At 37.2% G+C, this 72089-nt stretch overlaps 1 protein-coding gene across 2 annotated transcripts; it reads right to left on the bottom strand.

Moving 5' to 3' along the window:
* Window positions 1-31756: 31756 nt before the first annotated feature.
* LOC149143294 (VAN3-binding protein-like) lies at window positions 31757-36691 on the bottom strand. 2 transcript variants are annotated; one of them, XM_089447255.1, is made up of 7 exons: window positions 35812-36687; window positions 35501-35638; window positions 33837-34212; window positions 32816-33013; window positions 32663-32709; window positions 32397-32454; window positions 31757-32269 (listed from the first exon to the last, which is right to left on the bottom strand). In XM_089447255.1, the coding sequence occupies exons 1-7, from the start codon at window positions 36163-36165 to the stop codon at window positions 32049-32051; spliced, it is 1392 nt and encodes a 463-aa protein (XP_089303381.1). In that variant the 5' UTR covers window positions 36166-36687; the 3' UTR covers window positions 31757-32048. The 2 variants fall into 2 exon arrangements, with proteins under 2 accessions (XP_089303381.1, XP_089303382.1); XM_089447256.1 differs by lacking the exon at window positions 35501-35638 and having other exon boundaries at window positions 35812-36691.
* Between the last annotated feature and the right edge of the window lie 35398 nt (window positions 36692-72089).

The following is a 72089-nucleotide window of genomic DNA, read 5'->3' as shown; positions in this document are numbered from 1 at the left end:
GTAGCACAACTAGATCTAGATCTCACCAGGGCACAACAAGAAAGATTTCTCCAGCTGAATGGGTTAGATGAATTTAGGATGCAGGCCCTCCTGCACACAGAGGTGACTCAAGTTCAAAGGAAAATTTGGCATGACAAGAATATAAAGGAAAAATAGTTTCAAGAAGGTGATTGGGCTTTGTTGTATGATTCCAGGTACAAGGATTTTAAAGGCAAGTTAAGGACTAGATGGTTAGGGCCTTATGTCATAGAAAAATGTCATGATAATGGTGTTATATAGATAATAACCATTGATGAAGAGGCTATCCCTTTATGTGTCAATGGGTATAGATTGAAGGTCTACAAGAAACGCTTGTCAAAGAAAGAATTCATCAATAGAATCAGCGAGACAATGATGGTGGTGGAGCAAGTCTCAGCTTCCACCCACCAAGTCCCTAAAAAAAAAGAGAAAAAAAAAAAGAGACTAGGTTGAAAAACTCCATGAGTGATCCAGGTGGATGTTGGTGGCCACCCACCTATCCCATTTGGACCCCCGCAACTGTCTCTTTCAACTTTTTTCAGTTTCCTAAATTGTAGCACAGTTTACTATTTTTAGTAGTTTTTCGGGTCCTGAACTTCCGGAGCCTTTTTGAGGCCCTAAACGACGTTTTTTTGGGAATCTGGGGCAACATGGTTCATTGACCCATGTTGCCTCCCAAAGTGGTAGTACTCGGATAGATCTTTCTAACGAGCTATCGTACGCGTCAAACGGAGATCGTATGCCAAAGTTACGACCCCGGGAAATTGATGTACCAATTTACCCAAACGGGGCCCACAATTTGGCGTTTCATCTTCTAGGGTTAGGTTTTCGGATGTGAAGGGTTTTCCATTGTTTCTCAACAATAAATAGGCCTTCGAGCCTCATTGTAATACAGTTCGGAACAGGTCAGAGGCATGTAGTCACACATCTCTTCTCAGAGATAAGATACCATCTCCCTAGCTGGTTTATTTCCATTTCTGGTTGTAAGCCTATTTCAGTATTTTCCATTAATGAAATGAAGCATTATTTCCGCTGCATCTCTGTGTTTACGGTTATTGCATCTCTGTATTTATGGTTATCTCTGTAATCTATTGCGTTCCTGTCTAAATCCGGATCAATGAGGCACCTGAGTCCCACTGTTGGGTTGAAAACCTCCTAAGGCATCCCAAGGGTGTTGAAAAAAGAGAAGAAATAAAAAAATATCTGGGTGAAAACATCTTTTCAGGCACCCAGGGCAGGCAACTAGGATGAAAACCTCCCTGGAGGCAGACTAGTTGTTTTCAAAAAAAAAGGAAAAAGGTAAAAGAAATTTTTTGAAATTTTATTTTGAAGGTCAGCATGAGGAGCATAAGCGCAGCTTGAGAGGAACAAAAGGACCTACAATATCCATATTTCAATCCCTCCATCTCATATTTTTCATTATTTCATTCATTCTTCCATTTATGAACACCTCTAACTCAATTTACACAGGCTCTCTATTTTCTACAGGATTCCCTGTAAACCTACAAGAGTTTCATGTATGAATTACAGTGGCCTTGAAAATCCCAAGAAAATTGGTCCTAGAGCAATGGGATGACAAGAATGTTTCTAAAAAAACCCATTCACTCCACCACATCATAGCCATGTCTTTCATCACCATGTCACCCCTGCATCCATCCAATAAATCAATTCAAAAAAATACAGTTTACAAAAGAAAAAAAAACAACAAATAGAAGAGGGAGAGAAGAAGGAAGGAGGGACAATACCTGAAGACCACAACTCTCACCTACCATTCCCAACAACCCTTATCTACTCATGTCAACAACCCTCATGCTCCAGAAGTGAGGAAAGGTATGAAAGTTTATGGGAGGCAGCTACAAGACATCTTGTAGGTTTCCTGTAGGAAATCCTGTAGCGGCCTATCCCACAAAGGAAACTTCACAGGTTTGCATCCATCTTCACCACAAGGATTCCAAGGTTGAGGAAGCTCCTCCAGAGCTCAGAAGCAGTAAGAAGATGACCAAAATCACTCTCTATCACCTGCACATCAAAAGAAACAAGCATCAAAAGAGGCCAATACACAGAAGAAAATGCAGCATAAACACAGCGCAGAGACATCACTCTCCAGCATGCATCATCATCAAATCATTTTACCAACAGGTATGTCATCTTACGCATGCTCTCTCATTAGTAAGATATGATAAAAACTGTAGGATTATGTGAGAGTTGGTTTTATAAGTAAATGTGGCCAATTAACTTGGCCACCTTCGGCCAGTCAACGAGGGGAAACAGTTAGACCACTCCACAGGTGGCAACAGTCAAATTAGAAGAAAAAGGGGATAAGGCAAAAAATGGTTAAGTTACGGAGGAACGAAGTGGGAGATGATTACGAGGTAAGGTGGAATGATGGACTGATAGTGGGACCACGGTCCAAAAGGAGGTGCGCGTACTTAAACAGCCAGCACACCATCCCACATGATCATCCATATATGGAAATAAAACACTAATTCCCATACAAAGAGAGCATTATAAATCTCAAGAATTCATTGAAAAGAGATTTCTCTTGGCCTTCTTGAAGTAGTACCTACAGGAAACAGTTAGCATATATAGTGTAGGAGATCTACAGGATCCCATAGGAAAACCTACAGGATCCTACAGGAAAACCTACAAGATACAGAGGAGTCAACCTACAGGATTATCAGTGGACACTAAGGGAGGAGAAATCAAAGGTTGTTCTCACCAAAATGTAACAAGTGATTTAGGAGCTATACCTTCCATGTTTTCTAGTTAAAAGAAGAAAAATCCCCAATTTGATTAACGAAAATTGTAGTATAAGATAATTGTATTGAAAAGATTAACATTCAAACCTCTCTCACCTACCATAATTCTTGAATTGTATCCATACAAGCCTCCAAAATTACCAGGGAATGACGGCAGGAGGTTTTAACAAGAGAGAACCCACAAACACAGTAAGGATCCACCAACATCCTCCTGTAATAGAAATTTTCACAAGGCACCAATGGATGGGATTCTTTGAGAGGATGAGAGGATACGATGATGAGGTGGCCAGAGACTTTGCTCTCTCACTCATACCCCTCACTAGGACCCATGCCATTGTTGTGGTGAAATGCCTATCAGTAGTAATTACCCCTGAAGTTATAAGCAGAATCACTACACTCCCTTAATGGTTACCGTGGAGAAAAGAAGATAAGGGTAACATCACCCTTGTAACGAAGAAATTATTTTTTGAAGGGGAGGAGGTAATGGAGGACAAAAATGGGGTTAGAAGGGAAAGCATTCCATACCCTTGGAATGAAGTTATTTACCAATACATATCATGTGAAGGGAGATACAGTGTGGTGTATGGATACCACTTCAGACTCCTCCAAGAACTTAAATTTGGAGTAGACACACCTTCTTAAAACAGAGTAAGTATACCCTACTTTCTTCTTCAATCAATGATAGACATGAGCATCAAAGTGTAGGAGGGAAAACATCAAAACTAGCTCATCATGGGTTGATCAAACTCATCCTAGAAGATTCTCTACAAAACCTAAGACTCCATATCACATGGATAACCTTCAGAGACATGCAAGAAGGAGGAGCAATGCAAGCTCTTGAATATGACAAAAGCCCCACTGCTAGTGAGAGGGAAGAAGAAACAAAGGAAGAAAATGAAGAAGAAACAAAGGAGGAAAAAGAGGAAGAAAAGGAGAATGAAGAAGAGACAAATGAGCAGAGTAAGGAAATAGAGGAAGAAGAGGAAGAGGAAGAGAAGAATGAGAAGGAGAATGGAAAAGAGGAAACAAAACAGAATGAAGAATAGAGGTCTACAGTTCAAGGCAAAGAAGGGGAAGAATCACCAAGTGTATCTCTAGAACCCACTGAGAAAGAGGCAGAAGTTGCTCTTACTTCCCTAAGTACACCTATCAAGTCAAAAGGGAAGAGGCAAAGACAAACCCCATAGTACTTCACGGCAAGAAATAGCACGAGAATTAGGCAAGGAAGACCTCAAACCCCCACCAAAACTCAAATTTCCATTGAAGATTCACCAAAGTAGCAATAAAAGGTGGCTCCTCTAGAGAAAAATCAAGGGGAAGGATCATCAGAACAAGCCTCTCCCAAATCTCCCATCACTTATGTTAGGAGGCTTGTCACAAGGTTAGCCTCATCAAATGGAAAAGGTTTCCTACAAGAGACACATACAGACCTACAAGAAGAAGAGGCCATCCTACAAGAAACTCTGTTAAACCTACAGGAAACACAGAAAATGGACCAAGAAGGTATCACTCAGCAAGAAACAAAGAAAGAAGACCCAGAACTAAGAGAACCTAGTCCACAACCCAACCTCAATTCCTAATATAGGTTCATTGAAGGAGGTAGGGTAATCCCACAAAAGTTTTCCATCCCCTTATTCTTTGAACTTGAAAAAGAGAGACCAAGGACACACAGGTGGATGCAAATTGCCAAATCAAAAGGAGTGGAGGATGTAGGCCACATGGAGGAGAAATTGAAGGAGATGGGTAGAGAAATGAGTAGCATAAGGTACATATAGGCCATGATGAAAGCTTAGTTAGAAGCAGAGAATGCATTGCTAAGGGGACAGCTATAAGAAAGGGAAAGCCAGTTGGCAACTATGGCCAGTTTATCCTTGGAGGCAATCCAGTGCAAGATGTTAGCAAATTCTTATGCCTTGTATCTGAAGGAACAATGGCTACAATTCCAAATCAAGACTTTAGCACAGAGAGGTACTATGCCCTTCCAATACTATAGAAAATTCATTGATCTCTGTGATCAAATCACCTTGAAAGATAGAGAAAAAAATGTCTGATTTTTACCTACACAACTTGGCCTTGATAGATTTGAATGTGTGGGATCCAAATTTAAAACTATGAGACTTGCAATTGATGGCCTTAGCATCATGGATGAATCATGAGGAGGAAAGAGCTATAGAGATGAAAAAGGTTATGGAAAGAGAAGAGACGGAACCCCTTATGATCGGAGCTGAACAATCTAACCCGATGGCTATCATCAGCACCCACAACCTAATTGCAAATGATCCTAAGCTTACACCTAGGTACCTTTTTGCACAAGAACAAGAAATCACACACTTTGAATACATGTTCAGATTGTTAGGAGATGATAGCATGCAAGCTTTCCAAATGAGGTGGAACACCTTGCCTTACATCCTAAAACTCAGAGAATACCATTCTCCGCACAGAATGAGAGAGGAACTAAATAGGACACCCATGTATAAGCAGGGTCTACTAAGATTGAAAGTTAATTGGATTGGCTTGAGACTCAGTCCACCACTACTTTTAGGAATGTTTGAAGGAAGGAAATAAGAAGAATAAAGAAAGTAGTGGGAAGAGATAGAGAGGAAGGCATGATTTTATTCACAGGAAGAAGAAATTACAGCAGAAGCATGGGATGTCAGGGAGGCCACCAGAGCAATGAAGGACATGGACATAGATTAAGTTGCTCAGAGGATGAGCAACACTTTCAGTGGGGGGTGATGATAAGCCTCATCATTGGGTAACTGTATGGACCTTAATACACCTCCAAGCTTACTAAAACCAACTCTTCTCATAATTCCTTACATGTTTTAATTATATTTTTCTTAATGAGATGAGTAAAAGTAAGATGTTATGTCTAGTGGTCTAATGTGCATTGACTGCAGGTTTTTAGAAGAAAATAGGAAATTTTGGCTAATTAGATGGAGGAACTCGAACGAGACAAGAAGGAGAGATTATAGGAGATGGATCTGCCTCATTAAATCCTCACTCATTTGAATATCCCTCAATCAAATCACACTAGATTGGAGTTTCAAGCAGCCGAGTCATGGAGATCATGGGTAGTCGAGCCAGTGATAATTAAGAACTAATTCATCTTGAGTTTGGGAGCCAAGCCTCCCTAGATTTAAGGAAGTTGTTGGAGACTTCAGTTGTATAAATAAGGAGGCCTAGAGCCTCATCAAGATTCAGATTTTTTATGTAAGAGCACTAAGAGTTTTTTAGTTAAGGATTGTGGCAAAACACTATTATGTAATTTTTTGATATGATAATGAGAATGAGCATTTCCTTGATCCAGCACTGAGTTGACTTAGAGGGCTGAAGCTCTTGGGTTAGGGCCAAACCCTAGCAGCATAGGTTCCTCTTATTGTACTTGTATGCTTAGGTTATTTCATAGATTAATTGTTGAATTGATTTTGGCATTGTTTCATTGCAAGTAGTGGTGAATTTAATTAGTTTGCTTCCATTTGTGCATAGATTTAGCAGTAGCTTTAGAGAAGTAAAGAAATACCAAAAAGGATGATAGTAGGTGGATCTTGCCTCACTCCTCCCTTCAGGGACCATGGTTTGAGGAAGAACTCCTATTCAGCCCCAAAAAGACATAATTTTGATTTCTTATGGAATTTAGGGTTTTCTGCTAAATAGGCCAGCATATTTTCAGTTTCCAAGAATATGTTTCAGTTGTTATTTCTAATATCTATAGCTTTGTGTTAGATCTCATGGTGTTTCACAATATTTAGCAAGTATTTCTATGCATGAACTACGCAACTAAATAATTGAATTATTTTTTCTTATGTTGATTGGAAATCTTTCTTGTTTGACATGATTCATGGGTAAATGCCAGTAATGTGTGTATTGCAGGAGTTTCAACAGTGCAGGAAGATATCATGTCAGTAGCCCTAGCCTAACCTCATCCATCCATGAGCATGAAAATCCACTAAGTCCATAAACCGATTTATCATTCAATAGGAACAACTTTCCCTGATTGTTAAGCAAATCCAACCATCTTACAAACTTTGATTTATGTTCTGAGGAAGCCCTAGCCACTCCCTTTCCTTATTTCTTCCATCATTCAGCTTCCCTAAGCCCTATACCACCTTCTAAAACACTCCTTATTCTTTTGGTCGTATCCTCTAAGAATACAAGGGATCTTGTAGGAGAATTAGGACATCCTGTAGGTTCATTAGGACATCCTGTAGGATGACCTGTAGTGGCTTGTTTCAAGGCCAATTTGTGGAAAATGCATCCAGAAAATTAGGAGAAGACCCATGTTTGCCTCTCAAGCCATCTGACCCTTCACAACCATCTCTAACCCACCTCCTGTACCACCAAGAAGATTTAGCATTCATATTTTCACAAAAAGGACAAAAAGGAAAAAGGTTATTGTGTTCATTCATATGCACAGCAATAAATTGTTTGATTATCTCAGATATCATGCCTAGGATAGTTAGGATCACACACATGTTAGCTTAGAATTCTTATGAAGCAAGATCTCTTAACAAATAGTTATATGAGTAGTGTGCTTAAATAATTTATTTCAGTCTTTCATTACTGGAGTAGGCAATATTTCAATTCTCTCAATTAGGGTAAAATTCCCCTTTCTCCATTGGTAATCAAACTTCTTCTAAATCAATATAAGATTGGTTTGAGAAACCCTAGTGGTCTATCGCCAGCTCAGAAATGAAAAAGAGTGGACCCATTACATCTACTTGTGTATAAAACACTGTCACCTCCAAGTTTGTATGAACCCCTGGTTGATAAAGTAAACTTGGTAGCTCCAGGAGTTGCAGCATTCTTGCTGCACTACTGGTGCTCATCAACTATTTCACTCAATAAATTCTAGAAGCATGAATAACATGCTTAGCTAATGAAATAATAATAATAAATTTTCTTCTTTTTCTCATAATGATACAAGTACAATGATAGTTATGAAGACCGAACCTAGTTACCATTTTCAATAGTGGGAAGGTTTACTAAAAAGATTGTTAGTGTGTAGGCTTTAAGCAATTGGATTGAGAACTTTTGGAAGCCTGAGGTTGGTTATTGACTTGAATTTAACACATTTTCTATAAGTTGGTTCACCACTATTTTTAGACATCAAGAAGACTCAGAGAGAGTCCTAAGCAAAGAATGTATGTGGGGTAAATCTGGATTGGGTATGCAACATTGGAAATTGGATTTTGACCCAGTCAAAGAGCTCATGGCATATTGGAAAGTATGGGCATTGTTAGAAAGTTTGCCTCTCCCTTTTGGATGAAATAATTCCTATAGATTGTTGAGAATATATTAGGGAGATTCGTGGCCATTGAAAAATAATATCTTTCCAAACTTGATCGTAGGTGTGCCTATGTATTGGTGGAGGTATACTTAAGGAATGGTTTAGTGGAAAAAGAGTTGAAGTATAAGGATAAGTCATGGTCCCGGCTAGTAGATTACTAGAATATCCATTTTATTTTATTTTCTTGTATGAAAGTGGACCATCTGTTGGAGTAGTGTGAGAATAATCCTAGAGGTCTAAAGATTCAGAAGAATGTATGGATGAGAAAATCATCAACCGACCCACGGAATATTTCATAAGATGATAAGCTACAATTGGCTCCTCATCTCCAATAGGAAGGGAAAGAAAGTAAACCCACATAAACTTTTGTTGATCAAACCTTGCCTAGTAAACTCCTTCGCCTATCTACTAATGATGAGATCCCTTTTTATGGTCATGCGGTGCTTAATTCTAATTTGAAGTCAAAAGAATTCTTATTTGATGCTCAAGAATTTTCCACTCCATGCAATAATGTGATGCCTCCTGCTGGTGATTTTCCCCTTTGTGATTTGTTTTGGTTGCCCAAGCCTTTAGCTAAAGGGCCTTTGATGTCTTATTCAAAATCCCACTCAAACAAATCAATTGCCTCTTCATCTCAATCTCCTAGGTCCTTGAATGACTTTTCGAAGTCCCCTTCTTCTAAAACTTTAAGAAGGAAACAATACAAGATGAGATCTAAAGCTCATTTGTCCTCGAGGATTCGCTCCAAGGTTTTTTCGGCCAAAGACGTATCCCCTATTGTTTGTGCAGGTAATAGGTCTAACTTTTCCATTACACAATTGAAATATAAGGAATATATCGACCTTGGGAAGCAGAATCCAATAGTTGGGGTCTTTGGAGCAAATAAACGCTCTTACGGGGTCCCCAATGAAAATTTTGTCTCTAAATGTTTGGAGTTTTGGGGGCACCCCGAAGAAAAAATCCCTCCAACGTCTATTGCACATAGCCCTGATAATATTATGTTGCAAGAGACTACAGGGGACAAATCCCAAGTGATTTTAGAAAAATGGTTGAAAGGATGGGCCTTTTGTGTTGTTGATGCTATAGGTATCTCTAGAGGCTTTATCATTGTTTGGAGTCCTGTTATTAAAGCAATTTCATAATTTTTATTCTTGGTGCCATATCAGTCAAGAATGAAGTCAAATCTTTGGACGTTGTATGGAATTTTCGAACATTTACAAACCATACACTAGTCAAAGATCCTTTTTGGAATCAAATAAAGATCTAAGAATCCTTTTTCAACATCCAATAATCCTTGGTGATGACCTTAATTTAACTACATCAATCCTTGAAGTTTAGGGCTCAAATCTGAGACATGATCCATTAGAAGGATACTTCCTCCACCCTTTTTTATTATGTCAACCTTGTGGATGTAAATCCGCCAAAACTCACTCATACCTGGGGGAATATATGATCAGATGTCAACATTGTGTCCAAGAGATTAGACATATTTCTATTATCAGAATCCATCTAATCAGATTGCTTCCTCATCAAATCCTAGGAAGATTGTTGTGGGTTATCTGACCATTGTCCCATTTTTTTGTGTATTCAAACTCAAGACCTACAACTTGTTGCCCCTTTCAAATTTAAAACTTCATGGTTAAAGGAGGAATATTTCTCGAAGTTGATTGAGGATTTATGGATTCATGTGAGAGAGGATGAGAATTTTCCTTGTATGGTTCAATTTTCCAATAGTATGAAGAATTTAAACTACAAAATAAAGCCTTGGTGAAAAACATTGAAAGAGAAGCAAGAATATTCCCTGAGGAACATCAAAACTAATATCGTTGACATTTATTCATCCAATGTTTCAAGTTTTTTCTTATCAGAAGAGTTGGAAGAACTAAAATTTCTAAAAATTGCCAATAGAAATTTTTTGGCTCATGAGGAGTTATGACAACAAAAGAGTGATTTGAATATTAAGGTTTTTCAACATTTTTCCAACTTAAGGATGAACACCAATTATACTTGGGAAATAGAAGATTGCAGGGGGAATATGGCCAAATATTTCACTAAAAAGGAAAAAACTAGTGTACACCATTTCAAGTCTCTTTTCTTAGAAACAAATGTTTTTCTAATACTCAATATGTTGTAAATTCGTAGACTTTTCCAATGAGTCATTACTTTGGAGATGAACAATTCCTTATTAAAGGAAGTATATGAAAAAGAAGTGTTGGGCGCTTTATCTCAGATGCAAAAGGGAAAGTATCTGGGACTCGATGGTTTTCCAATAAATTCTATAGGGGTTTCTATGATATATTGAAGTCAAACATTCTAAAAGAAGTTAGAGAAACACAACAGAAAGGTTGCATGCACGAGGCCCTAAGTTTGACTTTTATTTGTTTGATTCCAAAAAAGCAAGAAATTCATTAATTCAACAACTTTAGACCAATTTCCCGTTGCAATTCCATTGACAACTTGGTGATGAAGATTATATTGATGAGAATCAAGCCTATTCCGAGTGATATCATCTCAAAGCAGCAATTTGGTGTCCTTCATGACCGACAAATTCATGACATAGTAGCGATAATACATAAGTCCATGCACTCTATAAAGACTAAAAATATCCTTGCTGTTGCAATGAAGGTATAATCAAGCCTACAAATTGGTGATGAAAATTATCTCGATGAGAATAAAACCTATTCTAAGTGATATCATCTCAAAGGAGAAATTTGGTTTCCTTTAAAACCAACAAATTCATGACATAATAGCAACCACATAAGTCCATGCACTCTATAAAGACTAAAAGGATCCTTGCTATAACAATGAAGGAATACCTATCAAAGGCCTATGATAGAGTCAATTGGTCCTTCAATCATTTGTGCTTGATCCATATAGGCTCCAATATTCATTTCATCTATTGGATCATGGCATGTATCATAATTGTCAATTTTGTGATCTTAATTAATGGTCAACCATCATCTTTCTTCAAGGCATCGAGATGTTTGAGACTAGGATGCCGACTCTCTCCCCTTGTCTTTTTATTGGTTGTGGAAGTTCTCAGTAAGATAATTCACAAGGCTATATCCTCTAAGGAATTAAAAGGCGTCGATATAACATCGAAAGTTCAAATTTCTCGCCTTATTTTCATAGATGATATCCTTCTTTTTCTATGTGGTTTGGATTCGTACATTGGCATATTGAAGGATTCTAGAAAGATTCGAGCTCATCGCTAGCATGAAAATAAATGCTAAAAAATCATCAATTTTAAAATAGCTTTTGCAATCAAGAATTATCTATTAGAATGCTTTCCTTTTAATATATATGATATAGAATTCGGTTTCAAGTATTTAAGTTCTACCTAAATCCCAATGGTTATAAAAGAGAAGATTGGTTATGGCTTATTAGAAAGGTTGAATCAAGAATTGTTGTGTGGGTCAACCACTCCTTTTAAGTGTAGGTAGATTGATCTTGATAAATTATATTGTGGAGAGTATTTTGTCTTTTGGGCATATATCACATCCATTTTAAATTGGATATTAACACAATCAAGAATAGCAGTGTTAGGTCCCTATACTACTAGTGTAACCCCTTATTGTTATTAGTACAACCCCCTTATTATATTGTTGTGCCCATGTAGTCCCCATATTGTTATTATTGTGCCCCATAGAAGCCCACTATTGTTATTATTGTGCCCTTACATTATTATTGTTATGTCAGCTCTGATTATATTATGACCCCTTAGACTCTTGTATATAGAAAGGAGGTCTTGTCTTTGTATCATCAAAGAATTGTTCATTTGTGTAATGTAAAGGAGGTTTCCCCCTCGAAGAGGCTGAATTCTAAGGCGTTGATCTACCTTTTCTATCTTTCTGTGAGCTGGTTTCATAACATGTGGTATCAGAGCTTTGGATTCTAGGGATTCGCTACTCCAAACAAGTCATCGTGCCATTTTAGCTATAACTTTTTTTCTGCGACGTTTCAGAAGCTAAAAAAAAAAAAACCATTTGGGACGAAATAGTTCTGAACTTCAGGTCCAAATTTCAGAGCTTTTCGCACTATATTTGCGGAGATGTGATCTGAGGAAGTTGGCATTTTTGTAGACCCCCGAATTACATTCTAAACAGGTCACCTTGGGAAAATCATCATAACTTTCTCTCTGAGCAACAAATTGAAATTTCGTAAGAAGTTACAGAAAGAGGATGGACTGTAGTTTTCTGTGCATAGTTTTCAGATCCAAAGGTTGAAAAAGTGACACGTGGCATGTCATACAAGTTCGCTCTACTGAAACATTATATAATCAGGTCATATTAGGAGATTGGGAATAACTCTTTCTCGGAGAATCAAATTCTGATCAGACTTGTGGGGTTAGAAAGAGGACTCAGAGGGCTACTGTAGGAGACAACTTCATAACTTTCACATCTGAAGGTACAGAGTTACAGTCATTTCAATATCGAGCTCCTGAAATTAAGAAAAGGCGATATGAGGAAGTTTGATGGAAAGGATCCATTAAATTGGAGACTACAGATGGAGCAATATTTTAATCTACATGGTGTACCACTGTTACAAAAGTTATGTATTGCATCTTCATATTTAGAACCGGATTAATTATTATGGTATAAAGGCATTTGTTCTCGTAAACAACTTGTTACGTGGTCAATTTTCACGGAGGAAATGATAGCACATTATGAGGATACAAAGAGCAACACCTTCTTTAGAGCAACACCACAACAATTGGAAGAAAAAAGAGAAAAAGGGCTTTGTTACAAAGTGGAAAGCAAAATTATGGAAACAAGGAAGTCTACCCCTCACAACTATAAATATGGAAGTGTTGTTTCTCTTAGCCTTCCACAACCTACAAGGGTTACACCACAACAATTGGAAGAAAAAGGAGAAAAAAGGCTTTGTTACAATTGTGATAACAAATACATTAAAGGTCATAAGTGTGCTGAGAAGAAATTATTTTACATTGATTGTGGAGAGGAGGAAGAAAAGGATCAAGAAACGTCAAAAGAAGAGTATATACACCAGGAACCAACCCCAGAGAAAGAAGAAATGAATCCGACCATATCTTGTAAAGCATTGGAAAGAATTACCACTCCTAAAACTCTCAAGATAGAAGGACATATCAAGAAGAAAAAGGTTCAAGAAGTGAAAGATCACATCGAGAAAGAAGAAATGAATCCAACCATATCTTGTAATGCATTGGATGGAATTACCACTCCTCAAACTATCAATATAGAAGGACATATCAAGAAGAAAAATGTTCAAGAATTGAAAGATCACATCGAGTCTCAAGAAATCAATTTGATCATATCTTGTAATGCAATGGAAGAAATTACCACTCCTCAAGCTATCAAGATAGAAGGACATATCAAGAAGAAAAAGGTGAGAGTGTTGATTGATTCGGGTAGTACCCATAATTTTATTGATTATAAGATAGCCAAGGAATTGAATTGCTTCCTATATCCAGCACCAGAGTATCAAGTGATGGTTGCAAGTGGAGGAACCATAAATTTCTCTTGAAAGTGCCATAATATTAAGCTATCCATGGGAGAATATGTATTGAATAGCCCAATGCTTTCCATTCCAATGGGTGGTGCTGATGTTTTACTAGGAGTCCAATGGCTACAATCTTTGGGTACGATAGCTTTTAATTTTCAAGAACTTTTCTTGAAATTTTTTTGGAAAGGAAAGGAAGTTGAATTGAGGGGTATCGAAGGAAAACCTGGAAAGATAATCAACTCTAACAGCATGACAAAGCTTCTAAATAAAGAACAACGGGGTGTAATTGCGCAATTATGTTCACCAAAGGATCCCGCATCGAAATCATGTATTTCTCCAGATTTCCAAAACATTTTGGACAATCATTCTAAGGTATTTGAGACTCCCAAAGGCCTCCCACCTATTCGTGATCATGATCATGCTATTCATTTGATTCCACAAAGTGTTCCTCTAAACATCAGGCCTTACATATATCCATATGCCCAAAGGAGTGGGAACTCATTCAAAAGTTGCAGAAGATCCCAGTTCAAACAGTATTGCGAGAACTTGACAAGGAAAGAAAAATCATATTGGAACCTGAAGCAGTGATAGAACTGAGAAATTGAAAGGTACGAAATAGATCAATTTCAGAGTATCTCATCAAGTGGAAGAACTTACCCACTAAATATTCCACATGGGAGGAGAAGAATTTATACAGAAGCATCAAGAACTACTCAAGCGTTGAGGACAACACTTTTTGAAGGAGAGGGGAATGTTAGGTCCCTATACTACTAGTGTAACCCCTTATTTTTATTAGTACAATGCCCTTATTATATTATTGTGCCCATGTAGTCCCAATATTGTTATTATTTTGCCCCATAGAAGCCCACTATTGTTATTATTGTGCCCTTACATTATTATTGTTATGTTGGCTCTGTATTATGACCCCTTAGACTCATGTATATAGGAAGGAGGTCTTGTCATTTGTAGTATCAAAGAATTGTTCATTTGTGTAATGTAAATAAGGTTTCCCCCTCAAAGAGGTTGAATTCTAAGGCATTGATCTACCTTTTTTATCTTTCTGTGAGTTGGTTTCATAACAATCAATCGCAATTTTTACAAGAAGGAAGTAAGCAAACATATGATATAATTCCTCTATTTAATTAGAGGATGATAACCTAGCCTAAATCGATGGGAGGTTGAGGTTTAAAAGAACCACGCTTGTTTTGAAAATTGATCATAGCAAATAGTTAGTGGAGATTATTGAACAACATATCCTTGTGTGGCCTAAACATGAAGAGAAAGTATTTATACAAAGAATTTGAAATCAAGTAGATTGATGTCTAAGAAAATCATGGCCTCCTTCATCGGCGATTTGAAAATCCCTTTGCAATGCTTTCCCTTCATTAGAATTTTTGTTGCATGGTGTGTGGGGAATGGTACAAATGTTTGAATTGGTGTCAACCCTTAGATACAATTTGGGGATCAATATAAGCTATCAAAAAATCTAATCATATCCTTACACCCAAATGGCATTTATACTTTAACAGATGCTTGAAACAAGGAAGTTCAAAATGGGGTTACCATGGTTGGAAGTTGGCAGAAGAATTGACCCTGAGCAATCCAGAAGCCTTGGAATGGAAGACTTATGTAACTTTAATTGCCTGAACCATGATTAGAGTTATTGAAAAAGACAAAGATAAATTAACCTAGTCTAAGATCTCATCCTCAAGGGAATATACAACTAAATAGGGATATCAATCCCAATTGAAATTAAATTTCAATGACGAGCCAGACTAGTGGTATAATTACTTATGAAAACACAAAGGACCATTGAAATGCAAGTTGGCCCTTTGGTTGTCTCTTTCCATCAAATTTCTCACTCGGGATAATGGGATTATGTAGTGTCCCTTCTTGGTGAGATAGCTTTGATGGCACTTGGAGAGGGTCATTTTGATGCAGGGATAGAAATATTATGCATGCCAGACTTATGTATATGTGTGTATGCTCTAGACCTGATTTAGGTCACACGGTTTCTACATTCTTATGATAAAGACTGGTTTTAATAAGACTGGTTTTGGTTAAGTGCATATTATCGATGTTTTCTCTTTTGGTATCCTAGTTTTGACATGGGTGTATGACATGGATGGCGATCTACGATTGAGACACATAAATCCATGGATGAGCATGGTTATGTGGAACATATGGTTAATTACGATTTATGGATGATACATGATTTGTATTATTATATATGCTTAATCTTGTACTAAGAAGGATGTGGCAAGGGACTTGGTCATTGCCAACAAGGAAGCTCGAGTTATAAATTACTGTGGAAGTCATTTCTCCAAAACCAAAATGACTGTGGAAGTCATGCACAATCCTTGGTAAAATGTGAATAACTTAACTATGAAATTCATTTGATTCCTTTGATCTATGAGATTGTGATGTGTGTAGGTATTGGAATGAGACCTCACCAACGAACCATCAGATGGGTATGAGCTCACAATCAGTACCTTAAGTTGAAGTGTGGAGTTTCAAAGAAGAGTAGATGAGAAGCCATGGAAATTAGGGCACAAAGTCCTAAATCCATGAAATATAAAGACATGGATTCTTGGATCTATAAAAAAATTTTAGGGTGCAGAGTCTTGAATATATAAAAAGATTAAGGTGTGGAATCTTCAATCTTCAAAGTAGATCAAGGAACGAAGTCCTCAATCTACTAAAGCACGAAGATGCATGCAATAGGGGTACGGAATCCCTATTCTATGGAAGAAAAATACAACTCATGGGAAGCTCAGGGATGAATTTCCTTAATTAAATATTATTTCTGACAATTCTGGAGTGACTTTCTAAAAATATAAAGTCATGTCTAGCATCTCAAGTATGACTTTCCAAAAATAGTAAATCAACTCACATAAATTGGTAATCAAACATAGTTGAAGGAAAATCACTTAAATTATCATTAATCAATCCTAATAGCTCAATCTCGACTTAATCCTCAATATTATTAATATTATTATTAGTATTATTTTATTTTATGAGACTATGATATTATTATTAAAAAGCGAATTATAAGTCACCTTCATCTCATCAATCACTTCACACCTCTCTCCTTGATGATTCTCGTGGCTCTATGTAACTCTCTCTCTCTCTTAATAATACATTACACTCTATTTTATGAAATCATCAAGGAATGGCATATTCTTCTTACACTCATTAAAGACATGTCATAAAATATTCCTCTTACACTCTCTTTAATGCATATGTTACACTATCCTTAACTAAGGAATGCATACCTCTCCTTAATGGCATGAGTTACACTCCTCTAAATGGAATACAAGGCATGCATATTACTCCTCCTTTATGACAAAAATTGGTTGCTCCCCCTATATATATGTGTGACGTCTTCTCACTTGGTGGAGAAGGAGGTACATTGTAATACCAAGAGTTGGAGAGACTTGAAGAGGAATGTGAGAGGGAGAGTAGCCAAATGTTTTCAAAATGAATATGAAATTCCTAAAGTAAATTACTAAGTAGTTTTACTTGGTGGAGTTATCCATGAGCAGTATTGAGAGGAAGTGAAACTTATCTTCCTTAGCTTGCCTTTTATATCTCTATTTTGTTATATTTTGGTACTGCTTATGAGCTCTTATAGCTCAGGGAGTTCTAGGGAGGATAATTTCTCCTCGGATATGGTTGGGTGGAAAATGGGATGGTTCACAATGAGTTGGTAAGGATATTGGAGCTGGAGCATACTCTCATTGGAGCTAGAGCATATTCACATCCTTTTGGAATTGTATAAATACACTGTTAGGTATGTTCATAAGCATACTTGAAATTTTAGTTTATCATTAGTTTAAAAGAGTTCCAGAAATTTCAATTCATTGGAAATTTCCACTTGTGAATGTTTATGAGATATTTACAGAGTTAATTTTGAGCCAATGAATCATGAATGGCAGTTGTAGTTGAGAATGTACATGCAGAGGGGATTAAAACAAGAATGTATTGCCAAAGTTTTCAAGTTTTTCTCATAATGAATTTTTGTCCATAGCAGGTTGCCATGAGTTGATGAAAATACCATATTATCATAAATTTGGGTTTTCTTTCTCCATGAATAGTTGTAGATGAAGTTTGCACACTAAGTGTTTGAAAAAAGTGATAAATGAGATAGTAGGAATTTTTGTTGTTGTTGTTTTAAGAAATTGCATCCCTGTGAATTTCTATTGTGTTTCCGCTCAACATCAGGAAGTATATATGTCTAATGGACCTATAACCCCCCATTTGATTCCGAAAAAACACTTTTCAGAACCCAAATCGTAAATCTGGGCGAATTTGAAGATTACTGTTGCCAACTTTATGTGTGTCTGTTGTCGAGTTTTAGGTGAAAGACTAAGATGATTTAGTTTTTGTTTTACTATGCCAATGTTTGAAGCTTTAATTTATGAATTTTATAAGTTAAATAGGTTGAGTAAAAATCTTATATTCATGTTGCTAATGGTTGTCAAAATTGTCTTAAGAGATGATGGTCGCCAACTATTTGACAAAATGCCTTAATGGTTGTATATTGTATGCTTTCAAATTGTTTATCAAAAGGCCTCAATCGTTGTAGCTTTTATGAAGTGTGAAGAGATCGGTGGGATAGTGTTATTTTTATCATATAAATCCATCATAAGAAAAAGGCGTTGTTGGAAACAATTTTACAATGACAAATTCTGTAGGATTTAATTACTTGTGCAAATGAGAATAATATGTTCATTTGTGTTGCATGTATTCATGGGTGTAGCATTATGCTTTAATGACTATAGCAAACAATTATTTATGCCCGATTTTGGCATGTCCATTGTTTTACTTGGTACTTTTTGAAGAATAATATGCTTCTGAATTGGTCATAGTAGTTTTTGTTGCTGAAATATTCATTATACAATTCTCATGATTGAAGCATTGCCTTAATAATTGGGATTGAGAATTTTTAATTGATGAATTTGGAAATGTTTTTGGGTCAATATATTTTGTGATTCCATTTCAAAATAGGTCATATTTATTAGATTTACTGAAGAAGAGAGGTATATTATTCCCTCACTTACCTTGTTATAGAAAGGTTAATACTCATCCACATATATGTGAATTTTGTAATAGAAGCATGATACTTTTGTGGTTATGACAGCAAGAGTCAATAAATGGAGCTTATTTAGCATAATCTAGGAAATCAAATAGGTTGATCTAGCTTAATGTTCACACATGGAATTAGGGTGGAAATTATTTCCACTCTTACTTAGAGCTCATGTATAAGTATGCAAAGAGCACCTGATATCATATTTTAAACTTGAGAGGAAATGTGTTTTGGAATTGGTGTTAAGGGAAAGTTATCCCTGACTTCTTATGTTACTTTCTTACATTAAAATAGATGAAGGAACATGATTACATGACAACTAAGTTAGTAATGTTACAAAAAACAAATTGAGTATCAGTGATTAATGTGACATTTACTTCTCTATATTATTGATGGTTGGTAAGGTGGGACCTTACATATGGTATCAGAGCCAGCTACAACACTAGGGCCTAATGGGCCAACATGCTTGTTTATAGGTTGATGATGTATGAATGTTGATTTTGCATGCATGTTGAATTATTGTGTATGTTGACTTGGAAGCATATTGGTTGCATAAGGGATATTATTATTATTATGTCATTTAGAAACTCATGAAATAAAAAGAATGATTTCTTATATTCCTTTATATTTTTGTTAAGACAAATTATTAGAAATATGATAAAGGACTTAAAGATATGATGGGAAAAGATGAGCTTGAGAAGTTGGTGATTAAACCCAAGCATGTGACTTGATTGTCAATGGGTGAGTGAGATATGTGGAGTGCATGCATGGTTTCATATATGTTTAATGCATCATTATCAATGTGATATGGGCCTACTAGCCATCTTTACTAGCTAAAATTGTATCTACCAAGAAAAATATTGGCCTAATCTAAACTATAGTATGATGACCTTGGTGTGTATGCTTTGGGAATGTGTAACAAGTGTAAGGTTGAGATTCAATTAACATGATGATTGAGTTCATCATGTTAATTTTGACTCTTTTCTTATCTACACTAATGGAAACTTAACAAAGTTACCTTGAAGGATGTCACTTTTAACTGTGAATGTAGATTCACGAGTAATGTATGTGCATTAATTTGATGTGTTAAAATATGATTTGGGAATACATTCTTAACGATTAAGAATGAAATTCCTATGATTTCCTTGATATGATTTTGTGTAGTTTGGGTTGACATTATGCATCAAATAACTTGAAATTACTCAAATACTAGGTTGTGTTGTGACCTTCCACAAGAGGCTTAAATGACTAGTGCATGAAGGGTTGTGGAAGCCATTTTAAGGAACACTTGAAGATTATTTTTTCCTTAAGTTATATATGGTTGTGGAATCCATACTAGCATATATCCATGAGCTAATGTATAGGTTTAGAATCCATACTCGCATATATCTATGGGCTAATGTATGGGTGTGGAATCCATACCAGCGTATATCTATGAGCTAATATATAGGTTTGGAATCCATACTAGCATATATCTATGAGCTAATGTATGGGTGTGGAATCCATACTAACATATATATGCGACCTAAGTAATGATGTAAAGTATGGGTGTGGAATCCATACGAACATATATCTATGAGCTAAGTAATTCTTATGGTTAGAGTGAACAAATTATTTTGATAAAATCTCATAGACATGATTAAGGAGGATTGATTGCATGTAATTAAAGTTAAATGGATAGAGGTTCGTAACATGAATTTTCTTGAGATTTAAATCCATTATTTTCTTTTTTTTTACAAAGGAAGATACTAATATTAGTATAGTGAACACCATTATGTGGTTTAGAATGTTTGGAATAACAGATTTTGATATATGGAGTCAAGTGTGAACTAGATATCTATCCTCTATCATTGTAATTATTTTGTAATGTATTGGATTTAAGTAGAATTAAATTGATTTTAAAATTATAGAAATGTAGAAAAAAATTATTGTGATAAGTTGATGAAATATCCTTTCTATTGCCTTAAGATAAATTAGGTCTAGGAAAGCCATAATTTTATCAATTGTTTATTGGTTGAATCCTATTTAAACTAAATTAATTAGAGAAATTATGAGGATTGAACTCATGAATTCCTCTTAACTCTTATTAGTTAGGCGATCGAGTCAAAATTGATATTGTTTATGAACTTGATGAACTGCTTTCTTGAAATTTGATTAACTTGTAAATTGTTAAGAGAATAACATGTTTAGAATATAAACAAGTTTTGTGGTGAGAACTTTGTTTTATTTGAACTCAAAGGAAAAAGGTATGTGATTAATAAAGAGCTTATTTGAGTTCTTGTTTTACAAGAATATGTGCTTGTGACATTTTTTTTTTTAGGGAGAAATTGAAGGAGAGTGAGATCACATTTTGATGCAATGGAATTCTTGCATTATTTATAAGCCTAAGATGATTGTATTATATGTTGAAAGGAAGAGATTGATGGATTTAGGAATTTTGTGCTTTGATGTATAACTGTATGAGTAATTAGTAGTCCTGCAAAAGGTTGTAATATTTTGAGAGGTAGGAAAAAAATAAAAATAGAAACTTATATTTAGGCTAGAAATGCCTTTATGATATTGTAAATCTTATTTAAAATCAACAAAGATTCTTCATAGTTGGAGAAATATATGGTTTTCGTAGCTTTTTTTTGTGTGTGTATATATTAATAGTAAGGAATAAGACGTGAAACCAAATGAATTGATTAATTATTGAATATAAATCATGAGTTATTTTATAATAGGAAAACAGGTTGACTTGCAATTATCAATATAGATTCAATAATATAAATATTGTATATGCATAATTATGAGAGTTGTTCTTGATTACAAGTCGCTTTCGAAAAGATATCATTAATTTGCTTTCAGAATGAAGATCTTCTAACAGAGTCATTCATAATTGATAATGAAGATTATGGGAGCTAAAGGAATGGTCTATAATACATAAGTGGGTCAATGAGGAACGTATGGAACCTTAGCTTGTTAGTTTAAAAAATAAAAAGGGTGTCTTGAACCTCAAATTTGATTTTTCCTAAAGAGTAAACATTTAGTAAAAACTATAAATAGATCCTAAATATTTTGATTGCATGTATGTCTTATGGAATGAGAAGGGGAAACTTGGATTGAGAAGACATAAATCAAAAGGGATGTAAGAGTGGGTTTTATATATGACATCAAGTTTTGTTCCGTAGTTTCAATGGAAACTATATGTGGATGATTTTATGCTTCTTCTATGCAAATTTGATTGTGAGATGAGATGAACCATCATTGTTATTTATACAACCAATGTGTGAGTAGCCTATTTATAACTTGCAAGCTCAACATACTATAGAACCAAGAAGATGACACATCTAGGATTCATGCAGACTATGAAAAAGAAAAACATGTAGAACATCAAATTATCATATATAACTTAAGTAGATGTCATATCAATTACATAAAATAGTATTTTGATATGGTACTATAAATTGTATGGTTGGTTTTGATATAGAAATTTTTGGAATTTTATATCAAAACATGCCTAATATGGCATGTATATATTTTCTACTTGATTAAGAATGGTATGTTTTAGTTTTCATGGAGTTGCTTCCAATTTAGAAAACATTAAACTATGGATTGGCATGAAGAAAAAGATATCAATTACATATGCATAAGGTTAACACCTTATTGATAGGAAAATAAAACATAACTAAGTATCTTATGATTGTAAGGAAAAACTTCTGGTCAAGTTTAGCCCAAGAGGGGGAATATGTGGTGTCCCTTCTTGATGAGATAGATTTGATGACACTTAGAGAGGGTTATTTTGATGCAATGATATAAAGATTATGCATACCAGAATTATGTATATGCATGTATGATATAGACTTGGTTTAAGTCACACGGTTGCTACATGCTTATGATAAACACTGATTTTAGTAAGATTGATTTTGGTTAAGTGCATATTATCGATGTTTTCTCTTTTGATATGCTAGTGTTGAAATGGGTGTATGACATGGATGGTGGTCCGGGATTGAGAGACATAGATCCATGGATGATCATGGTTATGTGGAACATATGGTTAATTATGATTTATGGATTACACCTTATTTGTATGATTATATATGCTTAATATTGTATTAAGCAGGATGTGGCAGAGGACTTGGTCATTGCCAACAAGGAAGCTCAAGTTATAAATGATTGCGGAAGCCATTTCTCTAAAACCAAAATGACTGTGGAAGTCATCAACCATCCTTGGTAAAATGTGAATAAGTTAATTATGAAATTCAATTTATTCCCTTGATCTATGATATTGTGATGTGTGCATGTCTTAGAACAAGACCTTACCAACGAACCATCAGATAGGTATGAGCTCGCAGTCATTATCTTAAGGTCAAGTGAAAAGTTTCAAAGAAGAGCAGATGAGAAGTCAAGGAAATTAGGGCGTGGAATCCTAAATCCATGAAATATAAAGACGTGAAGTTTTGGATCTATAATAAAATGTTTAGGGCACAGAATCCTCAATATTTAAAAAGATCAAGGTGTGGAATCTTGGATCTTCAGAGTAGATCAAGGCACTGAGTCCTCAATCTAATAAGGCATGGAGATGCATGCAATAGGGGTGCGAAATCCCTATTCTCCAAAAGAAAAATACCACTCATGGGTAGCTCAGAGATGAATTTCTTAATTAAATATCATTTATGACAATTCTGGAATGATTTTCTAAAAATAGAAAGTCATGTCCAGCATTGCAAGTATGACTTTCCAAAAATAGTAAATCAACTTGCATAAATTGGTAATCAAGCATAGTTGAAGGAAAACCACTTAACTTATCATGAATCAATCCTAATAGTTCAATCTCGACTTAATCCTCAATATTATTAATAATATTAATATTATTATTATCTTTTATAAGACTATGATATTATTATTAAAAATGGAATTATAAGTCACATTCATCTCCTCAATCATTTCACACCTCTCTCCTTGATGATTCTCATGGCTCTATGTAACTTTCTCTTTCTTTTACTAATACATTACACTCTCTTTTATGCACTCATCAAAGAATGGTATATTCCTCTTACACTCATTAAACACATGCCAGAAAAGATTCCTCTTACGCTCTCTTTAATGTATATGTTACATTCTACATATGCATACATCTCCTTAATGTAAAAAATATATATTGTGATAAGTTGATGAAATATTTTTTCTATTGCCTTAAGATAAATTAGGTCTAGGAAATCCATAATAGTCCTCTTAATAATTTTATCAATTGTGTATTGGTTGAATCCTATTTAAACTAAACTAATTAGAGAAATTATGAGGATTGAACTCATGAATTGCTCTAAACTATTGTTAGTTAGGTGATCGAGTCAAAATTGATTTTGTTTATGAACTTGATTAACTACTTTCTTGAAATTTAACTTGTAAATTGTTAAGAGAATAACATGTTTAGAAGATAAACAAGTTTTGTGGTGAGAACTTTGTTTTATTTGAACTCCAAGGAAAAAGGTATGTGATCAATAAAGAGCTTATTTGAGTTCTTGTTTTACAAAAATATGTGTTTGTGACATTTTTTTGAGGGAGAAATTGAAGGAGAGTAGGATCACATTTTGATGCAATGGAATTCTTGCATTATTTATAAGCCTAAGATGATTATATTATATGTTGAATGGAAAAGATTTATGGATTTAGGAATTTTGTGCATGGATGTATAATTGTATGAGTAGTTAGTAGTCCTACAAAAGGTTGTAATATTTTAAGAGGTAGGAAAAAAATAAAAATAGAAACTTACCTTTAGGCTAGAAATGCCTTTATGATAGTCTAAATCTTATTTTAAATCAACAAGATTCTTCATAGTTTGAAAAACATATGGTTTTCATAGCTTGTTTTTTGTGTGTATGTATTAATAGTAAGGAATAAGATGCAAAACCAAATGAAATGATTAATTATTGACTAGAAATCATGAGTTATTTTATAATAGAAAAACAAGTTGACTTGCAGTTATCAATATGGATTCAATAATATAAATATTGTATATGCATAATTATGAGAGTTGTTCTTGATTACAAGTCGCTTTCGAAAAGATATCATTAATTTGCTTTCAGAATGAAGATCTTCTAACAGAGTCATTCATAATTGATTCTCAAGTAAGAGAAGTGAATAATAATGAAGACTATGGGAGCTAAAGGAATGGTCTATAATACATAAATGGGTCAATGAGGAATGTATGGAACCTTAGCTTGTTAGTTTAAAAATAAAAATGGTGTCTTGAACCTCAAATTTGAATTTTCCTAAAGAGTAAACATTTAGTAAAAACTATAAATAGATCCTAAAGATTTTGATCGCAAGAATGTCTTATGGAATGAGAAGGGGAAACTTGGATTGAGAAGACATAAATTAGGAGGGATGTAAGACTGGATTTTGTATATGGCATCGGGTTTTGTTCTGTAGTTTCAATGGCAACTGTATGTGGATGATTTTATGCTTCTTGTATGCAAATTTGATTGTGAGATGAGATGGACCATCATTGTTGTTTATATAACCAATGTGGGAGCTATTTATAACTTGCAAGCTCAACATACTATAGAACCAAGAAGATGACACATCTAGGATTCATGCAGACTCTGAAAGAGAAAAACATGTAGAATTTCAAATTATCATATATAACTTAAGTAGATGTCATATCAATTACATAAAATAGTATTTTGATATGGTACTTTAAATTGTATGGTTGGTTTTGATATAGAAAGTTTTGTAAGTTTATATCAAAACATGCCTAATATGGCATGGATATATTTTCTATTTGATTAAGAATGGTATGTTTCAGTTTTCATGGAGTTTCTTTCAATTTAGCAGACATTAAACTATGGATTGGCATGAAGGAAAAAGGTATCAATTACATATGCATAAGGTTAACACCTTATTGATAGGAGAATCAAAAATAACTAAGTATCTTGTGATTGTAAGGAAAAACTTCGGGTCAAGTTTAGCCTAAGAGGGGGAATATGTGGTGTCCCTTCTTGATGAGATAGATTTGATGACATTTAGAGAGGATGATTTTGATGAAGTGATATAAAAATTATGCATGCGAGACTTATGTATATGCGTGTATGCTATAGACCCAGTTTAAGTCACATGGTTGCAACATGCTTATGATTAAGACTGATTTTAGTAAGATTGATTTTGGTTAAGTGCATATTATCGATGTTTTCTCTTTTGGTATGCTAGTGTTGAAATGGATGTATGACATGGATGGTGATCTAGGATTGAGACATATAGATCCATGGATGATCATGGTTATGAGGAACATATGGTTAATTATGATTTATGGATTACACCTGATGTGTATGATTATATATGCGTAATATTGTACTAAGCAAGATGTCACAGGGGACTTGGTCATTGCCAACAAGGAAGCTCGAGTTATAAATGACTGCGGAAGTCATTTCGCCAAAACCAAAATGATTGCGGAAGTCATCAACAATCCTTGGTAAAATGTGAATAAGTTAATTATGAAATTCAATTGATTCCCTTGATCTATGATATTGTGATGTGTGCAAGTCTTAGAACAAGACCTTACCAACGAACCATCAGATGGGTATGAGCTCACAATAATTATCTTAAGGTGAAGTGCAAAGTTTCAAAGCAAAGTAGATGAGAAGTCATGGAAATTAGGGCGCAGAGTCCTAAATCCATGAAATATAAAGACATGAAGTTTTGGATCTGTAATAAAATGTTTACGGCATAGAGTCCTGAATATTTAAAAAGATCAAGGTGTGGAATCTTGGATCTTCGGAGTAGATCAAGACACATAATCCTCAATCTACTAAGGCATGGAGATGCATGCAATAGGGGTACGAAATCCCTATTCTCTGGAAGAAAAATACCACTCATGGGTAGCTCAAGGATGAATTTCATCCTTGATTAAATGTCATTTCTGACAATTCTAGAATGATTTTCTAAAAATAGAAAGTCATGTCCAGCATTGCAAATATGACTTTTCAAAAATAGTAAATCAACCTGCATAAATTGGTAACCAAGAATAGTTGAAGGAAAACCACTTAACTTATCATTAATCAATCCTAATAGTTCAATCTCGACTTAATCCTCAATATTATTAATAATATTAATATTATTATTATCTTTTATAAGACTATGATATTATTATTAAAAATGGAATTATAAGTCACATTCATCTCCTCAATCACTTCACACTTCTCTCCTTGATGATTCTCATGGCTCTATGTAACTCTCTCTGTCTTTTAATAATACATTACACTCTATTTTATGCACTCATCAAAGAATGGCATATTCCTCTTACACTCATTAAAAACGTGCCATAAAAGACTCCTCTTACGCTCTCTTTGATGCATATGTTATACTCTCATCAACTCGGGAATGCATGCATCTCCTTAATGGCATGAGTTACACTCCTCTAAATGGAATACAAGGCATGCATATTACTCCTTTATGACAAAAATTAATCACTATGAAGGAGGTGCATTATAATACCAAGAGTTGGAGAGACTTAAAGAGGATTATGAGAGGGAGAGTAGCCAAATGTTGTCAAAATGAATTTGAAATTCCTAAACTAAATTACTAAATAGTTTTACCTAGTGGAGTTATCCATGAGCGGTATTGAGAGGACGTGAAACTTATCTTCCTCAGCTTGCTTTGTATATCTTTCTACTACTATATGTTGGTATTGCTTATGAGCTCTTACAACTCGGGGGTTCAAAGGGGCAGAATTTCTCCCCGGATATGGTTGGGTGGAAAACCAGATGGTTCACAATGAGTTGGTAAGGATATTGGAGCTGAAGCATACTCTCATTAGAGTTGGAGCATATTCCCATCTTTTTAGAATTGTATAAATACACTGCCAAGTATGTTCATAAGCATTCCTGAAATTTTAGTTTATCCTTAGTTTAAAAGTGTTGTAGAACTTTCAATTCATTGGAAATTCCTACTTTTGAATGTTTATGAGATATTTACAGAGTTAATTCTAAGCTAGCCAATAATGAATCGCAATTGTAGTTGAGAATGTACATGCAAGGGGATTAAAACAATGTGTTGCCAAAGTTTTTAATTTTTTTTTATGATGAATTTTTGTCCATAGTAAGTTGTCATGAGTTGATGAAAATACCATATTAGCATAAAGTTGGGTTTTCTTTCTCCATGAACACTTGTAGATGAAGTTTTCACACTAAGTGTCTGAAAAAAGTGATAAAAGAGATAGTAGGAAATTTTTGTTGTTGTTTTAAGAAATCACATCGATGGGAATTTCTATTGCATTTCTGCTCAACATCAGTGGGTATCTATGCCTAATGGACCTATAACCCCCCATTTGATTCCAAAAAGAACACATTCAAAACCTAGATTGTAAATTTGGGCGAACTTGAAGATTATTGTTGCCCACTGTGTGTGTATGTTGTCAAGTTTTAGATGAAGGATTAAGATGATTTAGTTTTTTGTTTTAATATGCCAATATTTGAAGTTTTAATTTATGAATTTTATGAGTTAAATAGGTTGAGTAAAAATCTTATATTCATGTTGCTAATGGTTGTCAAAATTGTCCTTAGAGATGATAGTCGCCAAGTGTTTGACAAAATGTCTCAATGGTTGTATATTGTATGCTTGCAAATTGTTTGTCAAAAGACCTCAATCGTTGTAGCTTTTATGCACATAAATTCTTAGAGTAAATGTCTCATTGACTATAGCTTTTGTGTATCAAAAACTTATGAATATATTATTCAATGGATGTAGCTTCCTATGTCTGCAAGTTTTTTTTGTATAAATGTGAAAATCAGTTTTAGCAAAGTTGTTGAAGTGTGAATAGATCAGCAAGATAGTGTTACTTTTATCATATAAATCCATCATAAAAAAGGTGTTGTTGGAAGCAATTTTACAATGACAAGTTCTGTAGGATTTAATTACTTGTGCAAATGAGAATAATATGTTCATCCGAGTTGCATGTATTCAGGGGTGCAACCTTATGCTTTAGTGATTGTAGCAAACAACTATTTATGCCTGATTTTGGTAGGTCCATTGTTTTACTTGGCACATTTTGAAAAAAATATCCTTTTGAATTGATAAAAGTAGTTTCTCTTGCTGCAACATTCATTATACAATTCTCATGATTGAAGCATTGCCTTAATAATTGAGATTGGGAATTTTTAATTAATGAATTTGGAAATGTTGGGTCAATATATTTTGGAATTTTATTTCATAAACATATCATATTTATTGGATTTAGTGATGAAGAGAGGTATATTCTTCCCTCATTCACCTTGTTATAGAAAGGTTAATACTTATCCACATATATGTGATTTTTATAATAGAAGCATGATATTTATGTGGTTATGACATCAAAAGTCAATAAGTGGAGCTCATTTAGCATAATGTAGGAAATCAAATAGGTTGATCTAGCTAACGTTCACACATGGAATTAGGGTGGAAATTATTTCGGTCTTACTTAGAGCTCATATATAAGTATGAAAAGAGCACATGCTATCATCTTTTAAACTTGAGAGGAAATGTGTTTTGGAATTAATTTTAAAGGACAGTTATCTCTGACTTCTTACGTTATGTTCTTACATTAAAATAGATGAAGAAACATGATTACATGATAACCAAGTTAGTAATGTTACAAAAAAAAATTGAGTATTAGTGATTAATGTGAGCTCTACTTCTCTATATTATTGATGGTTGGTAAGGTGGGACCTTAGAGATTAAGAGGGGTTGGGTCTGCCCCAATTGGTGCCCTTGTGTAGCATGGACAAAGATATAGTTTCTCATTTGTTCTCCATTGTCCTTTCAATAGACTTATATTGACCATGGTATTAGCAAAGTGTTCTCCTACTTCCACTTTTTGTAATAGGCCTTCCCTTGCAAAATGTGTCAAGGACTAGACAACATAGTATTTTGTATACTCTTTTCTCGTTTTCCTATATATTTGGGTTCATTCTACTTGGTTGGCAAAAACCTAACTATTTTTCAAGATAAATCATTCCAGTAAAGGTTGTGTTCTCAAGGTAAAATCATTCCAGTAAAGGTTGTGATGGTTGTAATTGAGTCTGTAGTGGACATGCACAAAGTGAGGCCTAAGAAAAAGAAAACTATAATTCCTATCACACTACAGGTGAAAGAAGACATGCCCTAGGGCTTCTTTGATGGAACCAGCGATAGTGATCCACCTATATGTAGGCCAAGTGCTATTCTCTACATGAACAAAGATATTGTTACAAATACCAAACATCTTTGTTATAAATACCAAGATGAAGCTGTTAGCTTTGTGGGCTCTTTTGTATGTGGCTAACTATTTTGGGGTTTCAAAGCTCTAGATCTTTAGAGACTCGCAGCTTGTGACTGAATGCATCAACAAGAAGATTGGAATCTAAGGTCTGCACCTTTTTCGTATTCCGAGGGAATTGCAAAATGAAGCAAACAAGTTTGAGTGATTTGACACAAAACATGTTTTGAGGGAGTTGAATACAATCTCAACAACAAACCGCCTCTCAAAGGTGTTGCAAGTTCATCTAGGAGCCCTTGAGATTGAAGATTTATGGATGATTAAGCTCTAGAAGGAGCAATCATTCAATTTCAATTATATAGTTGCAAGAACACTTCAAACTTATATGAGTATGTTGAGTATCTACTAGTTACATATAGATTTTTGTCTTTTATGTCAATTAAAAATTGAGCCATATATATGGCTGTCAATGTTATTTAAATTTTGTATGGAGTTCATACATTAACATTTTGTATGGAGTTCATGTTTTGTTTAGTAAACAATTTATTTTAAATCAGACCTCCAAAACATTTTCAATGTATATTTTCAACTTAAAGATATAAATTTATTTTAGAAATAATATATATATTTTTTCAAAATATCAAATTTAAATTATCAACCTTAATTATTAATTAAAACTCACCTCTCCAAAATTTAACAGACAACAATGTTCAATCAATAACTTAAAAAAAACAAACTCTTAATTCACTTCTAGCCCTATCCTAACAAAATAAAGACAAAGCTACATTTTATATAATATGTAACAACATTTTATTTTAACAGACAACAATGTTCAATCAATAACTTAAAAAAAAACAAATTCTTAATTCACTTCTAGCCCTATCCTAACAAAATAAAGACAAAGCTACATTTTATATAATATGTAACAACATTTAAGAAAATAAAGACAAATCTACCCAACAAACTCTTAATTCACTTCTAGCCCTATCCTAACAAAATAAAGACAAAGCTACATTTTATATAATATGTAACAAACATTTAAAAAAATAAAGACAAATCTAACAAAATAAAGACAAAGCTACATTTTATATAATATGTAACAAATATTTAAGAAAATAAAGACAAATCTTTAAGAAAATAAAGACAAATCTACCTCTATATAATATGTAACATTAGTTACAAAACTACATTTTTATATAGTATGTAACCATTATTAATTAAATATTCATTAACCAATGGTTATTAATGCTTGAAACTTCTTTCTAATTTCATATTTATTTGGATCAGGAAATGCTCTCATGTTACACATTTTAAATTGTTGAGAAATTTCACAGTTATATTAATTGTTTGTCGCTCATAAATCCAAAAGTCACGTGATGAACAATCAGGATATCACATGAGGATCATTAATTAGTATCTATGGTCTATGGTCCAGGGTCCAAATATCATAATATATGAACGTCTCCGAAAATGCAAGATACAGGTCAGTGACTGGTCGACAAAAGAGAATTTTAGAAGGATAATTTAATCCAACTGTCAGAATGTGTGAACAAGTGCCAGTGCCAAGAGGGACATAAAAAATGAAAAATCATGGGATACACATTCCAAGGGTCAAGTTAAAATAGCAGAACATGTAAGATAGAGGGACATGGGACACAAATCCCAAGAGTCAAGTCCACGAGAACGAAACGAAACAGATATCTCTGCTTAGCTTCAAATATCTCTGCTTAGCTGTGAATGCATTTATGGTGTAATGGATTCTTATGTCATACATTCCAAATCAATTTTACTTCTCTAATGGTGTGTGTGCTCTATCTCAGAGTAATGCAGCCCTGAACCAAGTATTCTCCACCTTGGAATAAAACATAAATGACAACAATATATTTTCAACAATAAAGAACATCACGTAAGCCTAAATATGTCATATAACTCCTCAGTTGTATATATTACAGGATGGGACTATCAGATCTACTGCTCAATTGAACCACAGATAGTCAAACCAGCGGATTACTAAATTTCAGCTGTACATTTCTATCACTCAGAAAACCTTTGCAGCCCTTTGCCAACTTGAGATTTTCTGGGATTTTGAAACCTTCATAACAAGAAAGAAACGGCTTTCAAAATGAACATTGCCATAGAAAAGGAAAATTGACCTACACCAACAACTATGCCTTTCCTTGACACGCAGAAAGCTTGATCTTATGTCAAATTCCGCAGTTGTGTCAAAGAAAGTGGTTGTGTCATAGAAAGTAATTTTGAGATCCCATCAGTCCATACTTGATGCTCTTTCTCGTTTTTGCATTCAAACTGAATCAATCCACGGTCTGTCTTAAGACCAAAATAACGTTTGTGTTCTCCTCCCTCTGAGAATTCTCTCCCAGGCCATGCAGGAATGTCTTTGCAGACGTCAAAAACAATACCTGAAACATGTTTTCAATGAAATACACATAACTCATTGACTAAACAAAGCCGATCAGACTGTTATATGTATGCATATTCTTTTAACAGAATTGTTCATGTTCTAAATGGCCAAAAATATGTACTTACTTTTTTTCTTCTTTGTGTAGGTACCCCCCATATGTTTGCTCTTAAGTTTAACTATCACCTGTGAAAAGTTCAGAAGCATATATTATGGAAAAGGGCTTTCCCTTCAAATGTAATGCATAAACTAATAATTTATACAAAGAAGGAAAGCACGCAACAATGAAAACAAAAAGGTGTTGGCCAAAATCTTTATTGAGACAAATTACCCAAAATGCTTCATAGAGAGGGCTTCTCTGTTATTTACTTGCTACTAAGAAGAGTATCCTTACCTGTCCCTGCTTGATATACGCATGGACCACTTTCCAATGAAGTATACCTAGTAGAAACAAGCACATCATCACAGCTCAGTACCAGAGTATTTGTAAAAAAATGATTCCTGATATAATAAGATATACCAGACATATGTTGTTATGACTTCCAACCTTTTCTGGTCCGTTTTAGAAGTTCCCCTCCTCTTGCCAGTAAGTCTTGGATGCGCGTATCTGAGTCATGGCATTCTGGAGACAACTCTCCACTAAAGGAGGTGGTTTGATTGGCCCCTTTTTCATATGGAATAACGTATGCATTATTCCATACATCCTTCACAGTTCTTGCCTTGAGAATTGCTGCTCCTCGCAAAGCTGCGAGAAAAAAGTATTAACTGTGTGAGTGCAATGCTACATGAGAATACCCTATTTTCATAACAGAATTATTCAATCACTTCAAGCCTCTGACAACATGGAACATTTTTTTAATAGTAAGAAAGAATGACCTCAAACAGGTTTCAAAAATGTAAATGCATACGAATGCTTCAGATGGAAAAGAAACCCTATATGCAGAGTCTGAGACATGGAACTATGACTTGAACTCTGCTTTTATCAGAAAATACTCAGATTCCGTGAATGATATCACTATCTGTTTTTTGTGTGGGATACACTGAACTAGAACTTGCACTCAGCATTTGTTAGTAAAAAGCCCAGATGCCGCAAATGGTATTACTTCTTTTATTGAAATGTTTCCTAATCGATCTGCCCCATTCACACATAGGCCTGTTTGAAAAAACATGTTTCTGGGGTATTTGAACCTCGTGGACATATGAAACACCACTGCTTTACCATTGAAGCAAAACTCCAGTGACAAACGAAACTGCTTTTTGTTACAAGGAAGGGAGTTTGCAGAACAAATCCCCTTCTCAATTTACAAAGCAGAAAGCTGTTTGAATTCTGGAATGAACACTGAAAACCTGAGAAAAATTATCTAGAGCAAGAGCAAGTAGATCAAGATTGGTGTAGGACCTGGATCTTATGCACTTACACTTCTTGTATGGGTAGAGATAGTGGGAAGCCTTTTTTGATGTAATGATGTCTTTGCATGTAGTTATTGAAGGGATGAGATTCAAATCCCTCCAGTAACATATATATCAGGTTTAATAAAAAGAACAAAGAGTAGATCAATATTGAATACCTGTGGCTGCACCTGCTGTTAAGGTCATAATATCTCCAGCTGTTTTCACATTGACAGCAGAATTCACCACTGAAGACAATTGTTGGCGATCTGCTCCCATAGACTCCGCAACCTCAACACATTCTGCTGCCACAAGAGATGCCGCTGAAGCTACTGCCATACTTGTCTGGGACTGACCATCATTTCCAGAATTAGCCGCAGTTGCTGCAGCAATTGCTGCAACTGCAGCTGCCACTCCAGCCACCGACATGGCTGCATGCACCTGTGCATTCTGTACACGGCCCTCTTCTTTTTTCTTCTCTTTCATATCTTTCAACCACCTTCCCACTGTCTTCCCTCTCATTGGAGGTTTTATTGGGTTGAAACTTCTAGCAAACTACAATGAAAATACAAAAACAACACTTTAGTGCCAGAATTTCAAACCGTTAACATCTTGCAGATCAGAGACTAGATTCCCTTGCTTTGCGTTGCTATGAATAAGCAACGGTATAAAGACTAAAAACTATACTATCCTACTTAATACAATAATTCTCTTGTGGAATCACAGAGCTCCTATTACTTCGAATCTAGGAGAGTTAACATTATAGCAGATCATAAGATCAGAGACTACATTGTCTTCCCATGAATAAGCATTGGTACAAAGCCTAAAGAGAATATCTATCCTACTCAAGACAATAATTCTTCTGGGTAAATCACGGGCCTATTATTACTTAGATTTCAGAAAAGTTTACATTCATAGCATTTCGATTCGATGCAAGGGAAATCACATTAGTTATGATATTTTGTTATTCATTTTCACCGTGCCTGTACCTAACAAGGTTTCCAGTATTCAGAATCTTTGAAAACCAAAAGATCGAAATTAGTAATTATTGCCAAAGGGATCTTGACGGGATGGTAAAGCGGAGTAATTTAATCCCTCCATTAAGATTGTTTCGCCCTTGTTGGGCTTTCTTGCGCCTACAAATTGTGAAATAGCAAACTCATGATCTGAATAGGGTTGAATAGCATGAAATAGGGACTGTTATATTAGCTCCCTACAAAACCAAAGGTTGACATGCATCAAGCTATGCTAACAGAAATTTTATAAATCTTGTTTTCAAGTTTTGCGATGGGCGGAACTTTCTAGGGTTTTTTCCATTCGTTTTATGATTATTGCTTTGAAATAATTTGCCACAGAGCAGATTATTTAGGGTTTAAAATAAATATAATTATTGTTTTCAAATTTTCACAGAAAAGACCTTTGAAGCTGCCATGTCTTAGTTCAATGGGTAGGTAAGAGTTGTTTTTCCAAACAGTTTCAGATATCAAAGATATATTTCACCTTTTGCTAATTCTTTGATCAAATGAGTCGCGCAGAGATAAGTTTTGGGTGATTTTTAAAAGGCCTTGAATTTTGACCTTTGCTACCAGTTGGAGGTTAGGGTGATAGTTACATTAAAAAAAGAAAAAAGTAAAATAAAGAATACTGGGATACACCACTTTAATCAAAAGCTTCTCGAAGAGCTTTATGTTTCTTGAGTAGTACAGTATCATAAGCCAACTATTTCAGAGCAGGAAAAGGACATGCTGGCACTAATATTCTCAAATTGGAGAAGGGTTAAGAAACATTTAAAAAAAGAACAATTCAGGTGACCAGAGAAAAGGGGGAAAATGTGGAGATGAACCGTTTGTCTTGGAGGACTTCCGGGGAGCGAACGAGTTCTCTTTGCAGTAATCAGTGGATCGCTGCTACTTTCAGATAGCCTCCCCGATGATGATAATGATGATGGCGTCGTCGTTATCGTCGGTGGGGATGATGAATCCTGTTAATAACTCCCACCTAATTAATTTGCATTAAAAGTAACCTCCAAGCCATGGCTAATCGCATCCAGATATCCATAACATAATCTAACTCAATCCACAGGCAAAGAAACACAAATTGAACTAAGGACTGTAAAGAATTATTTGAAATGAAAAGAATTGAGCAAAAACTTACAGACTGTGATAGAATGTGATCCAAAACCAGCTGGGAAGTGACCCCTGATCCGAAAGTAAAAGAATTCATTACAGGAGGCGCCGAATCCCGTGCTTCCTTATTACTATTCTGTTGAGCAAGCGTTGAATCATTATCTTTACCATGGGGATGTAATGGGGCTGAGGCCTTTGAGAGCTCCAAGGGGGCGAGACTCCAGGCTCGAGCGAGAAATTCCATGGATTCTCTAGGGATTTCTGGAGTTGCACTTACACATGCTAATGTCTCCTCCTCGTGGATAATATTGTCCACCAGTATTCGGGAAGAGGAGCAAGAACTCAGGGAAGAAGAAGAGAAGGTACTGGGTTCCATCCTCATTGCTACTAACCTAGGCTGTGTGCATGGCCTTTCTTCTTGCTCTTTAATAGCTATCTGGCCGCTGAGAATTTTGTCAGAAGAACCAAGTGCCAGTCCAGCTATACTACCTACTAGAGTGGAGAAACTTAGTGAAGTAACGGGGCCTTTTTATCCCTATAACGACTGGTCGCGTTGTACGAGGTTGAGTGAGTGGCCCGACGAGGAGGCCAGGCCGGGTGGAGTTATGTTCTGATTTGACCAATAAAGGTGATTTCCACATTCATTATTTGTAAATTGGGCACCGTCTGCACCCGACAAATGTGGAAGTGGAGCGGAAAATATGTTCCGGGGGCTTGTGGCTGCTAACTTCCGGTAGGGGTGGCACCACCGGAGATTAGAGGAAGAGATGATGGGGGTGACGGTAAGCGTGAAGGCGTGCATTGCACGTCATCATGCCTCGCCCCAAAAGCAGGGCAGAAAATGAGGATGCGTAGAAAGGATGAAACAAAGCAGCGCCAGCGCCTGCCCTGCCCTCCGCCACACAGCTTTAACAGCTTTTTGTCGACTTATTTTTTTGTTTTCTATAACCGGAATTACAAACATAGGGTTCACATTGCGGAATTTCTATGTACATGCATTTTTATTTAATTGTTTGCGAGATAGAGGATATTTTTAGGCAAATATTTATGGATATTTAATTTATTTAAATATTTATTATATATTTGGATAATATATTTTTTATTTTCATTTTGTTATTCTGTAAAGTCAATTTAAACATATGACTAGTTTAAATATAATAATAATAGATTAAGTTTATATTTTTTATATTTTCAAATTTATTTGGTTAGGAAAAATATTTTAATTATATTATTGGATTGTTAAAATTGTAATTGAATAGAGATAATAATAAAAAAGTCAGTCAAATTTATATAACATTTAAATTAAGACTATAATATTTCATTAAAATTATTTTTACTAATTTTATACGAAAAAGATTTTGTTTCTCATATTTACCAATTTTATAAAAAATAAAAAAAATTATTATTATTTTGAATTTATAAAAAAATTCAAATTTATATAACAACTACGTCTCTATAATATAATAAATGATCTCTAATTTAAATTTTATACATATTTTCAACGTTTAAATCTATATTTTTATTTTGAATTTATTAAAAAAAAATCAAATTCATATAATGTTTCACTACGTTTCTATAATATAATAAATAATATTTTGAATTTATAAAAGAAAATCAAATTCATACGTTTCTATAATATAATAAACTATATTTAATTTAAGTCTTGTACGTATTTTCAATAGTTAATTAGTCAATTCAAAAGTTAAATGGTCAATTCAAATACAACTAATTTTGTTAGTTCCTATAAATAATGATAATAATAAAAATTTAAATAATATTAAAATTTAATATTATCCTTCAAATTATCCAAATAAATATAAATACACATAGATATATTTCAGTTTTTTTTAAATTAATTCAAACTTACATTAAATATCTTACTTTATAATCCAAATTTACATTAAATATCTTACTTTATAATCCAAACGTTATAACAACCTTCGTTACCATCCGTCCTGAAAAAAAAACAACCTTCGTTACCATACATTTAATTTATAATTTGGAGCGTTATAACCACCTTCGTTATCATATATTTAAAAAGTCAATTCAAACATAAAACTACCAAATCATAAAATAAACATCCCCTTACCAAACATAGTGTGTACTTCCTAAACTATACGATTAACTAAAAATGTTGCAATTAACTAAAAAATTATTTTGATATGAATTGTATATAATATATATTTATATATCAAACATTGAATTCCAAACCATGTGTATCGTGAACAGATAAATTGATAAAAATAAATTTATTGAAATCAAAATTAAATATATAACTTATATTTATGTAGGAAGAATAAATGGGAGAGATTTATGTTTTAAAGAAGATAGTGAGGTGTTACGGATGATTATCAAAAAAAATTAAGTCATAGGTTTTCAATGACGAGTTAGATTTTATTAACAATTTAAATAGGTTTATGTGGGATGGAAAATTAGTGGATTATGGCTTGAATTAGGTGGACATTAAGTATATTGTTCAAACTTGGTCAAGTGGATGGAAAATTAGTGGATTATGGCTTGAATTAGGTGGACATTAAGTATATGGCTCAAACTTGGTCAAACAATTACGTGGCACAATGAGGGAAGATGACGCGGTGGGAATGATAAATGGAATAGGTTTATGTTTCAAAGGAAGAGAAGGAGGTGTAATGGAGGATTATCCAAAAAAAACATTGGTTCTTAGGTTTTTAGTATATGGTTCAAACTTGGTCAAACAATTACGTGGCACAATGAGGGAAGATGAGGCGGTGGGAATGATAAATGGAATAGGTTTATGTTTCAAAGGAAGAGAAGGAGGTGTAATGGAGGATTATCCAAAAAAGCATTGGTTCTTAGGTTTTTTAGTGATAAGATAATAGATCTTTTAAAAAATATTGATAGGTTCATATGGGATGGAGAATTAGTAGATTACGGCTCTAACCAAGTGGACACTAAGGATTCAAATTTGGTCAAATAACTCATGGCAGCGTTGAGGGAAGTGAGGGTGGTGATTGGTTCGAGAATTGAGATTAATGAGGATGTGTGTTAAGGAGAGATGAATAGATGGCACATTTAAGGCATACATAGGATATCACAAGCTTTGGGGCCCATGATCTAACAGATCTAGTGATTTAGAAGTTGAGGTGGTGGAAGTTCAAGTAGCCAGGTTAGGGGGGGTGTATCACTAATGGAAAGGAGTTTAATTTTGACCTAAGTGAATCATATGATGATGAGGCCCTAGAAATTATTTTAAATCAATAGCATTGAGGGAAGCGAGGGTGGTGATTGGTTCGAGAATTGAGATTAATGAGGATGTGTGTTAAGGAGAGATGAATAGATGGCACATTTAAGGCATACATAGGATATCACAAGCTTTGGGGCCCTTGATCTAATAGATCTAGTGATTTAGAAGTTGAGGTGGTGGAAGTTCAAGTAGCCAGGTTAGGGGGGGTGTATCACTAATGGAAAGGAGTTTAATTTTGACCTAAGTGAATCATATGATGATGAGGCCCTAGAAATTATTTTAAATCAATCTCACACAAATGACCATATTGTGGCTTTCATTCACTCATTGAGGTAGGTGATGAAGGATGAAGGATTTTAGGATACTCTAGAAGGTGATAGAGGGTTTTGTAGAGATGATTGTGTTTTGATGGAGGTTTTTGTGGTGTCTTTGTTGAGGCTCGCAGACTTAGTAGGGATTGCACAGTCTTGCTCTAGGAAGGCAAAGGAGCTAGATTGGCCAAAGAGATCGAAGAAAAGGAAAAAGATGGTTAAAAGGAAGGATGATCGAGTTAAGATGACAATTGGGGAGGACCTTGGACTGGAACAAGCTCTCGATTATGTTGGGAAGACCTTGGTAGGATGTTCATTTGGGATTTCACTTTCTAGAGCCTCACTACTATAGTGGCTAAACTTATCTTTGGGAGCTTGGTTGGACAATGCCTAATTTTCCAATTCCTTGCTAGGGGATGGCTGTGCTTTATTTTGAAATCTAAGGAGAATGAGTAAAAATTCTAGATAGGTAATGGCACTGGGGCACTTAACCTTTCAACCTCAAGCTATGCCACCCATTCTTTAACCTTAGGCGGGAGGTGATGATGTCCTCATCCATATGGGTTAAACTTCCAAGATTTCCATTTGAACTATTGATTGACCAATTTATATGAACCTTAGGGAGCCACCTAGGCAAGACTCTAATGGCGGATCCACCATATAAATACTTAGTGCAGAGGAAGGTGGCAAGGGTTTTGGTGAGAATTGATCAGTAGAAGGCTTGGTGGAGAGCATTGACGTTGAATGTGGTCACTGAGAGTTCATGTAGACCTTGGACTATGGAAACATACCTTTTAGATGTGTGTATTTTCATATAGTTGGGCACATGGTTGAAGGCTATGAGAAAATTTTCATTAAGAAAGTGTGGAGAGAATCAAGTTAAGGCCTCCTTTACCGAGATGTGATGTTTCTTTATCGATAAAGGATTCTTTAGAGGTACCTCAACATATTGATAACAGGGAGTATTCCTTAGTTATATTCAACTTCCTTAATGGTTAGCAAGGAGTCATGTGGTCTAAAGATTAGGGAGAGAGCTCTGCTAGCATAATTGGCTCCTCCAAGCCTCTAGGGAAGAAGGTTGCAAAGATCCATATAGAGATATTTTTTAAAACTTGGGAACCAAAGGAATGGTTAAAGGTGGCAGGTGTTTCCCCTAAATTCTAGTGAAGAATAGGATAGGATTGGCCCAACAGTAGAAGTTCTTGCAACCAGTGGAAGTGGTGGTAACTTAAACGAATTGGAAATGTTACATCTATCTTCTAGTAAGTCTTGCAATGTTCCCTCTCTTGTCACCACTTTCTTGGATGAAGGGGGGTTTGAACTTAGAGATATGGAGCAAGAGGAGGTGGTTTGGGGGGTTTATGATTCTTTCAAGCTTGTTGGGACTCCTAGGGAAAATCACTTACTAAAACCATGGAATAGTCTTCCACACATCCACCTTGTGAGGATTTGTAAGTGATCCACACCAAAGTGTTTTGGAATTCAAAAGGTCTCACTCACGAGTTCTTAATCCTCTTTATTAGAAGAAGGATTGTATGGAAACTCCTGTCAATTGATGTCAAAAGGAATGGTGGGATTTGATGATGATACTATGGTAGGAGGCTTAGGTCTAGACCCAAAAGGAGGACAAGGTAAATTATGTGTGAGGATGAAGTCCCCTTTTTTCATGCTTAAAATAAAGTTGTTGTGAAGGTGCTTAAATGGAAAAAAAATAAAAAAAATAAACCCTAGGATCTTCGATATGAACAAACCACAATCAAAGTTACTAAAGAAAATCCTCTCTCTGGATGTTAATAGGGTTGGGTATCCCTTTGAAAACACTTTCCCTCCATAGAATTAGAGAAGCCTAATATTATTTTAATTTAGTAAACGTGGTGTAAAGAGGAGACGATCTTCAAAAGTTTGAGAAAATTGTCTTCAAATTGGGAATTTTGGGTGGATGCTTTATGTTTGTCAAGAGGAATAATAATAGGGTGGAGATTTGTGCTCAAACTAAATAAATCTTGTTTTTTCCATTCAGGTCTACTAAAAAAGTTCAAATCATAAGACTTGAATTTGCATCAATTAGTTATAAATCCTTATGGGCATTATGAAAAGAATAAGTTTTTTTGGGATCGTTTGTTTTCCTACTCTCTGCGTACAGAGGATAATTTGATTGTGGGAGAAGATTTGAACTTCACCTTAAGTCACAAGGATCTTTGGGGAGTTAGAGCTTGCCCAAAGGCATATACAAATTACTTTCATCACCTATTTAGGAGCTCCAACCTAATGGATGTCATAGAGCCTCTCAAATTAAAACCTACATGGAAAAATAAGAGGTTAAGATTTGTAGGAGTTTCAAAATGATTGGGCTACTTCCTAGCGATTGTAGTTATGGTAACAATAGAAGTTGGGTTGGAGTGGGAAATGACTTGAACCATAACCATATCTTTTTAGAATTCTCAAGATCTAAGGACAAGCCATTGTTTTGGTTCAAGCTTAATCCAAGCTCAATATAGGACAAATAATTCATAGGTCTAAAAAAGGGTGGGTGGGTGGCTTTTAATCCATAGTTAGGTTTATGACAAGCAAGCAGTTGGTAGATTCCTTGGAAAGAATTAAAAGAAAGGTGGTGGAATGGTTAGTTTTAGGGCACAAGGGATCATAACTTGAAAGAGGTGGATGAGACATTTGATGTTTTGTACAATGTAAACTTAGGGGGAGTTTTCTCTATAGTGGAGTGAGAGAAGTTGGTAGATTTAGAAGCGAGGAGGTCCAAACTACTTCAAGAATGGGAGCAAGAGTGGGGGATGACTAGTAGATCACTTTGGTTGGAATCTATAGATGAGAATACAAAGTATTTTCACAAGTTTGCAAGTCACAAGAAATGGTAACACAATTTAGGAATTAATAGATAATAGTGGAGTTGGATTTTAGGGGTTTAAGGACTTAGCGGATGTGCAAATTCACCACTTTACCATCATCTATAAGGAACCAGAGAGAGCCAATCTTGTGGAGGTAATTAAGGTATGCCATTTTTTCCAAGACTAATAATTGAGGAGGTCAATGAGGAACTATTTGTTGAAGTGGGATTGACAAAATTGGAGGGAATACTTTCAACCTTTTAGTAAGGTAAAATTTTAGACACAATTGGGTGGATGGTTGAATTTTTTATTTCTTTCTTTGATCTACTACGATAAGAACTTTTGTGGGTGGTTGAGGAGGTTAGGACATCTAGTTGAGTTGTTCCTACCTTTAACTCCATATTTATAGCCTTGAAACCAAAGGTGAATTCACCATCGAATTATGGAGATTTTCAACCAATTTATTTGTGCAACTATGTTAATAGAGATAGTGATGAAAATACTAGAAGTTGGGCTCAAGGAATGGTTTTCCTCAATCATCCTCTTAGAACAATTAAATTTTTTAAAGGGAATCAGAGTCGTAATGCATAAGGTGCAATGCAAGAAGGACTTCATATCATTAAAATGAAAAAACAAAGTGTTATGGTGGAAAAATTTGACCTAAGGGTTTTTTTAATGGATCTACCTCTTCTCTTTTTTGTGTGCCAAGTAGGGCTTGCACCAAGGGTACCCATTGTTCCCCTATATTTTTATTCTTATGGTGAAAGGATTAATTTAGGTGATTGTAGATGTCAAAAGAGTAGGGAAACTCAAAGTTGTCAAAGTAGGTTTGGATTTTATGCTATGCCACATATTATTCATGATGTTGTGTTAATTTTTACTAAGGGTACTTTGGCAGAAGGGCATGTCCTAAAGGAGATCCTTGAAATTTTTCAATTAGCTATAGGGATGATGTTAAATGAGGAGAAATTGATTCTTTGTTTCAATGGAGTAGGGGACAAGTTAAACCATGAGCTCTTAAATGTGTTCCACTTATAGGATGTTGAGCTTGGGGAAGGATTGAAGTATTTGGGATACATGATAAGACCAAATGTATACAGAAAGGAGGATTACATTTTGCTTCTAGGGAAGGAGGAGAATCAAATTCATCATTGGTACAATCATTGGCCATCTAAAGAAGGCCAACTAACTTTGATTAAGGTAGCATTGGAAGCCTCCAATATATTAAACATGTTTTGGCTTCCATCCCAAAAGGAGTGTTGGATGATAACGAAGTTGTGAACAAAATTTCTTTGGAGTGGTCAAGAAGGATAAGAGAGCACTAGCTGGGTAAGTTAGAAGTCTATTGCTCGACCTAAGGATGAGGGTGGATGGGGCCTTAAAAAATTACACAATTTTGGTTTGGTGTTGGCAAGAAAAGTAGTCTAGAATATCATAACTAAGAAAAAAGTTTGGTCTAAACTTATCAGCTCCAAATATCTATATCCAAACACCTATTAACTTGGATTGTGTAGAGAGGTTAAGGTATGGAAGAATAGGTCAACAAATTGGAAGGATTTGGTTAACTCTTTTCCACTAGTTGGTAGATATTTGGGATGGAAAGTGGATAGAGGGGAGTTGGTAATAGTTTATATATATTCAATAATGGGGTGTGGACCTCAAACAAAATTATCACCTGAGTTGGTTGAATATTTGTAGGATCCAAGAATAAGATAGTTGAAAAGTGTTAGTGATCCCATTAACACCACCATTGGGGCTCAGGTTTGGAAATCATCTAATTTCTTGGGCCTTGTAGGAGATTATAATAGATAACCAAAGGAATTTTGATTAGGAGTTGAAAAGGACCCATGTTAGAATAAGGGGGGAACCTAATAGTTTGGTTTGGATGAAGAATAATGTGAGGGTGTGGCTACACAATAAAATTCGACTATCTCTCCATGATAATATGAATACAAGGTTCTTATTTAGGGTGGTGGAAGTGGATTTTGAATGAAAAGGGGGGAAAAAAGATGAAGCTCTTCATGTGGGTTTATTTCAAGAATAAATTTCTAAGGTGGGAGGCACACCAAAAGTGTTCAATCCATGGCTCTGTTTTTTGTATTTTATGTATGAATTCATATGAAATGACAATCCACCTTTTTGTCCTGTGTTTATTCATTTAGCATATGATTGAGCTAATTTTTAGTCAAAAGAGTCTTTGTTCGAGTAGAATTGAAATCATTTATAGCCATCCATTCCCTAATTCTGTGAGGGTATGGTTGAGTTGTAATAGTTGGGTCTTCATGGAGAATTATATTTCCACTTTCCAAGTTTTCCTTTGCTGGCAATATTGTTCAACTCATTAAGATTCATTGATACTCCTAAGCTATTGTGCAAGTTGAGAAGTTGCTCATAAACAAAAGCATAAGTTAGAGCTTCTTCAATGAGGCATGCCAAGGACTAAATAATCTTTGTGATTTAGGGGTGGTGTTGTATATCATCGATCAACCCTACACTTTAAATGCATGCAATGTATGCGTAACAAATAACTTGATTGAACTCCCAACATAAAAAAAATTGCTAAGAAGAGATTCAAAGTTAAAGTTTGAAAATTCTTGAAGTCTTTGGTGATTAATTATCAATCATTAACTCGATGAATGGTAATCAAGCAATACAAATCTTAAACTTACAATATTTGGTGTTCAACTTGAGCAAATAGTTAACGGTTTTAATTCCTTCTGTATTTGTCATATTTACCAAGGACTCAATAATTACGCTGATTCACTTTCCAAGGAAAATATATATTTGTCCCTAGAGTTGTCCAAATGGTAGAATACCATGGAAGATAGCCTTATGGAACTCCAAAATCTTTGGAAATAAGGACTCTATTTTTTTTGGAAGTTTTTCCTCCCATTCAATATTTATCCTAAAACCTCTATATTTTTTAATCTTACATATAGATCTAAAATTACAAGTATACTTTTATCAAATCAATAAATATGGCATACAACCTTTGAAATGTTAATGAATTCTCTAAAACCTTGAATTATGTCAAATTAAGTTACTCCATGGATGGATAATAACTTAAATATAATGTGAACAAATGGGGAAATAAGGAATACACTAGTATATGAAGATTGTGATTTTATTTTTATATGATAAAAATCTGAATTGTTTTATTAAAAAGGTTAAAAGATAATTAATATAATTGTTTTAATATTCAATATAATTTTGATTTGTTAAAAAAAATTGAAATTAATTGTTTCATATTTTATTTTTTATAATTAAAAATTGAAGAGAGGGTTTTGTCACAATTTAATGTAGAATTATAAGTTTTTGGCATTGAGATTTATTTAAAGTATATATTGAGAATTATTAAAAAAATATAACTTTTTACACTGTTAATATAATAAAAATAATAAGGGGTAGTAGGAGGGGGAGGGATTTTTTTCAATCTCAAGGGAAACTAAGAAGTTAAGTATTTTTGGGGACTTGGCAAAAGGACAAACAATGTGGTTGAAATGTATGAGTTCTTACTTGGGCTTCTCTTGGCTAAAGAAATGAATAACTCTAAGATAGTAATATTGGGAGATTCCCTTCTCACCATTCAACATTTACAATGAGACTCTCTTCCTAAGATTAATCACCTCAACCTTCTATCACATCTTGAGAAGTCAAAATAAGGAGGCAGATGCGCAAGTAAATCAAGATTGTATTCTAGAAGAAGCAAGACATATCATCATTAATGGTAAGCCAAGATGGAAATCTATTCCATGAATTATTTCTTCGAAATCCCTTCTCATTTAATAAATGTTAGAGCTTATGGATATGTTACAAAGTGAAAGAAACACCATAAGGGCATGAATGTAAACACCCTTAAATCCCCCTCTTCCACTTACATTGGAAATTATAAGGTTTATGAAGTGTTTTGTAGGCCTATATATAAGGATGTGGTGGCGGGCAAAGGGAGATCATCCCATGCATATTTCTGCCCCTTTCATCCCTTGAATGTGGCAAGCTCATTCTTCGAACATTTTTACAACTTGTTCTCGCCATCATACCTGTTTTATTGATAGCTTCGGGGTGGTGGGCATTAATGGACTTCAGTGTTGAAGATATCCTTGTTGTGTGCGAGCTCTTGGGTCTTGTATTCAAATCTATGTACTGTGTTTAGGGGATTCGTTTCCATGTTACAAGAAACATGTGCTTTTGTGGGGGTTGTGATCAATCTTCTTTTTGTTGGGAGGTAATTCTAGTTTGAGAAGTTTCCATTGCTTGTTATTGTAATTGTCAAGCAGTTGCACTAGTTGATAGCAAGAGATGCAAGTTTTGTGTAGTGATGAGGGATTGGATTGCAAGGATATAATTGGGGCTCCATGGATGCTCCTGCTCAATTACGAAACCAAAATTATCCTACGCCTGGCTAGGAGATTTGATTTCTCTTACTCTAGTTTGTCTTTGTTCTGTCAGGAGTTTCAAAGGGGGATTTTGGGCTCCTTCTTAGCGGAACAATTGGCCTATCTGGAGAGTGTTGGGCCCCTCTGCAGGCTTGAGAGTTTTCAACACTCCATCCTCTTAGCAGTGATTGTTATAGGCTTCACTTCACGAAAATCTTCAGGTTAATTTTGGATCGTTAGTCTTGCGAAGGTACCTCTCCTTTTATTTTCTTTTCAATTCAGATGTAGAATATTGCATGGAAATGTTTTTCCTTTTGCTTCTTTCTCAATTTTTCTTGTTTTCTGCTCCCTTTTCTCCTTCTTCTTCATTGAATTCCTTGTACCTTGAGCTCCCCAGTGCTCCCCCTCTTCAAAATCGACTCTCTCTTTGCCCCTTCGCTTGTTGGTCTCTCATCTCTTTCTTGCTCCCCTAGTTGAAGCTCCGAGCCCATATGGCTCTTGGCCCTCCTCGACCTTTCCCTCCTCTCCTCTGGCCAGTCTCTTATGACGCATATTTTGAACCCTGCAGGTGCTTTAAGAGGCATATGTGCCTATAGCCAGTGTCCGCACCTCCCCGTCGATAATCACGTTGAGTGCCAAGACCTCTAATGGAAAACTCATCAGTAGTCCAATTCATTCTCCTTTTTGGCTGAGGAACTATAAATTCTCAAAGCCCAAGTGAATTAATAGGAAGATGAAATCGATGCCTTGCATTGCCAATTAGAAGAGCTACAATTGCAGAGGACAGTCAGTGAACAACACACCACAACAAGCAATTCTTTTAGATGTGAGAATGAAAAACTTTCAATTGACCTTAACATGCCTCTCGTTGATGATCCCCCCTTGAACTATGTTATCATCTTGTAAAGTTGTCTTTTTGTATGGTCAATTTCGAAGAGCATATAGTTGTCGTTTAGTAAGGAAAATGTTTGTTAGTAGTAGTTTCCTGGGTCAAAATTTTGGAACTTCCATTTTCTTCCTTTTTGAGGAACCTGAAATTTAAAATCCATGTAAACATTTTCTAGGTATTTTGTTGTGTCTAGGCACAAAATTAATATCAAAACTGCCCATTGGTGTCAAAAATATAGATAATAAAAATAATAAATTATCACATATTAAAATATTTTAAAATTTATCAACCATTAAAAATATAAATATCTTTCTTCTAAATGAGAATTTTTAGAGATCATAAATCTACCATTACAAAATGTCTCTAAAAACTTAAACCCACACAACTAAAAAAACGATTTGTTCACCAAAACTTAAACCCACACAACTAAAAAACGATTTGTTCACCAAAACTAAAGTCTTTTAATATAAAAATATAAATATCTAATACCCAAGCTAACACAAAGATGATTTAAAAGCCTCATAATTAAAATATACCTATTTCCAATTGTTAATTCATTGACACTATAACCATAAAAGTACAAATTTATGACACATAAATAGTCAATTAAGGCATTCCACTGTTTTGTCGTAATTCCGAGTTCCAAGCCATGTGATAAATTAGGAGTCGTGATAAATTAGGAGTCGTGAGTAGATTTATATAGATTATGTTGTGATAAGTAGATCTATAGATTGAGCTTAGGCTAGTTATTGCAAGGCCGTTGAATAGTAAAGCACGCGGATTAAAAAATAGTTGCAAAATCATAAAAACTTCACTTGTTTTTCTTTTTAACTGTCTTACTATTTTTATACTTTGATCATAGAGTTAATGCACTCACTTCACTTCATTTGATACACAAATTGGAGAACCCTTTCATTAAAAGTGTGAGTGGGTATATTAACCCAATTAAGTTGAAACTCCTCTCTAAAATCAAATTTGCTTTAGTGGGTTAAATGAGTAGTTATTAGTTAAACTATGTATTAATTTATTTGATTTTTATAATTTAAATTTAAATATGAATTTTTTTTGTGAATAAGATAGATTATATTACTGTATAAAAGTTGTATTTACAAAAAGGGGTTATTTGAGCAAAACACTTTAGCACAATGTTTTTTTGGCTTTCGATGGAACAAATTTACATTGAAGCTTTCAAAAAAGAATTCTGAGATTTTCTGAAAAAAATTACAAAGAGTAGTGTTGATACTATCTCCCATGAAGCAGTAGGGAGGGGTGACAATGAAAAAGGAACGACTGTCCCAAAATTCCTTATTGCCTATACCTTGCCTGCTAATGAGAGCTCTTCAACCACTAAGAGCCAGAGAGAGTAACATGTCAAAAAAGGAAGTTTGCCTCGGGTGCTAAGGATTTTCTTCTGTAGGGTCATCATTCAGGTTGATGGGAAGCTCTTGAGAGCTGCCTTCCTGCGCAACTGGGGCCATTGAACGACTGGAGGAAGCGCCTCCTACCTCCTTTTTGACGTTGGGAGAGCCTTCGACCGATGATCAGACCCTCGTGGTAACACATTTCTTCAGCATTATGTAGTGCGGAGATTCCCTAGTAACAAAGTGATAATGGTGCAATGATTCAACGTAGACGACAAACTTGTACGTAAGCATATAAATTTTCTCTTCCACAACCTTGGACATTTCGACCTGCTCTTGCATCACTAGACCGAGGAGCGTTTTAAGCTGCCAGGAGAGGTCAATTGCGCGAGTGTACAGGTTCTCCCTGGCCCTGGTGAGACTTGGGTCAGGGATCCACTCAAATTCCTCTGCCACCTCTTCCGAGGACACCCCTCGTCTAAGGACCCTCGCCTGAGCTTCCAGGTTAGCTATACGTTCCTGTGTCTCAGGGTTAACAACAATGGCATAATTCAGGGTTGCTCTCCTGGCAGAAGATTCAACTCTGGTGGTGGGCAGAGAACCCAGGTTGTTCCAATGGGAGGGGACATAGCCGCGGCCACGACTGCGATGGGGAGTCAGACTTGAACCACGCCTAGGTAGCATGAAAGGGGAAGGGGGGATCAACATGTTGACAATGATAGGGAGCCGAGAGAAACAAGACACGAGAGCAGACAGGGTGACGGGGAGGGGTAGGTAGGAGGGGGTATACATAGGGGTTGGAGAGCATTAAGGGGCGGGGTGATCAGAGGCAGGGAATGAATGTGGGTCATGGGAGGTACGAGAGGTTGGTGAGGGAGGTTGTACCAGAGGGGGATGATAGGATGGATGGATGGTGCCCCAGAGGGGACTCAGAGCTTCTATTAGCTCCTTTAGCACGACTGACATTGGGATTGCGGCACAGGGAAGATTTCCTTTAGTACTACCTCTAGCCAAGCAACTACTATCATAATTATTGAGACTAGAGATCTCAAAGCAGTTAGTACCCATTATTCTGATTGTCCTTTTCATTGATGGTCTCACATTGCTAACGTAGTTTACCGTGCTCCAGGTTAGACTAGACCAGTGATTGTAGACAATAGTTGCCCACTATACCCTCATTTGCTAGCCTGTCAGCAAGGTCATTCCATTTACACCTGACAACTTGGAAATGAAGCCCACTCACCTTCTCTATGTGGCCTTTTATCCTTTGGAGGATTCTATTTAGGTGCCAGTTGTCTGACACCCTAGTAGCTTCCATGCCTTGTTGTATTTCACGGTTGGCTTGAGTTGCCAATGTTGTGTCCCCTTCGATGATCAGAGGCCCAAAGTTGTGGAGTTTGGCAATGGCCAGCTCGTGTTCCAGGGCCTGCAATTCCGCTGCATTGTTGGTAGTGTTGTCGAGATTTCCCACATAGATCCATATGATTTCCCCATGCGAGTTCCGGAAAAAACCCTCGAAGCTTGCTCTACCTGGGTTACCTTTCACTGGCCCATAATAGTTTAGTTTGAGAGTGCCAGTCTCCGAGGGAGACCAGTGGTCTGCAGTTCCCCGATTTCCCTAAATTCTTGAGGCCTTAGAGCACTGGGTGAGATGAAGATCTAGGAGGGTAAGAATACATAGTTCCGAACTACTGGGATGGTCGTTGGGGCTTTGAAGAGTGGAAGAAGCCATTGTTTCCTTGATAGGCTGCCTGACTATGGATAGAACAACTTCTTCCTGATTGCGGATTCCCCTAAAATGATACCTGGTATAAGGTTCCATGCTCTATTCACTAGAGGATTGGGGGATAGGGAGGATCTCCAATTCTCAATGGTATTGAGGATGGAGGAGATATCCCTATCTGAAACTTTGAAAATTAAATAGACCCAATTCCACAGCTTGTTTGCGAAGGGGCACTAGTTCAACAAATGGTTAGCTGTTTCTTCCTTTGCTCACAAAGATTGCATCTAGAGGGGTCAGTGAACCCTTTCTTCCTTAAGTTGTCCTAGGTTAGAATTTTTTTGTGCATGATGAGCAATAGAAATAGGGTGATTTTTGGCCAGTGTTTCCTCTCCCACAAAGTCTGCTATTTTCTCTTCGCTTGATGTTGGTCATGGAGCACAATGTAGCTGTAAGATTCCTTTAAGTTGAAGTGTCTGGTCAGATTCTTCCCCCATATGATCTTGTCCTCATTGGTTTCAACTTGAATTTGTCTTTCCTGGAGTTTGCTTGAGAGCTCCTGCCACTCCAGAGGGTTAGGTGGGGGTTCCCAATCTTTTTCGTCTAACCATTCCCTCCAGTTGTCACTGCCATTGCTAGGTTTCCAGTATTGGTTGACCCTGTTCTTGCCCTTGTTTTGCATACTTATCCAGATCTGTCTAAATTGATATTTGTTAAGATCCAACCTTTGTTTCCAGGCATCTTCCCAAAAGAGTGCTTTATCCCCATTGCCCACCTCCCAAAAACTGTGATTTTGTATGACTTCTCTGTTGTCCCAAGCCTAGTTCCATATGGCAGAGCCCTTTATGGTCCCATTGAGCCTGATGAGATGTTCATGCGAGTGGGTAGGAACATATTTCACTTTCCAGATGATGCCTCAGGGGGAGTTGGGGTTTGTAATCCATTGCCACCACGTTTTGGCTCCAGGGTTTTCCCTAAGAGCTCAGGGTCCCTCAGACTGAGACTGCCTGCTTTTTTGGGTTTACACAACTTGTCCCAAGCCACCAATGCCCACTTCTGCTTCTTTTCCGAGCCACTCCATAGGAAATTTCTTTGAAAGTTTCTAAGAGTGTTGGAGATGGATTTGGGGGTTGTAAGGGCAAAGTACAAATATAGGGGTATGGCCTGCAACACAGACTTGACTAAAACCAAATGACCTGCCAAATTGAGAGATCTAAAGGTCCAATTAGCTAGTCTTTTTTCCATTTTGGTGATAAGATCTTCCCATGTTGAACGAGCTAGGGGCTTGTCAGTAAGAGGGACTCCAAGGTATTTTGAAGGGAGGTTGCATCTCTGAAATTCCATTATTCTGGCAATGTTCCTTTGGATTGCTAGAGGGGTGTTAAAGAAAAATAATTTGGACTTCTCTTGGTTTATGGAGGTGCCAAAAGCAACAGAGAAACTATAGAGGATGGCTTTGAAGGATAAGGCTTCTTTGATTGTGGGGAGGCCCATTAACAAGGTATCATCAACGAATTTTTGATGTGTGGAGGGAGGAGCAGGGGTATAAAGCTTGAGGCCAGATAAGGCATTGGTGGAAGAGTCAGGGGTGATGAATCTGCTAAGACCCTCGACCATAATGACAAAAAGGAAGGGAGAAATAGGATTCCCTTGACGGATGCCTTTGGATAGGCCAAAGGGTTTAGATGGGGGGGCATTCAGGAGAATCGAGAAGAAAGCCCCAAAAACCATCACCATAATCCATTTAATGAAATCCTTGTGAAAACCAAAAGCTGCAAGGACATATTTCATGTACTCCCAACTGATTTTATCGAATTCTTTGGACATGTCCAACGACATCATCATTCTAGGCTTCCTCTAAACTTTAAGAGAATGAATTAATTCATGGGAAAGGATGATGCTATCCAGGATTTGCCTCCCTTCCACATAACCGGATTGGTGTTGGGAAATCAAAAGAGGCAGGATGGTTTTTATTCTATTGGCCAAGACTTTTGAGATGATCTTGTATATGATGTTGCAAAGGGCTATAGGAATAAATTTGTTCGGGGAGTCAGCGCCTTCATTCTTGGGAATTAAGGTTAGAAAGGTGGCATTTAGATCTTTTAGAACAGATTTTTGAATTCTAGACTCCTCCACCAAGGCGTGAACCTCATTTTTTAATAGAGGCCAACAGGCTTTGTAGAAGTCTATGGTAAACCCATCTGGACCCGACACTTTACCATTGGACATAGTCATAACAACTTCCTCCACCTCTTGCATTGAAACTTTCCTCAATAACATTTTATTGTGATCCTCGGTGAGGATAGCCGGAATGTTGTTGGTTATTTTCTGAATAGCCCTTGCCCGATTAGTCCTAGGCTCAGTTAGGAGATTGTTGAAGTACTGATTTAGTTCAGTGGCCATGTCCTCATGAGAGTGGATAAGGTTTCCCTCTCTATTTTTTAGGGCCAGGACCCTATTATGTCTTCTATGTTGTATCATCGAACAGTGAAAGAAATATGAGTTTCTTTCCCCACACTTTAGCCAGTTAATGTGAGATTTTTGATGCCAAAGTTTCTCTTCTTGAGAGACCCTTTCCTCCCAGTTTATTTGAAGATTAAGCTCTTCCTATTTCATTTGTTTAGTGATGCCCTCATTAATGATTTGTTGCTGGAGGATTTCCATTTTAAGTTCTAGGTTCCTTTTGTTAGTGATGATGTTGCCAAAAGTTTCCTTGTTCCAGAGTTTGATCTCATTTTTGATGGATTTCAGTTTCTACTAGAATTTATACATCTTGTTTCTGGTTTGTGGCATAATTTACTCCACCATTCTTTCATTTTTTCCATGAAATCTGGGTGCTCCATCCAAAAGGATTCGAATCTAAAGGGTCTATTCTTTGGGCCAGAGGAAATGTGAACCTTCAAGGATATTGGCCAATGGTTGGATCTTGATTGAGGAATAATTCTTTCCTCCATTTCCTAGGAGGTGAGATAGATCTTTTATGAAAGAAGGAATCGGTCAAGCTTGGAAGAAATTTTCCTATCTCCCCCTCGTCTGTTATTCCAAGTGAAGATTCCATTGTTCGTAGGGATGTCAATTAGACTAAGGCCCTCGATGGTGGATTGGAAGGCTTCAGAGTCCTTATCAAGTTTTCTTATGCCTCCCTTCTTTTCCCCAAGGTTTATCACCATGTTGAAGTCACCCACAAAAATTTTGAAAGGCAGGTGGATGGAATCAAGGAGTTTACTTATGCTCTGCGACATCTTGATTCTTTCCACTGCTCTGTGTGGAGCATAGATATTGGTGACACAAATGTTGTCATTGGTGCTAATGATTTTCAAAACAATAGTGATGGAATGTTTTATGGCAACTGAGGAGGTAAGATCATACTAAGAGCTTTTCCACATGGTCATGATTCCCCCTGCTGATCCTATGGCCGAGTTCACAGTATAATTGTATTCCTTGAAATAATTTGTTTGAAGGAGAGTGAGTTTTTCCATGTCAAGTTTAGTTTCATGAATTAATAGGATATTCGGTTTATCAACTAGGAGTCTGTTTTTCAAGACTCTTTTCTTTCCAGGACCATTGAGTCCTCTAATTGTTGCTGGGAAAAGTATCTATTCAGAATGCCCCTATCCCACTCTAAGGTGTGATAGTGCCTTAGCAACAAACAAGGAAAACTACTTGAGTATTCTTCTTTATGAAATGTAAATGAAGAGGAAGGATGTAACTAACCTGTGTCTTTCGCTAGTTTGTTGATCCAATCGCTCCTCTCTTCAATGGCTCCCAGCTCCCTGCTCCCTTACCGGCCCAGCTTCACCGAATTCCTGCAAGATCACAAGAGAGAGAAACTACACGAAGATATAGATATACATTCATAAAAAGCTCAGGATCAGATTAAGCTAAACATGCAAATATAACAAAACATCATTGATACACAACATGTAGGAGAAACTCAAATAATTTTATTGATATGATAAGAAAGTCCAAGAGGAGATACAACCAAGTGAGTCCCGATCCAGCATCTACCTCCCAGCAAAGGAATCCCTTCCTCTCCTCCAACAAAGCATAAATCACCCAATGTACTAATCTCAATCTCAAACCAACAACGATTCTCTGCAAAGTACAAAATTCCAGCCTCTGGATCTCTGGGATGAGGGATCCATATATAGATGTAAGTAGAGAGGATGAGTCAGCTTATTTTTTGACTTGTGGCTTCTCTCTGTCAGTTCTTGCTTCCACTTGGAGACTGAGAGCCTCTTACTCATCACTTAGTCGAATTCAGTGAGGCAAGTGTCATTGGAGAAGATTCTGGAAGCTTCCATGGTCTTTCCACCTCGTTGAATGACTCTGCCACTTGTCATTTCCCGCTCAACGCACCTGGGTAGTGCATTCAAGTGCGTTGCAACGCACCTAGCCAGTGTATTTGGGTGCTTTGCAACGCAGGCAGCTAGTGGAGCTTCTGAATTGATCCTGATTTGACTAGTTCTGAGTGGTTTTTGGTGGAGAACTTCTGGGAGAAGCTGTCATTGGTTGACCTTGTTCCTTTAGGAGCTGTAACAACATCTTTAGGGACTTAGGATCCCTTGGATTATGGAAATTTCATGCTTATAGCTGTAAGGCACAAAAATGTCTATAACAGTTTCCCTCTAAAGTATGAGGCCGTTTATCAGGTGAAATGTTTTATTAGGAGGATCCGAAGTTCTTTCAATGCTGGGAGGAGACCTGTAATAAGATACAATACAATACATTATTTTTCATATTGTTTTCATGATCTAGCCGAGGCGGGCATTCCCATGCTCAGCTTTATAAATTCATTTTTATGTACATAGGACAAACAATCGTCTGATGGTAGACTGATGATTCTGATGAAATCATCATCCTTTTGGTAGGATGATTATCTGTTCTGCAGTGCTGTACATGTCAATGTCTTTATTTTTCCTGAATATATATCGCAGCCCGGATGGATGAAACTAGATCCGGGGTCTTCAATCTCGTCCGATCTTCACTCTAAGTACAAGTCGATCCATGTGAGAAATGTTTTGAAGTCGAACATGGAAAGACATCACTTGATTACCAGTCAATGATGTAAACTGTTAACAAGCACGAGAGGAATCACCGATAATGATAATGACCCTCAAGGTACTGCAGTACAATTCACGTGGTGTGAATAAAGGAATTGGCGTTGAACACCATGAAAAATCTTTCGGTCGAAGGTCATTGATGTATACCTGTCGCCGGAAGTGAGCAACTTGCCATTGAGGCATGCAAGCTTCAAAGTAGTGAAGGAGGTGTTCCTAGATCAACTTCTTGGATAATGAGCTGATGTCGACAAGAAGCGATCCATCAAAGGAGGGCCTTGATGTATCCCACATCAATGACACGGAACGGAGCAAATGATTTTGATGGAGGTGAAAACGATCTGATGATATATGGTTCAGGGTGGCGGTCATGAAAGAATGAAGTATAATGTATGGTAATGGATGGGACACGGTTGACTTCTCTGGATGACTTCTCTTGAACATATCGGCGACACTTATATGATCGATTGGTAGCATTTACCCCAAAGGCGGATGGTATGGCGAGACCATGGTGATGTGACCGGTGAATGAAACAACCCAACCTGACTCAGGCACGGAGTGGAAGTGTCATGTTCAAGAGCGACTTGCTACCAATAAAGGTTCTTTGAGTTTCTTCCCAATTTTTCCCCAGTCATTGCTGACCAGTACCTCTTTATTTTTGTCAAGCTTGAGGAGGATAACATATGCTTGTTCTATAATTTGCCCTTCGGGCAAACCCATCGCTATGTTTTAACGAGCCTAGCGATAGTGAAACTCGTTCTCGTCTAAAGACAAGTTTGTCGCTATTAATGTTTTTAACGAGTCTAACGACAAAGATAACTCGGTCCTTTTCATTTTTAGAGAGTCTGAAAAGGTACGTAAAGTTAACTACAAAATTCCTTTTTCGTCATCTAATCCCTTAAGTCCGAAAAAGTATAAAACAATACAGAAGGGATGAATTTTCGATAGTTTTAACGAGCCGAACAAAACAAGCGCTCGATCTTTTTGTGCAATAATCCCTCAGGTCCAAAAAGATTAAAATCTAGAGGAGGGATAGCACTTCTGGTCGCTTTAACGAGCTGGAAGGCCAAAACTCGACAATCTTTTCATATTTTATGAGTCAGATGAAAAGAGCTTAAAGAAGACTCGTCTTTTGAGGAACAAGTGATAAAATGGGTAGCAGTTGATTCCAGGTAAGGGTTGGAATTTTCCAAGCACCGCAGTGTCACAAGGATGGCTAGTGAAATCACTCTTCGCAGCTGTTCCTCAAAATGGGTAAACAATCATATGGAGGTGAATGATCGGCCAATGGAAAAGTGGAGGTGACGGTGCAAACACGACCAAGGCTTTAATGGCTGATAATGTTACATTCACGGTGGTTATTTACTGGAGGATAGTTCATTTTTTAACGAGCTTAAACGCGGGTTGAAACACTTGCTCGATCTTATGTTTATTTTTTAACGAGCATGAACTATGCGCTAAAACTGCTCGATAACATGGTCTTATTTTGATTTTTTACCATAAGTAGCTTTGCTTTTCAAAGATAGTACTGTATCTTCAATTGCTTCATCAAACTAGTTAGAAATGGACAACATTTGCTTGAAAATGAGATTAAAACGTTAATATTTTACTTTGAACTATGTAAAAAGCAATTAAAAAGTGTTTTTACCTCTCATTTTACCATTTCATTTGAACTTGGTTTGTTGGAGCTTTGGAGGTGCCTCTTCCCCCTTGATTTTCATCAGCTGATTTCGGGAGATTCTGTGGATGATTCTCGGCGCCGTCTGGACCAGGTATGAGCTAAACCTGAGCTCTTTCATTTCATGGTTTCTTTTCTGCATTCTGTGCTTCAGTCCCTGCTTTTTTGAGCCCCTGGGGTTTGATGGGTGCATTCTGCCATCAATGCACCCTAGGCCTATCGAAACCTGCGCTAATTGTGGGTCATCATGAAGGTGACTTGACATTCAACGCACCCATAACACATGTGTAGGTGCGTTGGGCGCAGAAAGGAAAGATGTAGCACAGTTTTTAATGAAAATTTTCCCCGTTTCTCATCAAAATTAGGATTTAATCTCCTCTCTTGTTTGTTTTTGCAGAGATATTGGAGCAAAATGACCCTTACATGGCGAGAACGAGAACATGAAGAAGAGGACATGATTGCCCTACATGATCCTGTTACAGTGAACGCGCTGCGGAACTGTGGTTTGCTGAAGTTCTTCCGCATCTCTAGCATGAGACAGCAGATCAACCTACTGCAGTATTTGCTCGATGCTTGGGATCGTATCAACCAAGTTTTCCAGATTAGGGGCAAATCCATCTCCTTGACTGCAGTAGACATTTACTTCTTGACTGGCTTGTCGCGGCGGGGTGCCCCCATTTCTTTGTCAGGTTCGGCCCGAGGGAGTGACTCTGTGAGAGATTATGTATGCCAGTATTGCAGGGAAGGATCTCAACCGAGTAAAGACGGTAAGATCATCATCTGAGACGTCACTGACAGGTCCCTCAGGTCTATCCTGTTCACTTTTGGTAGGATGGCCGGGAGTGCATCTCTTCATGTAGCCAACAGGTCCTATATGCAGCATGCCTTGGAATGCCTTCAACCGAAAATATTTAACTGGTGTGATGCAGTACTTCTCGTGATGAAGAGTCAGTTGACCAAGATAAAGGACGGGAGGTTGAAGAACTTTGGGTTCGGTTCTATTTTGACCGCCTTTGCCTTGGAGAAGATACCACTGATGCAGCCGCAGTACATTGCACTCGACATACCTCCTCCTACTGAACCTCGTATGCAGAGATGGGTTGACCATATGTCTAGGCATGCTGGTCAGTCTCAGATTTCGTTTTTTGATACCTTCTTCAGGTGGTTCGATCGGCAGGAGATGGCTTATGCCGAGTATCCATATGCTGGCATGGACTTCCGGGGTGATCCGGATTTAGTATTGCCGGATGGCGAGTAGTGGGGCGCTATTGGTAAAATCTTTGACCATATCACTGTTTACTGTTTTTATTTATAATGTCCTTGTGCTTTATTCTATCAAGACTTTTAATCAAACTCATGTGTACATGCAGATGTTGGTCTTGTTCGTCCAGTAGTCCGTCTGAGAGTGCCGGCCGCTGCCCCGGCAGGAGAGGCTGCCGGGAGGGTTATTCTTCATGACCTTGATGTGGCCGAGACTCTCACAGCTGTGCAGGAGCAGGTTGAGAGCCTTACTCTCGGTATTCCTGATGTGAGGATCGACGAGCTACCTTTGCAGTTACAGCGGCATACTACTGGTGTGCCTAGACGATGGAATCGTCTCTTACGCATGATCGCACAGGTTGTGACTTGCTATCACGAGCATCATTAGACTAGGGTGCCCCCTAGCATTTTGAGTTTTTGGGTCATGTGACCGATTTTGTCTTGGTTACAGAATATTATATGTAAACCATAAAAAACTATATATATATTTTGATTTTCGGGTTTTATTCTGGTTGAGCTATATGATCCACATGTAAAACATTGATGATGTGTTTCTTTTTACAAATGTTGCAAATGTCTATCTAACACATAGTTTGCTAATGAGTCGGTTAATGTGTTTAAGTTTCTGGAAATATGTTGGTATTGAATAAAATCAAATTGTCTTTCCAAAATCTTGACGCTTAGGAACATGCGATAAATAGCTGGGTTTCGGACGGAATATATACCATTGAGTTGTAGTATTACGAGTTGTGAGTCTAGTCTGACGATTAGTCGGCGTATACCATGGGTGATGGCATCAGAGAGAAGTTCTATCAACGCGCTATACTCAGCGATGTTATTCGTTGATTGACCGATACATACACCTCTGAAACTTACTAACTCGCCGCTTGGATCAAAAATGGCCCAGGCCGCGGAGGACAGGTTCCGCGAACTACGACTCGCTCCGTCGGCATATCCAACACATGTCTCCAAAAGGTTTGACATCTGCAATAAATATAAAAAGGTGGATTACTCGACCAAAACGAACACTTTAGCGAAAACAAAATACAACAAAAGCATATTGGTTACTATTTAAGCATAGTAACGCTTGAGGTACAACCCATTACGAGGTTGCGCCAGTGGAATTCCGTCATAATCCATTAACTCGTAGGCTCCTTTTGCTAACAATCGTTTAACAATATAGGGGCCCATCCATAAAGAATTAAATTTATCTGCTCCCAATTTATCGGATTCTTGGTCGTAAAGCAAGGCCAAGTCACCTTCTGAGAAGACACGGGGTTTGACATTTTTGTCGAACTGCGCCTTGACTTGTTTCTTATGGGCTTCGTTAGCCAAAGCGGCATCACGACGGGTTTCATCCAATTGGATTAATTCCAAGAAACGTGCCTCTTCTTCTGAAGTTCCGGGGAGGAGATCGATTGCGAGTTTAAGAGACGAGATTTCGCACTGGACTGGTAAGACTGCTTCCAGGCCATATACCAGTTGGAAGGGTGTGAACCCGGTTGCATTCCTTACTGATGTTCGGTAAGCCCACAAGGCTGAGTACAGGATTAGGTGCCACCTTCTTTTGTGAACTCCGATCATCCTTTGCAACATACGCTTCAGGACCTTGTTGATCGCTTCAACTTGTCCATTGGCTTGCGGATAATACGGAGTAGAGCTGTCGTGAGACAATCCTAGCTTGGCAGCTAATTCAAGCATCATGTGATTGCGAAAATGCGATCCATGATCCGTGACTATAGCCTGTGGTACGCCGAATCTGGCGACTACATGATTGAAAAAGAAAAGGGCAGCTGTTTCACCAGTGTTATCTAATGTAGGCACCGCCTCGGCCCATTTGGTAAAATAGTCAACAATGACTATAATATACCCATGCCCCCCGGTCGAGGTGGGGTTACATGTCATGAAATCGATGCCCCATTTGGCGAAAGGCCCAACAACAACTATTGGCTGTAGAGGTGCGGGTGGTCTTCTGGTTTTGCTATCAGAAATTTGACAAGCATGGAAACTTCTGACTGCGGTTATGCAATCTTTGAACATTGCTGGCCAGAAGTATCCTGCTCGTAAGATTTTTTGTGCTGTAGCATATCCAGATTGATGCCCCCCACAAGCTCCTGAATGACACTCATTCAGGGCTTTCTCGGCCTCCTCATGGGTGAGGCACCTTCTCAGAACTGTATCGATACCACGACGGTAAAGTGTATCACCGACGATCATGTAGTCTTTTGCTTGGTATCATATACGTTTCTGTTTGGAGTGAGAGGTGTTAGGCCTAAACTTTTCGGTTTGGAGATAAATTATTATATCTCCATACCACTCATTTCTTGTGGATATCAGAAACAGATTCTCGTCCACGATTGATTCTTCGGATGTTTCATCGTTGGACGACGATGGGAGATCGCATAATAATTCTGCAAAAACTAGAGCTTTCTTTGATTTGGATTTTACAAATTCCAGATCAAACTCTTGAAGGATTGCTATCCATTTTGAATATTTGCCCCCCAGCAACTGTCGCGACAATATATAAGTCATGGGGTTGCAATCAGACAGAATGGTAGTTTTCCGAAAGAGGACATAGTGTCGAAATCTTTGTATCGCTTGAACAGCTGCAAGCGCTATTTTTTCAACATAAGAATATTTACTTTCTGTATAATTTAAGTTTTTACTTAAATAATATATAGGGTGTTCAATTCCATCAACTTCTTGAACTAAAACCATTGCGATGGTTGTATCTGCTGCAGCCAGATACATGTTAAAATCTCTTTGATAATCGGGGGCGTACATTAATGATGCTTTCATTAAGGAATCTTTTAAAGCATCAAAGGAAGCTTGCGCAACCTGATCCCAGACGAAGGGTACCTCCTTTTTCAAAAGACGTGTATAACCTTTAGCAAGTTCGGCGTAATTTGGAATGAACCTCCTCAGAAAGTTTGCTTTCCGTTGGAGTTTCTAAATCTGAAGCAAATTTGAAGGTGGAGGCAAATTTATGATTGCCTGTACCTTGCACGGGTCGAGACGAATCCCATCCTTGGAGACTACAAAGCCAAGTAAACGACCAGAACTGACGCAAAATACACATTTGTGTGGATTGAGTCGTATCTTGTAATGTCGGCAACGTAGAAATATCGCTCTTAAATGCTGCGGATGATCAGTCCGCTTTCGCAAATGAGCTGGAAGGTCATCGAGGTATGGTTGAACGATGTTCTTGATGTCATGGAAGGCATAATTCAATGCCCTCTGAAACGTCGCCCCTGCGTTCTTTAAACCAAAGGGTAACTTTCGATAAGCGAATGTGCCCAACGGAAAAATGAATGCAGTCTTTGACTGGTCCTGTGGGCGGATATTTATTTGATTATACCCGGAAAATCCATCCATGAATGAAAAGATTTCGCATCCGGCGCATTCATCAATTATCTGGTCGATGAAGGGTGTAGGGTAGTTGTCTTTTGGACAAGCTTGATTTACATCCCTATAGTCGACACACACTCTAATTGTCCCTTGTTTCTTCATAACAGGGACAATATTTGATACCCAATCGGTTAGAGGAACCGGGTAGATGAAACTAGCATGGAGAAGTTTTTCAACTTCTACCTTAATGGCAGCGGCTTTCTTGGGGTGCACCTGCCTGAGCCGTTGTCGTACCGGTTTTTCATCTGGATACATCTTAATTTCGTGTTCAACGATACTCGAGTCGATGCCTGGCATTTCACTGTATGACCAAGCGAAGACATCTCTGAATTCGTGAAAAAGAGCATTATATATTTCCAGTTCTGAAGGAGAACAACATTTGCCAACATAAATATTCTCTACAATATCTGTTTTAGTCGAGATATTTATGGCTATAGTCTCTTCAATGTTGGATAAGTTTCGCTCGGAATCCACCGTATTTACAGTATTTGAAAGGAATTCAAAAACTGAAGGATGATAAACGTCATCTTGAGTATCTTCTTCATAATCCGGAAGAAGGGAACGATGGTGGCAATCATTCCATGGTGCCCCTTCAATCAACATTGATTGTACTATTCCTTCGTCGGTTCCATGCACTCGCGACCAAGGATCTGAAGGGGTACCATATTCTCTAGACCTATCTACCCAAACGCTTGATGAACGTTGATTTGGGTTTGCCTCCCATGCTAGAAACATTGATTGCTACAATATTTCTATTGGGCTTGGGGGAAAAACCATTGCATGATCCATGTTGATATCATTTTCTGAAATCTTTGTGGAAGATATCATATTGCAGGTTCCTATCGATGCTACTTCTGCCAGATTGATTGGAGGTGGAAGAGCGAAAGTTCCCATTAGTATAGGATCTTTTAGTAGGCCTACTCCGATACTCTGAAGCGAATGGGGGCTTCCATGGATCATGGGAATGCTTCTTGTAACTTGAGAACCATTAGGGAGGAAGTTTTGTTGATCGATGATTGTAATCCTTCCTTGGAAGGGGAATGCAATCTTTCTAAAATAGGTCGACACAACAGCTGCCATGGCATATATCCACGGTCTTCCTAGTAGGATGTTGTAATCAAGATTTCCATCGATGACTTCAACATCTATTTCTACTGATTTTCCCCCTAGTTCAACCTTCAAGTTATTTAGGATACCATATGGGGTATATGACCTTTCGTCGAATGCTTTTAATGTCGTCGAAGATCGCGACAAGGTTGGAGATCCTAAAGTTTTCCAGCAACTCATCGACATAATACATGTAGATGCCCCCTCGTCAATAATTGTTCGATGAACAGTTTTGTTGAGGGCTTTCACTTGAATAAGGAAAGCTAGTTGAGCTGGTAACCGAGGATCGTATCCTTTGTGGTCGAAGGATACAAGATTGGAATCCTTAGGATCAACCCCACCAATGGCTGATAACAAACCTGCCTTTGGGATGGGCAATTTTGTAGCACCTCAATAGTCGACATAGCGGATGGCGATTGGGCCAAATCTTCCACTATGTTATAATGCTGCGCCGCTCTAGCGCGGGGATTAAACGTCGACTTGTGTACTACTCCCTTTGGCGGTTTTATTGTTAATTCAGGAATGATGGGTGGTACAACTTCTGTCGAAGTTGTTGTCGAACTACTTGGTTGATCTTTATCCTTTCCGTTCGACAGCTGCGGATTCCCATAATCTTTGTTCCTTGTTGAAATCAAAGCATCATTTTGCTGCTTCGAAATTGACAACATTAGCACTTGAGACAGGGAAGCATTTCATTTCTCAACCAGATTTGTTCCTGGATTTGGGAATGGATCAATTAACACGGCTGAGGTTTTCAAACTTTTAAAGAATTTATTAAGCTCAGCTCTGTGTGGACAATCTGCGGTCCAGTGATCCCCATCACATATATAGCATGGATTTTTTGGTTTCCTATTTCCAGGAGGGTTTGAAGAAGATTTTTCAAGTGATGAGTCATCCTGTTTCTTCTTCTTCCCTTTGCTTTGTTTCTTCTTGCTTCCTAGTTGTTTGGTTTCTTTGCCTTTATCTGTCAATACAACATTTACTTTCGAAGCAAGAATTTCGTCTTTTGCATTTTGATCTGAAATATTACGGGCTTTCTTGGACGTAGCCTTTGTCGATTTCGCGTTTGTAGTGCCAATCACGCCATCGCCGGCGTGAGAGTCATTGTTTGATTTAGGAGGAGGAGGAATTGAGAATTCCGGTCTAGGGGCATTAGGTATTTTGTCGTAGAGCGTGCCAGACTGAGTATAGACCAAGTCTAGATATTGTGCACGAGCGATAACTTGCTCTTCCGTTACGACTCCCCCCTTCGCCACATCTTCCGTGATGGCAGGAAGTAATGACTTGATAAACCATTCAGCTAATAGCTGATCGGGAACGTACGTTTTTACCATCCTACGACAACGTCGCCACTCATGTATATGATCAGATATGTGAGTGGCCGTTGTCTGCTTGAAGTTGGTTAGGATTTCCGTTCCCGTTTCATACCTTATTGGTAATTGAAAATGGGTTAAGAAAGTCGTGGCTAAGGTACTGAAGTTGTCGAACGAAGCTCTAGGCAATTCAATATACCATTTTGCCGCTGGACCCGTTAACATCCTTTGAAAAGGGCGAAGCCTTATCGAATCCTCGTTTAGGGTGTTTGATGAACACCATAGATGAAATGTCATCACGTGATTCGATGGATCTTCACCTGGATTTCCATTGAATTTAGGAATATCTGATGGAAGTTTATGAGGGATCGCTGGCCACCAAGGGGTGTAAGAAATTGGATCGTTTGTTAACCGGTGTAAATCAGGTAACTCTAAGGTCGCCACGAATGGTAACTGCTGATTCAGGTTAGGTGAAGCATACCTAGGATATGATGGAATTGCCTGAGCAGTTGGCCTTTGCATACCAGCATAATGTAGTTGATGCTGGTATGACTGATATGGTTGGTGGGCATTACCATTGTAAAATGGTTGATTTTGACCGTTTTGAATGTACGGCTGTCCACTGTTCGCAAAGATCTGCTGCTCAGAACCTTGGTATACTTGTTGGAAATGTGGTTGCTGGTTTTGCACCAGCCACGGTTGTGAAGCCATGTTCTGTTGCGATATACTAACCGTTGGACCAAGGTGTGGGGTAATTGTACCCGTTTGGACCTGTGTCGCCCCACCAGTCGGCGATTGTGGTTGAGTCACAGGGTCAAGGGGCTGTTGCATTACAACCTGAGAAATCTGAGGTTGACATACAACAGGCAGCGTTTGAACTTGTGACACTGTCACAATAGCTGTTGTAGTCGGGATGTTCGACATAGGTACACATTGTTGCATAGAATACACAACTCTTGGTTGTTGGGGTAGTATAGGTACCCAACCACTTGATGTAATTCCAGTATAACCTGAATACTGTTGTGAACTCCCGTATGGATATCCTCCCAGAGGGGGTAATGAAAGGGCATACTGCCCCCCATACGGTGGCAATTCGGAACTCAAGGGGATTGTCTGCCCTTGGGGACTGGATTGCCCAAATTGACCTCCAAATGGATCAATTTGGCGAGTCTCAACATAAGAGTTGCCGGATATTATTCCGGAGGAACAAATAGGAACGGACCATACTGTCGAAATAGCCCCTGGACGGACTCCTTCTAGCGGTTGTGAGCTAGTCGGGACAGATGGTACGCCGACAAACATTGTCGGAGTGACGGCAGGGAGTTTTGTTGTCACTATGTCAGTCGACACAGTCCTAGATGTTGACGGTTGTTCAGACATTTTGAGTCTATCCAAAAGATTACCTAGCGATTCTACAGGAACTTCCACTGGTGGAAAACTAACTTCTAATGTCGAAGGAAATAGAGTGACCCCGACTCCAAAATGTGTTGGAGTACTTGCTTGCGGATCTTCTATAATTTCCTCTATCGCAATCAAACCAGGTGGAAGGGGAAGACCGTCAGGTCCGTAAAATATTTCTGGTTCCGAAGAAGGGGTTGAATCGACAGCGACAGATGTTTGAGGAGCAAGACTCTCCGAACCAGTTACAGATGGAACTGGTTCAGTAACACAAGTGTTTGCTCTCAGACTAGGATCAGTATCACTGTCCCTCTGTGGCTGTTGAACTTCTTCTGTAGAGGCAGGGTTTCCAAAAATGTTTGGAGTAACCGGAATCTCGGATATCGTTGGAACACTTGTTCTAACTTTAATAGGAGATTTCGAACCGGTTAAACAAGTTCGCTTTGTCCGTACTGTTTTCGATTCCGGAGACAAAGACGGTTGACTCGTAAGTCTCCGCGAACGACAGGGTTTCAATTGACTTTCTTCCACGATTGTGGATTACTTGATCAACTAAAATACAAAAGGGGAAATGTGTTTCCGAATTAAATGAATTTTAGATGCTTTAGACACAACTTGCTTTTTCAATTTTAAAGAGTCGAGAAAAAGCAAAAGATGACTTTAGTTTCCTTCGATTTTTAATGAGCCTGAAGTGACAAGTGCTCAGATGGACCTTTTCCATTAAGGAGTCTGAAAAGGAACGAAAGGGACTACTCTGGAGTTCTAGGTAGAGGGTGTGCCAAACCAATCGCAAAACCGCAGAATATTTTTTAAGGTACGGGCGGTCAATCTTCCCGAATGCTGTGTTCAGTGCATTGCGATCAGTAGGGCGGCCGACACGGCTTCCTATGGATAAAGGTTTTATGCCTATAGGGGTCTCCCAATATATACTCGACGGTACGTGGGAGCACAATCCGTACTGGCACTTATCGTCTCTCAGGAGGAATCACCCAACCATCAGTGAGGCCGACAGTAACCAGGTTTTACGACGCCGGAACACGTCTCTAGCCTAGACCTCTATGTTGTGTGTTAAGTTACAAAGCGTTGTTAAGTTCATTCAATTTATTTTAGGTTGATCTTTCTTAGAAGTTTGCCTTTTTGGATCACCACGAGATGTAGATACAATTCCTAAATGCAGTCTAAAGATGATAAGCAAGCTTTTATCTCTTTTCAACAATGAAAATCCTAGCTACAAGGGGAAAAGAAAGACACAATCTTTTCTCAAAGAGCAAAGAGCACACTGTAAATGCACTTTTCCTAAATCAAACCATACAAACTATCATTATGCAAATGCACATATGCATGTATTTGTTTTCACTTTCTTAATATTGATGCCTAAAAAGAAAGCTGTTGTACAAATTCGAATTCGATTTCAAGTGAAAACACAAACAAGTTTATTTTTGAAATCAAAAAGACGATTATGACACTTTATGATTTTGAAGTAAACACTTATTTCGACACTAGAAATTCACAAATTCAAACGAAAAGACAAAAGTAAAAGCACAATCAACTGTCAACAACAAACAAATTCACTCCTAAGATCAAAACGACACTTACGACAGGTCTAGATCTAAAGGCGACAGTATGACTAGTTTACTTTTGTAATGGGAAACTGCAAATGATGTAACAAATACACAAAAACAAATACAATTTCTTTTATACAACTGAGGCGGAATTAAGGCAGAGAAAAGGGGTTTTCAGATAGGTACACACACTGATAACAGGCTGCAAAAAACAAAGATAAAACTGAACACAAGGATGCAAAGAACCACAACTGCACAGGGCAAAGGCTGATCAGTGCACCTGTTGCACAGAGAAACTGAATTGCAGTGCAGGTAGCCCTCTCGGGACCTGTGTTGAAATGCAAAGTCTCTTCACAGAGCCTGCGCTGAAGCAGAAACGAGAATTGTCTCCGGGTTCTGGGTCACGATTTGCAGTTTGATCTAAGGTTTTTGGCCGGATAAAAGCTATCAATAAGGTACAATTAGGAGGATGATTTAAAGGAGGACTAATAGCTATCACAAAGGGCAGTTAGAGCATTTGTGGATCAGCTGTTCAGATCATAAACAGGCCCAGTGAATGGACTAGAGTAGCAGATCTCTACTTTGCATTTGTAAATGGCAAATGCAGTTCGATTCGCCACTCCTAAGTTTATGAGAAGAACAACAATAGAAACACAAATAAACTAACTAGATACGAACCCCAGTGGAGTCGCCAATTTGTTGTTGGGAAAAGTATCTATTCAGAACGCCCCTATCCCACTCTAAGGTGTGATAGTGCCTTAGCAACAAACAAGGAAAACTACTTGAGTATTCTTCTTTATGAAATGTAAATGAAGAGGAAGGATGTAACTAACCTGTGTCTTTCGCTAGTTTGTTGATCCCATCGCTCTTCTCTTCAATGGCTCCTAGCTCCCTGCTCCCTTACCGGCCCAGCTTCACTGAATTCCTGCAAGATCACAAGAGAGAGAAACTACACGAAGATATAGATATACATTCATAAAAAGCTCAGGATCAGATTAAGCTAAACATGCAAATATAACAAAACATCATTGATACACAACATGTAGGAGAAACTCAAATAATTTTATTGATATGATAAGAAAGTCCAAGAGGAGATACAACCAAGTGAGTCCTGATCCAGCATCTACCTCCCAGCAAAGGAATCCCTTCCTCTCCTCCAACAAAGCATAAATCACCCAATGTACTAATCTCAATTTCAAACCAACAACAATTCTCTGCAAAGTACAAAATTCCAGCCTCCGGATCTCTGGGATGAGGGATCCATATATAGATGTAAGCAGAGAGGATGAGTCAACTTATGTTTTGACTTGTGGCTTCTCTCTGTCAGTTCTTGCTTCCACTTGGAGACTGAGAACCTCTTACTCATCACTTGGTCGAATTCAGTGAGGCAAGTGTCATTGGAGAAGATTCTGGAAGCTTCCATGGTCTTTCCACCTCGTTGAATGACTCTGCCACTTGTCATTTCCCGCTCAACGCACCTGGGTAGTGCATTCAAGTGCATTGCAATGCACCTAGCCAGTGTATTTGGGTGCTTTGCAACGCAGGCAGCTAGTGGAGCTTCTGAGTTGATCCTGATTTGACTAGTTCTGAGTGGTTTTTGGTGGAGAACTTCTGGGAGAAGCTGTCATTGGTTGACCTTGTTCCTTTAGGAGCTGTAACAACATCTTTAGGGACTTAGGATCCCTTGGATTATGGACATTTCATGCTTATAGCTGTAAGGCACAAAAATGTCTATAACACTAATATTCCAAGAGATGAAATTCATTGGTAAAGAGTGGGATTTAGGGCTAGGGCCTTTACCTTTACTTCGTTAATGAGTCTGGTGCCAAGTTCCTGAAGAATCTGACTGGTTGCTTTCATTCCTCTTTTTCGACTTGGGCCTTTTGGGTTGTATTTTCCTGCTGCCATGTTTGCTAGAATAACATTAACTGTGTTGTTTCCAAGTGGTGTTTGACTTGAGCTTTGTTTTAATTCCTCTCGAAGGAGGTAGGCTCCTTTGATTTTTTGGATTTAGTCTTCTATAATCGCAACCATACTGTTTTCTTCCATTCCTCTACGGTCGATAAGAGGTCAACTCCTTCCAATGCCTCTTCTATTGTGTTTTCCTCCAGGGTAGAGTCCACCAATACTTGTTCCATTTCTATGTCTTCTTGTATATTCTCATCTTCAATGTTGTTGTGTTCCAAGTAATGATCCTCTTGCCTCTATTTTGTTGTATTTTTTTATCCTATTTGGCCTCCTCGTCATTTGAGTTGTTTGAGAGTGGTTGTTCTTGCAATTTATTCAGAGCTTCAAATTTGTTTAGGCTAGATGCCTAGTGCTGCTCTTTCTTTGTGTTAGTTTTCCTATTTTTTGTTCCTTGTGCTTACTTTAGTGAAACCCTATTCATCCTTTTTCTTGTTGAACTGCTTTGAGGCACTTTATTTTGTGGACAATCCCTAAAGAGGTGTCCATGCTCATGGCATTTTCTACATCAGAATGGGATGTGTTCGTATTCAATGCTTTGGAGCTAGACCTCATCCCTGAATATTATTTTTATGGCTTCTGGAAGGGCTTTAGAGACATCAATGTAAACACATATTTTGGCATATGAAACATAAATCCCGCTTCGTGTGCCCTTAGACATTTTTATATATTCACCTAGTTGGTCTCCAATGCCTTTGAGGGCTAATGGAGCCCAATAATCAGTTGGTAGGGATTAGAGGCGAACCCATACCGGGACCCTAGTGAAGTCCTCTTTCTCAGGAGTGAAGTTTTCTTTCCAGAATCTCATATACAATCCTACAGAGTTGAAGAAGTAGGGTCCTCCCTAAAAAATTTGGTCTCTATCTTCTAAGAGATTGAAGATGACTACAAAGAACCCCTTTGAACTAGTTGTAGTCAGATTCCTTCCTTTGGTTTCCATTTGGATTGAACCCACCAATTTAGTGTTTTCTTTGTGGGCTAGATGCCCATGAATTTGCATATTACTGCATGTTATTGCATATAGTCTCTATAAATAGCTACTCCCGGGTCTTGAATTTCCAACTACGATATTTTTTTGGCTTTTAGGTTGTAGTTGGTTCTTGGTTTTGTTCTTTCTTTTTGTAGTTGTTTCTCTGTGGTTTTTGCCTCCAATGTTGTTGTAGAATTTGCAGAGGTGGTGCCTATGGTTGTTTGAGCCTCTACTTTTTTCCCTTTCTCCTTTCGTTTAGCCCTTGCTTCAAGGCTCGTTCTAGAGGAGTGAAAGGTTGTGCATGAAGCTAGCTTGGTGGTAAAAGAAGACTCATGATCCTGCTGTTACATAGTATTTTGTCACGCCTCCTTCACTTCCCTATGACATACCCTGAAGTTCCCGAAACATGATCATTATACAATACACTCATCCATCTGTACAACTTAGATCCATGCTTTAACTTTGCTTGGAAAATATTTGGAGATTTCCTTGAAGAAATAGCTCTTAAAACCCTAAAATGAGGGTCATCACCCTTATGAAGCTCAAAACTGCGATGATCGCCTATTGCACCGTGTTAGGCATGTGATGGCATCGATTTGTTCCCTTGCATACTCATGATGGTCTCAAAAAGGAATCTATCCCAAAGAGGATGTGAATCTTTGTGATCTATAAGTTTCCAGAGCGGCGGGCTGGAGGTGGTTTCGCATAGATGAGGTCGAATCCTCCTAATTTGACCTCTTGGTCTCATCCCTATGAGCTACCTCCTTGAGATGTGGACCTAATCCTATATTTGGAGGAGTCCTAACTCCCTCTCCCTACCTATAAATTCCTTCTCTCCCATTCCCAAATGGTTGGTCTATGTCCATTTGCACCCCTATGCTGAGCTTGTGCTTAGAGGATATTCATTAGACTTGGAGAAGGAGTGAATGGTGCAGAGTTCCTTGTCTTGTGTCAAGCTCCTTAAAAAATGAAACAAGGGATATGAGGATAGTTATTTTACAATTTCAACCTTTTTAAAAAATGAAATAAGGTGTTATGAACATTTTTCTTTTCATGTGTCAAGCTCATTAAAAAATGAAACAAATCCCCTTCTGATTCGAGTCTTTGATTAGATCTCGTAAAATCCCAGTCAAGTCTTTCACTTGATCTTGTAAGTGAACCTTCATTCCATCCACCTGTTAGTAACCAGTAGTCTACTTAGGTGAATGAAATGAAGCTTGGGGTCCATGTACCTCGAATTGAGTCATTGTTCTGGGGGCATGCAAACTTATCTCAAGAATAGTTTATCTTTGTTTCAAGCTTGTGTAAAAATGAAACCAAACCCAAGCATAGTTTGTTTCTGTTTCAAGGTTGTGTAAAAATGAAACCAAATCCAAGCATAGTTTTCTTCATGTTTTAAGCTTGTGAAAAATAAAACCATCTTCAAGTATCTTCAAGCATAGATTCCCATGTTTCAAGCTTGTGTAAAATGAAACCATTTCCCTCTTTACATGTCGTGACTGTTGTTTTTATCAGCCGATTTTGTGCTAGACGAGCCTTGGTTTTTTCATTCCATCGTCACCATATCTTTGGCCGATAATATGCTTTCACTTGGTTGTTTTATCCTTTCTTGAGGAACATCTACGATGAGTGGTCTTATTATCAAACCTCTTGACCATTACATGTTTTGAGCAGTTCCATCATTAATGGAACCAATTGTTATCCTTTTATATCACTTGTTCCTCCAGGTGGAGTTCCCTTTCAACTCTTTTCACACTCAAAAAATATGAAAATATTTCCGAGTACTTGTTGTTTTGAACTCATTAAAGTAAATGAATCGATGTCACCTCAATATAAATTTACCCCTTTTTCGAGTTGAGATT

The sequence above is a fragment of the Pinus tabuliformis genome, chromosome X (genome assembly GCF_031772625.1).
Source record: "Pinus tabuliformis cultivar Carrire ecotype Pingquan chromosome X, CPIR1, whole genome shotgun sequence".
Lineage (NCBI taxonomy): Eukaryota > Viridiplantae > Streptophyta > Pinopsida > Pinales > Pinaceae > Pinus > Pinus tabuliformis.
The sequence above is the reverse complement of the archived record's forward strand: the minus strand, read 5'-3'. Positions and strand labels throughout refer to the sequence as shown.

Coding starts and splice junctions, on each gene's coding strand:
- LOC149143294 (XM_089447255.1), bottom strand. CDS start 36,165: ATGAGGATGGAACCCAGTACCTTCTCTTCTTCTTCCCTGAGTTCTTGC. Junction 35,639..35,811: donor ATCACATTCTATCACAGTCT/GTAAGTTTTTGC, acceptor AGTTATTAACAG/GATTCATCATCCCCACCGAC. Junction 32,270..32,396: donor CTACACAAAGAAGAAAAAAA/GTAAGTACATAT, acceptor AACATGTTTCAG/GTATTGTTTTTGACGTCTGC.